This window comes from Telopea speciosissima, chromosome 5 (assembly GCF_018873765.1).
Source record: "Telopea speciosissima isolate NSW1024214 ecotype Mountain lineage chromosome 5, Tspe_v1, whole genome shotgun sequence".
NCBI classification, from domain to species: Eukaryota; Viridiplantae; Streptophyta; class Magnoliopsida; order Proteales; family Proteaceae; genus Telopea; species Telopea speciosissima.
Window position 1 is genome coordinate 14,094,457 of NC_057920.1, and position 68,622 is coordinate 14,163,078.

A 68,622-nucleotide genomic window follows, 5' to 3' on the forward strand; every position below is an offset into this window, starting at 1 on the left:
TTTTCAAGTTTGTTCACGTTATGAGCATATCATCTACATATAGTAGTATGAATACACCCCTACCACCATGAAACCTGCTATATAAGCATCTTTCAATGTCGTTTACAATGAACCCATTTGAAATTAGAACCTTGTCCAATTTTTCATGCCATTGCTTCGGTACTTGCTTCAATCCATATAAAGATTTTCAAAGTTTACAAACCTTTCGCTCTTGGCCAATTACAACACAACCTTCTGGTTGTTTTATGTAAATTTTCTCCTCTAAGTCCCCATTAAGAAATGTCGTTTTCACATCCTTTTGATGGATGACCATGTTATATATTGACGCCATTGCCAACATAACCCTTATCGTGGTAATTCTAGACACCGGGGCAAATGTGTCAAAATAATCAATATTAGGCTTTTGCCTAAAACCTTTGACAACAAGTCTGGCCTTGAAACGATCAAGTGACCCATCATTTTTTAATTTCTTTCGAAATATCCACTTGGTTTCCAAAGTTTTGGACCCGAATGGTAAATCCACCAATTCCCAAGTGTTATTCGCCAATATTGAATCTAGTTCACTCTTGATTGCCTCTTTCCAAAAGACAGCATCCAGTGATGTAATAGCCTCTTTGTATGTAAGAGGATCCTTGTCTACTAAATAGATAAGCCACTCATCATCTGTATATTTGGGTCTTTTGAGTCGCTTGCTCATCCTAGGTCGACTTTCGTCATCATTACTCAATTCTTGATTGGTAACCCTTTCATTTGACTCAATTTTCCCATTAGTCAATTGACTATCCTTACTTATAGGTATAAATTTTCAAAAAACTCAACGTCTCTTGATTCTATGATGCTATTTGGTTCAATAACATCATCCATGACTTTGATCACCATGAACCGGTATGCCGTACTATTTGTAGCATAACCCAAAAACACACAATCACATGTTTTTTGTCCCAATTTTTTTTTCTTGGAATCCGGTAACAACACCTTAGCCAAACAACCCCAAACCCGTAGATGTTTTAGACTTGGTTTCCTACCAAACTATTTCTCAAATGGAACCATACCAGTTTTGCTATGTGGGATTCTATTTGATAGATAACATGCTGATAGCATGGCTTCCCCCCACATATCAAGTGGTACACCTGAACTCAATAACATAGAGTTTATCATCTCTTTAAGAGACCTATTTTTCCTTTCGACAATCCCATTTGATTCTGGTTGGTATGGAGCGGTTGTTTCATGGATAATTCCATTTTCCTCACAAAACTTATCAAGGTTAAAGTACTCAGCCCCTCTATCAGTTCTAAGTCTTTTAACCTTCTTACCAAGTTAATTTTTAACTTCCATTTTGTAAGATATGAACGCCTTTCCGGCCTCATCCTTTGATTTGAGTAAATACACCATGGTATATCTAGAGTGGTCATCTATGAAAGTTATGACATAGTTATTTTCTCCCTTAGACTCATATGACTTGTAGTCACATAAGTCACTATAGATTAATTTCAAGAGATTACTCTTCCTATCCATAGTCTTGTGAGGTTTTTTGGTTAACTTTGCCTCTACACAAGTTATGCACTTGTTTACGGGGGATTTCACCTTATCGGTGATCATGCCTAACTTGCATAGTTTGATGATATATTTCACACTACTATGACCCAACCTACCATGCCACAAATCAAAAAAGTTAGAAGAGACAATCATGTAAGCAGAAGAAGTACTAGTTTTCTCAATTACAATATTTTCAACATTTAGTACAAATAACCCCTCACTAAGGTATCCCTTCCCCACAAAAACATTGTTTTTAGTGATAACCGTCTTATCACTTTCAAAAGTCAATTTCATTCCTACTGTATTAAGCAAAGGAACTGAAATTAAATTGCGCCTAATATCCGACACATGAAGAACATTGGTGAGAACCATAGTCTTCTCTGAAGTGAGTTTCAAAGTCACTTTTCATTTTCCCATAACAGGAGCACTTTGGGAATTCTCCATAAATACCTTTTCATCCTCTGTATTCATGGAATAAGAGGAAAACATCTTCAGATCACCACAAATATGTCTTGTGGCACCGGTATCCAATACCCAATCTTTTGATTTTTCAACCAAATTTGCTTCCGTGACCATAGCAATAAAGACGTTATCTTCAACTAGGTTCACCTTTTCAGAATTTTTCTTCCTGAACCGACAATCTTTCTTGAAGTGTCCTAGCTTACCACACACAAAACAAGTAAGTTTTTCTTCTTGAAAGAAGGTTCATCATTGTCTTGAAGATTCTTCCTTTTCTTGTTTTGTTTGTTGGTCTCTACCAAGTTCGCTTTTAGGCGTCTTTCCCCAAGGTCTTTTTCACCCTTGTCCTTGTGCCGGTTCTTCTCAATTTTGATCCTTACAATCAATTGGTCTAGAGTCAACTTCGTCTTCTTGTGTTTCATAGACGCCTTAAAGGCATTCCAAGAAGATGGAAGCTTTTCAATCAAGACACCGGTCACAAATTCTTCCGGTAGAACCAGCTTTTTCTTTGCTAGCTTTCCAACCAAAGTTTGAAATTGATCAATTTGGTTTGAGACGGTGTCATTATCTTTCATAGCAAAGCTTAGAAAGTTAGCCACCAAGTACTTCCTTGAACCAACATCCTCAAGAGAGTACTTTTTTACCAACGCATTCCAAATCGAACATGCATACTCTAAAGAACTATACACATGGTATAGGTCATTTGATAATGCATTCAAAATTGATTCTTGCACTGGTAATCCGCTTGAATCTAAGCCACCCTTTTGCCCTCCTTTTCAAGATCATTACTTTTTTTCGACATGGGTTCAGTCAAGGCAAATATCACCCCAATTTGGGCTAATGCAAACAACATCATTTGCCTCCATCGTTTGAAGTTTTGACCTCCAAACTCTTCGATCTTGTCAAATTCAGAGATAATCTTCATTTTATCAAATCCAGGATAAGTTCCATCACCGACGGGATAACATTGGTGGGAATTGAGTCAATGGTAGGAAAAAGAGGAATCTCCTTACCATTGCGGCTAACAAGAACTCCGCCTACTTGGTTGTTGATTGCTCCTTCAATACTTGTGTTTGAAGGATTTCCTTCATTGGCAGCTCCATCAGCGGTGTTGTTATTCGAAGCATCACCCTTGTTGCTTACAACTCCAAGATCAGCCATGAGATCTTATAATATCAATTACCTTAAACTTGTTGGGTAATTGTATTATAATTTCTTACAAATAATTGAAACAACACGAATTGCAATACAATAGATTAAGCAGTAGAAACTAGGCTTGACCTTTGGCTGAAATGAGAAGACCAAAGCTTGAATTTGATGTAGAACTACACCCGCAATAACTTGAACAAGCTTGAGGTTGAGTCACACTTGTGGTGCTGCCTTTAAGGTAATTGCTGTCTCCTACTACCAAGGAGTGTTCTGCACCACTACCCCAAGATAAAACAACCTCCAACTAGAAGATGAAGCAGTCTTTCTAGTCCCTTGAAGGAGTCAAGAGCTTCAACACAGCAACCCTCTAACACACTTAGAAGAAAAGAGAGAGAGAGAGAGAATAATACTCTTAGTGATTGCTAAGTATGGGCATGAATATGTATCCAAAGATATCTCTTACAAAGCAATTGGTTGGGTTTATATAGGCCCAAGACCAATCCTTGCACTCCCTTGGAATTCCCAAGAATAATCATCCACTTATGACCAAATTGAAGAATAAGATTTATGAACATGAATATGGACATGAATTGGAGGTTAATTCCAAATTCATGGTCATTCCCCACTAAGGGTCATGAATGACCTTAAAATTCATTCATTCTCCACTAAGACCATAAATGCCTTAAAACCCCATAAGGGGTCATTCTCCACTAAGGACCATAAAAGCCTTAATACCCCATAAAGGGAGAGACATCACCTATGGTCATGAATTGAGAAATCAATCTCATTCAATATCATTGACCCACTTTCCCACTCATGATAGTGACCATGAATAGACTTTAGGGTACCCATAGAATGTTACAACTTTTGAAATTACTTCTTTGATCACATGGGTCCCACACCATAACAAAACAATCAAAACATTTTAAAACTTAAAATAAAATAAAATATATATTAAATATATTTAAATCTAACAAAGCTTGTAATTCAATTAGTCCAACCCAATAAACACTAAATGAGTCTGGGTGTATTTTAATTTGGTTAAAAGCATGGATCTTTTGAAAATGGTGTACCTATCTGTTCTCTCATTGAACAGGATTTGAATGTCTGAGCACCCAGTGCTATTCTGAAACTTTAGGGGACTGAGAGCTGGTTCTTTATCCTTGGCATATGTGTGCAATCTGGAGGAACCATACAACAGAAGATAAATGACCAGTGAACATTTCCATAGCCCATTTATAGACTTCCCATTCCAAAGTTCCCTGAATCAGAAAAACAATGTCAAAAATTCATTTTTATGGAAATAGATTCATGGTGGGTACCAAGGGATTTGGTTTTCAGTTTTCAATGGGAGACAAATTGGGATTCTGTGGAGTAACCTTGGGTCAACAAGTAGGTTAAAGATGAACTGTACCTGGGATTGTTACTTCCTGGAAGTAGGGCTATTGCCAGATCTTTGGATCCTTTGTGGAAGGAAGGATTGCTTTCATTAGGATTACCTGATAATGGTTTTTACCCTTGATAAGATTCCACATTATACAGAACTTGTAAATTGGTCTCCCAAGTAGGAGAAGAAGAGGGTTGAACCTGCTTTAAAGAAATGTGATTCTCAGACATTAGAAAGGCTAAAAGAAGGTAGGAGGAAGTGATGAACACAGAAGTAAGATGGGCTAGTTTGAAATCCCATTAGTAAATGGGACGGTACTGGTATCTGATTTTGGTACCGAATGATAAATGGGATGGGACGATTTTGGGATGGGATTCCCAATGGTATCAGTACCAAAATACCAATTAGGTACCGGATGGTACCGAAACTACTAGTACCTTTTAAAAAGAAAAGAGTATATAAGATTTTTTTTAAGAAAAAAAAAAAAGGGTATAAGAATTACGACTCATTAGGGTTTTGCTAATTGTCTTTTGAATACGAAGAGGAACAACAGGTCAGCAGCCGTAGCTTGAAGTCTCTCCTCACAGAACTTGCTACAATGCTACTCCCTCGACCAACTACATTTACCAGGTTCTTCCTTTTTGCATAACGGGATTCTTCCATTTTGTAGGACTTCTCTAGATTTTAAAAAATGAGAAGCTTATTACATGTGATCTTAGGGAGTTTGAAGAAGTAAAACTATGATTTTATAATTTAAGTTGCTTTATAAAAAACAGTAGACAACTTAGATTTCATGATAATGAAAAATTCTACAACACTAATAAACCCATCTCGTTAGAAACAATTAAACCTCTTCTACCTTTTTCTACAGTGCCAAGAACCTTTGAAGAACCGGTACTGTCCTGTCCCGCTAGTAATCGGGACTGTGATCTAGGTTTGGTCCCATTAACTAAATGGGATGATACTGGGATTGATACTTTTGGTACCGGTACCAGTACCGTCCCGTCCCAAATACCGAAAACCGTCCCAATTGACACCCTTACAATGGACACACCCATTTCATGGGGTATCTTGAAGGGGTGTATTCGTGCTCTCTCTCTCTCTCTCTCTCTCTCTCTCTCTCTCTCTTATTACATACTATTGGGTCGATTTTGGGCATACACACAATGTCTCTATAAAAGAGACATCTATTTGCTCAAGTGCATTCCTAGCAGGTGGATTGGAAGGATGAGTGCATGTTTGCTTCCGATGTTCTATCTTGGATCTATTTTGCATTCAAAACCAGTTGCATCATGGGGAGAAAATACTAACTTATGAGAATGTCAAGTGGCACGTTTTAAAATTCCATCTTCACTTTGAACAAGGACTCAACTTTGACACACTCTACCACCGGATTTCTACAACAGATAAGTGATTCTCATATAAAGTCTATCCCTATTTCACAACACTTCCTAATTTCAAATATTTGCAATCTAGTCTCTATTGGCTGATTTTTTTCCTCCATCTTATCGGTGTGATTAGATTCCTGACATAAGAGTTCCGATGATTTTTCCCCTTATTTGAAGGGACTGAAATCGTTCCCAACCAATATAGATTTCATTTCTGTTAATGGATTTTTCTTCCATACCCCCACCCCCCTCCCATAAAAATAAAAATGAAAACATAACATGGCAGAGAGCAGTTGCAGAGACCTCATGGATGAAGAAGAAAATTCTTTAAAACCCTAAAATGCGGCACTTGGACAGTCTCCCATTTCCCCCGCTTCACAAATCTATCATCTCCTGCTCTCGTCTTTGAATGTTCTTGTTACCTCCTAACCATATCCCAAGTCCGAGCCTCAAGCCCCTTGTTCTTTACCTATCTTTTTTTTCAATTTTTCATTTTGGATTCTTTCAGTTTTTAAAATAGAAAATAAAAATCAAAGCTAGCTTGTGATTCAATTAGTCCAACCCAATAAACACTAAATGAGTCTGGGTGTATTTTAATTTGGTTAAACGCATGGATCTTTTGAAAATGGTGTACCTATCTGTTCTCTCATTGAACAGGATTTGAATGTCTGAGCACCCAGTGCTATCTGAAACTTTAGGGGACTGAGAGCTGGTTCTTTATCCTTGGCATATGTGTGCAATCTGGAGGAACCATACAACAGAAGATAATGACCAGTGAACATTTCCATAGCCCATTTATAGACTTCCCATTCCAAAGTTCCCTGAATCAGAAAAACAATGTCAAAAATTCATTTTTATGGAAAGTAGATTCATGGTGGGTACCAAGGCATTTGGTTTTCAGTTTTCAATGGGAGACAAATTGGGCTTCTGTGGAGTAACCTTGGGTCAAGAAGTAGGTTAAAAATGAACTGTACCTGGGATCTTTACTTTGTGAAAGTAGGGCTATTGTTAGATGTTTGGATCCTTTGTGGAAGGAAGGATTGCTTTCATTAGGATTACCTGGGAATAGTTATTACGGTATTACCCTTGATAAGATTCCACATTATACAAACCTGCTTTAAAGAAATGTGATTCTCAAACATTAGAAAGGCTAAAAGAAGGTAGGAGGAAGTGATGAACGCAGAAGTAAGATGGGCTAGTTTGAAATTCCAAAAAACAGATTGGTGGGTTTGAGAGATGCTGGATGGTGTTTCTGACCATCAATTTTGCTTATGATTTTTTTAAAAGAATTTTCTTATTGACATCTCTTGAGGTGTAAATAATTTGTAACCTTACTCTTTTGTCTTTTATAGAATGTTATGATATTATAAAATGCCCCTGGTTCCCTAAGGCATGGATAATTTTATTTTTTTTTAATTCTTTTACATCGCTAACTTAAAGAATTTCTGGAAATACGACTAGGGATAATTAAAAAACTTCCGGCATATAATTACGATAGTCTAGGGTGGTGATAATAACTTTTACCGTGCCTTGAGGACTATTACATGATATTGTCTAAGAGGAAGGGCCTAAATAAAATTAACTATTGTATTGGGAGAAATATGAGTACATATCGATAGATATATCATTAATGAAAAATTAAAGATATTATCTTATATTATATTAGAGGTGGATTTCCCAATGGTATCCTACCTAGCCCCTTTTTAGCAAGATGAGACTCTTTAGTAGCATGGTATTTGTTGTCGTAGAAATCCGCCTAAGGTGAACCTATACATAGAGAGCAAATAAACATGGATGAAAAACTGACCAGAGTGGGCTCTAGGGGGGACAACTTTCCAATGCTTAAGTCAGACTTTAGGGAAAGAACAATTTGAGTGGAGCAAAGAGCAATAGGCTTGAGATTGTATGATTTCACCCGTGTACTTCGAGTATTGTTGATCTATTTATAGGATGAAGAAAGAATGTCTTGATTCACGTAGTCCTTGGGATTCACATAGTAAGAGAAGGATTAGATACAATATTTTAATGAAGAGAGAGAGAGATTATTTTTTTTTTTTTTTTTTTGGGGTAGGAAGAGATGGTTTCCTTTAAGGAAACTAGATTAAGTTTCCTAATTATTAAATTCGTGAATGGGGGAGGCACAGTCGTTGGCTTGTCTCTCCTCTACCCATTAACCTCTCTCTCGCTCTCTCTCTCTGTCTCTCCTTATATCTATTAGGGTTTATAACCTAGTGAGTGGTATTCTTTGTTTCTTTATGGGTTTGTGAGAAATAGGTTGAAAGCCCTGATATTTATTGTGAGAGAAGATCACCCTCCTAAGTTCATCGAGTAATTGTTGTGAAAGTGTTTGCTATAGTTTTTTCGATGTTGTTGGTAGCGGAAGAGCTAAGTTTCTTAAGCAGTATTTCAATTCACTTGTAAATGTTCTCCCTTTCCAATGGTTGGAATTTTTTAATTACACCCTGCACCAACATGAGGACTAATATTAAAAGAATAATCGTATTAAAGTTTATTTTTTCGCTACCTTATTGAATCAACTCCGTCAATTACAGCATAAGAACGCCTGAGAGACCCGTGATTAGTCATCAAGAAATTTAGGCAGTGTTTGGTATGCATTCTAAGTCAATTTCGATTTTCTTATATGATAAAAATAGTTGTTTTTATCGCTCAAGAATGTGAAATTGATTTAAAATACATTCCTAAAATACATACCAAACATAGTCTTATAGTTTCTTTGCACCCATCCTAAGCCTAGGCTTACAAGTAGTCAAGAGGCAAGAGGAAAACCAAGACAATCATAATCTTTTCATATGGGTGGACAAAGTTTAAGAATCCTGAATCGAACACGAGATAAGTCAAAGTATTCTCAGAAGGGCAATGGAGGTTTTAAACCTGGACATAAGATCATTCTCCATCTATTCTTATTCGAACCGGATCAGAATGGATTGGTATTGAATCAGAAAAGAAAAAAAAACAAAGACTTTCACAGATTTGTGGTCTTTTTAGAGATTTTTTAGTCAAAAGTTTTGTAGTTCTTATTGCAAGAGATACGATTCATTGATTTTTTGTACAAGAAAAATGGCGATCAAAGAAAATTTATAATTGATTCCGTAATAAAATTTGCAGGAATCAATATTAATTGGAATTGAAGCTGGCCGATCGAATCGATTCTGATCAATTATCTGAAACAATGTGAACAGATGCCAATATCAAATTGAAATTTCAACAGAGTGGGACTCTTAGTTTAGCCTCACATTACCACAAGTTGCATTTGTGCCATCGGACAGTTGGACCACTGGCAAGCCAATAACAATCCCATCATCTAAGTGGGGCCGGGAATAATAATCCATCATTGACTCATTGTACAAATAAATCTTGTAATGCCACAGCGTTGTCGAATTCCAAGAGGAGCCCTCCCACTTGTCCTATCAACTCCCAAGTTGGAAAGTTCTTAGCTTTCCCAAGGAAGTAGTGGTGTGATAATGTCCAAAAGGTGGGAAATCTGCCCGAGTATTGTTATCTACGCTTCCAGGATGCAGGCCATAATTGTCATTGTGGGATTCAGCTCCTCTCCAGGGAGCCCAACACGCCCAAGGGTAAGGGTGTCAATTTGGGATCGGAATTGAAAATCGTCCCAATACTGTCCCACTAAAACCTGGTATCGGATCGTTCCATTGATAAATGGGACGGTATTAGTAGCTAATTTTGATACCGAATGATAAATGGGACGGGATGGTTTTGGGACAGGATTCCCAACGGTACTAGTACCGAAATACCAATTAGGTACCGGATGGTACCGAAAGTACTAGTGCCGTTTAAAAAGAAAGAGTATATAAGATCTTTTTTTAAAAAAGAAGAAGAAAGGGTATAAGAATTACGACTCATTAGGGTTTCACTAATTGCCTTTTGAATACGAAGAAAAACAACAGGTCAACAGTCGTAGCTTGAAGTCTCTCTTCACAGAACCTGCTACAGTGCTACTCCCTCCTACATCTACCAGATTCTTCCTTTTTGCACTTCGTACTTCGTATCATACTACCATGTGACATGTGTGATAAATAGAGTTTTGTTTGGAAAAATCAAAGAGGAAACACAACGGGAATCTTCCATTTTGTAGGACTTCTCTAGATTTAAAAAAAAATGAAAAGCTTATTACATGTGATCTTAGGGAGTTTGAAGAAGTAAAATTATGATTTCATAATTTAAGTTGTTTTATAAAAAGCAATAGGCGACTTAGATTTCATGATAGTGAAAAAATTCAACAACACTAATAAACCCGTCTTGTTATAAATAATTAAACTTCTTCTCCCTTTTTCTACAGTGCCTAGAACCGTTTAAGAACTGGTACCGTCCCATCCCGCTAGTAATCGGGACTAGGATCTAGGTTTGGTCCCGTTAACTAAATGGGATAGTACTGGGATTGGCACTTTTGGTACCGGTACCGGTACCGTCCCGTCCCAATTGACACCCTTACCCAGGGGGTATCCAGCCGTTAGGCTGTATCGCACACATTCCTAGGCTTACGCCGAGATGTGTGTGGCACAACCCAACCCTTGGATGCCTCCTGGGCACTCTGACGTTGAGCTCCCTGGAGAGGAGCCAGATCCGCCATTGTGGCTTGTGGGCTTTGCTAGTGTAACAGTGGGCACGTAATTTTTCATAAGTCTTTCGGAAGCATAGTTTGAGGTATCAGTATCGGCGATACTATGCACTAAATCCATGTTCACAAGCCTAGAGTTCAGAAAAATAAAAGTAAAATAAAAATTTTTGAGTTGCGATTCCTAAGAGCTATGTTTGAAATCTAAGAAATGGATTAAGGGGGAAAAAACTGGAAAGTCTGAAATTATCGTACCGATCTTGTGAAAAAAAATATCTCACCCATGTTGATGTCCCTATGTGCGTTCTCATTGGCCCTTGTGTTGGTGTAGGGGGCATGTGACCAAGCAATGATTTTTTCCCCAAAAAAATAATGAGGGCAAGAGATCGCTACCTGGTCACGTGGCTCATCCTTCAGCGCAGGACCAATTAGAGTGCACACAAGGGCATCAGCATGGATGATATTTTTTATTTGAAGGGGGGGACATAACGATAATTTTACATGCAACCAGGCAATGTTCTTTTTCCCTAATAATAATAAGATAAATAATAAAACTACTATTTTGAAACCTAAGAAATGGATTAAAAAAACATAATAAGATAAAAATAAGATGAATTATTATTGTTCCTAGGGATCACGTCACAAGGAATAGAGTTTATCACCGGAAAAGAGATGTTTCCATTTGGTTTGTTGAATATAGAGCACAAGATATCAATTAACCTCATGTCAAATTTCAAAATCTAATTCATGCTAGGGCTCGGCTTGCATATTTGACATGGATTCGTGTATGCTCATACATGTATAAGAGTACTTTATATCAGAACTCTATACATTATTGTGCAGTTTCTCAACTCAGAGCAAGAATATACTGTTTAAATTAAAAGAACCATAAAAAAGAATGGTTCATAATTGTCTTGTGATTTTTAGAAACACCACCTTCGATTGTTAATTACCCTAAAAATAATAATGGAATTTATGTTTGTTTTGTCTGTTCCTTTTTTCTAGATATTTCTTCACCGACAGGGATGAAGACCCGCCTTACCATTGGTGATGTGATTATAGTTCGATCACAAACACTTGCCCCAAAAGTTTGGGTTGAAACTACCCCTGCTCCCTTAGGCATCACATAACGAAGGGATTCTTCCTTTGCGTTGGGTGAAAAGAAATTCGATTTTTTTTTATTTAATTTGTTTTGGGTGCGTCTATCGAACATAACCTAAATTCTTGGAATATTGAAAGTTCATGAAATGCATACAACTGTGGAATCACAGTATTATTTTTTTTTAAAAGCTTGAAGCTTAAGCTTCTTTATTCTTCTAATGATCCCAGAAGTAGCTCTTTTCTAGAAGTAAAGAGCCCATTTAAAAGGTCCCACCCAACGAATGAAACAAAAGTTCCATCGCCTTCCTTCCTTCCTTCCTTCCTTCACAACCTTCCGTGCCCCTTTGGCCTATGAACTGAGAGGTGTGAGTTATGAGTTTCATAAAAATCACTTTTCTACTTGACCCAGTTGACCTCCTATTGCAAATAGTAGTTATTCTCCAAATCACTCTACACTTTTATGTATATTATACCTACTATATATACATTGTTCTTTAGATTCTCCAATTCAAATCACTCCATCACTATCTGAGGAGACTAAAGAGAATAAGCATATGCTCACAACACTACTAGTGGCATTTATTGTTCTTGTGGAACAGGGAATAAATGCCTCCACCACGTTGGACTTAGGACTAATGGACTATGTGTCATGTGTGCGGCTCCCCTTATTTTTTTGTTTTTTTAATTTATGTGGCTTAGGAATATCGTATCTGGTTAGTGAAGTATAATGATTGGAGTTAGGAAACAAAGCAAGCCAAGACTTTAGCGAAGAAACCAAAAAGGAGAAATCTTTCTTCTGAGATCGGTCAGACTTAAAACGAATATAACGACAGGACTTACCTTTCATGTGTAGGACCCCTGTCCTAAGAGCTTTTGCGCAGTCACTACTTATTCCTACAAACCTCTCCAGCAGCAACGGTCTTACATCGCACACACTCCTTATCCTGAAATCAGAAGGAAGAAACTCAGACAGAACGAAAGAAAGGAAAAGCCGCAAAAATGAGAAGAGGCTTTGTCAGTTATCTTCTCTTCACCTTTCTTGGATTTGTTATCTCTTCTACATCTTCTTCAGATCTTGACACCCTCATGAAGATTAAAGCTGCACTGATCGGAGCAAAAGTTTCTGGGCTTCATGACTGGAAGCCTTCCTCTGTTTCGAACTCACATTGCTCTTTTTCAGGAGTCTTATGTGACAATGATTCTCGTGTGATTTCCCTCAACGTCTCATCAGTTCCACTCTTCGGCTTCATTGCGCCGGAGATTGGATTGTTAAATAGGGTCGTCAATCTCACACTCACTTCAACCAATCTCACCGGAAAACTTCCCATTGAGATTGCGAACTTGACTTCTCTCAAGTTCTTCAACGTCTCCGACAATTGTCTGATCGGTGAACTCCCTGAAGAAGTCGCTGGAGGTTTACCAGAGATGGAGGTTTTCGACATCTATAACAACAACTTCTCAGGAAGTCTACCTCTCGAGATCGTCAAGCTCAAGCGAATCAAGCATCTGGATCTCAGCGGTAATTATTTTACTGGTCATATCCCTGATATATACTCTGAGATGCAGAGTTTGGAGTTCTTGGGTTTGAACGCTAACAGCCTCTCCGGCAAAATTCCGGCGAGTTTGAGCCGCCTATCAAACCTTCAGTACCTTTTTATGGGGTATTACAACTTATATGAAGGGGGTGTCCCACCTGAGTTCGGCTCCTTTACCTCTCTCCGGAGGCTCGATATCAGCAGCTGCAACCTCACCGGGGAAATTCCGGCGAGTTTGGGGAATTTGAAACTATTGGACACGTTGTTCCTGCAATTCAACAAACTTACAGGACAGATTCCGCCGGAACTCTCTGGACTCTTCAATCTCATGTCCCTCGATCTATCTAACAATGAGCTCACGGGAGAGATACCGGAGAGTTTCTCTGAGCTAAAGGACCTAACGCTGCTAAATCTGTTCCGAAACCATCTCCATGGCCCAATCCCACCGTTCATAGCAGATTTCCCAAATCTCGAGGTCTTGGAGGTGTGGGGAAACAACTTTACGGTTGAACTCCCAGGAAATCTTGGCCTCAATGGCAAACTCAAGAGGCTTGACGTGACATCGAATCATCTCACCGGGACGATACCTCCAGGTCTTTGTGCCGGGAAGAGATTAGAGACCCTGATACTGATGGACAATTTCTTCTTTGGATCGATTCCAAATGAACTCGGTGAATGCAAATCGTTGAATCGGGTCCGACTTGCGAAGAATTTTTTGAACGGGACAATTCCACCTGGATTTTTCAACTTGCCTGCGGTGGATTTGTTGGAGCTTAACGACAACCACTTCAGTGGCGAACTCCCCGACGAGATATCCGGTCAAAATCTTGGTCAATTGACGCTCTCCAACAACGTGATTACTGGGAGAATTCCTAAAGCTATCGGAAATCTGGCCAAGTTGCAGAATCTCTTCCTCGACTTAAACCAGTTTACAGGCGAGATTCCACAGGAGATATTCCAGCTCAAGCATCTTTCCAAGATAAACATCAGCAGTAATAATCTCACAGGCTCAATTCCGAGCACTCTCTCTCGCTGTTCATCTCTTACATCGATCGATTTCAGTCAAAACAATCTAATTGGAGAGATTCCGAATGCTATCGGGAAACTGAACATCCTCGGCACTCTCAACCTATCGAGAAACCAAATTTCTGGCCAAATACCGAATGGAATTCGATCACTAACAAGCCTCACAACACTGGATCTCTCGTACAACAACTTGTCAGGTCCGATTCCTGTTGGTGGACAATTCCTCGCCTTCAACGGCAGCACTTACGCTGGAAACCCCAATCTCTGTACTTCACTGCACCAAACCCCCTGCTCATCTTTCCAGAGTCCGGCAGATTCAGAACAGAGAAGGTCATCTTCAAAGATAATCGTCATCATCGTATCAGTACTAGGAAGTGTGTTACTTCTCACCACCGCCATTGTAAAGATTAAATTGTACTCGAAGGAGCACCACAAATCAAAGGCTTGGAAACTGACTCCATTCCAGAAGCTTGGTTTCAAAGTCGAAGACGTAATCGAATGCTTGAAAGAAGAGAACATCATCGGCAAAGGAGGTGCTGGGATCGTTTATCGGGGATCGATGCCTGATGGCGTAGATGTTGCAATCAAACGACTGGTTGGTCGAAGTAGTGGGAGAAGCGATCATGGATTCTCAGCGGAAATTAAAACTCTGGGAAGGATTCGACACCGAAACATCGTCAGATTGTTAGGGTTTGTATCGAACAACGATACAAATCTATTACTGTACGAGTACATGCCGAATGGGAGCTTGGGAGAGATGTTACATGGCTCGAAAGGAGCGCATTTACAGTGGGAGACGAGGTATCAAATTGCAGTGGAAGCAGCAAAAGGGTTGTGTTACCTTCACCATGATTGCTCTCCTTTAATCATCCATAGGGACGTGAAATCCAACAATATCTTGCTTGATTCGGATTTAGAAGCTCATGTTGCAGACTTTGGGCTCGCCAAGTTCTTGCAGGCCTCTGGTGCGTCGGTGAGTATGTCCTCCATCGCTGGCTCCTACGGCTATATCGCACCAGGTTAGTTCGTTATCCGAATCACCTGATAAACCGACGTTTGTAGTTTTGCACCCCGTACGTACGGAGCATGGAATCTCTGCACGTACGTGTAGGTCCACTTGCACGTGAGAGACAACCACATGTCTCTTTTGTTTACATAAAAAACTTTTCTCACCTTTAAGTAGCAATAACGGGACAGGTGTTTGCCTCTCACACGTATGTCTAGTATGTGTAGGTGCACGGACATATGTGTAGGTCCATGAATGAAAAAAAAATCATCTCCAATTCCCTAAAGTGAAGTATGGTGCATTTCAGGGTTGAGAGTTTGACACTTGACAAACGTGACATCCAATAGTTCCAAGTTCGAGAAAAAAAAAAAACAAATTGATTCAATCCACCTTGGACCATTGGATGTTGTGTTTGTCAGGTGTCAACCTCTTAACCCCGAATTGCACCACACTCGACGGTCAAGGAATTGGAGAGGATTTTAACATGTGTACGTATGTGCAAAAGAACTGGACGTGTAGGGATACTTGGTTTTTTTTGTAGATTCATGGGGTTTAATATTCTTACAAGGATACTTTTATCCTCCCGTAAATCCTTATGACCAGTAGGGGAAGCCGCACACTCATCATCAGTGTCAAAAAGCCCCACACTCATCACTAGTGCTCCAATAAAAAGAAAAGACAAGAGATCACTACCCGGTCGTGCGGCCCCTGTATCAACGTGGGGACCAATGAAAGCGTGTACAAAAACATCAATAAGTGATAATTTCGCACGGGACCAAACGGTGTTCTTTTTTCTCAAAAAAGAATGGCCAGTGTGTTATGTGAGTGTGGCTCCTAAATCTGCACGAGACACAATCAACTTTCCCCTTTTTGTTCTATCCATGGGAAGCAGGAATGTCATTTTATATAGAGGAAGATAGAGACAAAGACAAGGGTTGCCCGTGGGAACCACACTCCAAGATAGTAAATTTACTTCTAAAAACGAGTAGGAAAAAGTTCTCTCAACCATCGGGGGCGGATGCATTCCTCTGCTCCAAGAGAACCCTTTCCCATTAAAGAATATATTTGCTGCATAAGAAGTAACAAGATCTATACTGCCCAATTTTATCCTTGTGTATATGCACAAAAGTACCTTTTTAGCTTTTTGTCATTCTCGTGACATGTGCTACTCACGGCCGGTGCATGAGTACATGAGTATCGAGCAGGGGTAAGGCAAACATTGCATGTGGCAATGTGTCTAGTCGCACAGGCTGCTACAGGCAGCGCGCCGTAGATGATCTGGGCTACTCTGCTGGTCCTATCATAATGGTTTAACCAGCTGAAGAAATAAATTAGCCAAAGCATCGGTTCAATAACAGGCCGGAGGCCGGCTTAAACATGGATCCGACTCCTCTACTTCTAGGGCGGGCAGTACTTCCGTGCGCCCAGCCTTGCCTCACATACAAGGCGACGGAAAGTACAGCCTTGCCCTTGCCCGAGCAGGGGCAAAGCGGTATTTTTCACTCGCTTTGTATGTGGGGCAAGGCTGGGCGCAGGGCAATACAGCCCGCCTTAGAAATAGAGAAGTCTCTTCCGCTTAAACATGTGGTTCTTGTCATAGACCTGTATTTGTATGTGCTTTTGGACTATAATGATGGAATTTAAATTGTGTGAAATTGAAAACAGAATACGCTTACACACTGCGAGTGGATGAGAAGAGCGATGTGTATAGCTTTGGGGTAGTGTTGCTGGAGCTGATCACGGGGAGAAAGCCGGTGGGAGAGTTCGGGGAAGGGGTGGACATAGTGATGTGGGTGCAGAAGACGATGTCGGAGATATCAAATCCGTCGGATGCGGCAGCGGTGCTGGCGGTGGTGGATCCCAGGCTGAGTAGGTACCCATTGGCTGAAGTGGTCAATTTGTTCAAAGTGGCAATGCGTTGTGTTGAAGAAAAAAGTCCTGAGAGGCCTACGATGAGGGAAGTTGTTCACTTGCTCACCAACCCACCTCCGTCTCGCTCCAATCTACTTGACCTTTGATAAGGTTAAGGAAAGTTTGGGTGGAGGAATTAGAAACTGACATATAGACTGCCTGTAGTTATACCGAATCTTTTCTATGTTGTTGTAAATTATTTCGGGTCCTTTTGCTTAATTCTTTGATGATAAATCCATCATTGCTTGCTGCAGACAGATTTATATGAACTTGTGAAAAAATTCCATATGAATCTTTTTGTATTAATTCTAGAAAGAATTACATACAAGAGGTTGTATTCTCTTCATGTATGTACTGTGTCACATGAATGTTATTGCTATTTTAGCTCTTTTTTCTTACAGGCTAGCCTAGGGACTAGGGACGGACTCCAAACAAAAGATCAAAAGTATATAACCAAATGATGTTACATCAAAAGCCAAGGGAGAGGGGAAATTAAAAGGATGATACATCAAGAAGCGGGTCCGGGGGAGGAATTAGAGGTAGGTCCCAATATGCGGCTAAATGTCTATTTCTTAAAGCACCTGCATGGGCTTACAACACGAATGGGTTGAAGTCTATTGTTTCTTATCTCAAAAGTAATGACTTATCAGATCAGTTCTATAGTACATGATGAGGGGGTCCATCTTCACTTTTTTCTTTTTCACCAAATATGATGAATCATAGCATTGAAGGCAAACTTCCCAATGTAGTCATAAATTGATTTACCACAAAAAAAATTTAAGATTCATCTCCATTTTTTCTGATGAGGCCAACATTTATTGAGGACCCCTCTCCAAACAGATCGATCTAGAAAAAAGACAAGAAAAGAAGAGGTAGTCCACATTTTCTAAACAATTTCAACATAGGCAACAATTGGAGATAGATTAATTTCTCTTATAGAGGAACTCCTCTAAGGTCAGAGCACGCCAAATAGTAAAACTTTGCTTATGAATATTTGAATTGAGTCAGACAATCTTGTGCCATGGAAATTTTGGAGATTTTGATCTAATTAAATTCTAGGTAGAGGCAGAAGTAAATCTCTTAGAAGAATTTAGAAGACATAGAACTAAATAATCATTGCCCTTAGGTCTTCTCAAAGAGTAAGAGCTAGTAGACCAAATCTCAATGAGGTTATTAGACATACTAGGACCCGGACCCCAAATACCTTTTCAGATAATGGTGAAAACATTGACCATTCTATTGGAACCACCATCATACCTAATACATACGATCATCATATTTAGAAATGAGCATGCCATTAGGATACCAGTTATCAAGCCAAAATAAGTATCACATCCATCGGATCACTGAAGAAATTTTGGAAACACTCTCGAGCAAGCCCATCGAAAGCAGGACCTCATCTCCATTCCCAAGCCTCCATGTGTAACTGAAGTGTCCGTTTTGCCATGGCTGCCACTGCGGTGCCCCATGGGCCTTCTTTAGTTACTGATTGTGGGGTAGGTTTGTTGCCTGCTCTTGACTTGGAGTTTCCTCCTCTTTCCCACTGTGGTGGGAGGTCGTTAGCTCCGGTAACCTCTGTGCCAGGTGAACATCTAAAGGATGGTGGTAATGCCTTGCTCTCGCATGAAGTTACTGGTGTCGCTTCTTATGTTGGGCCCACTGAAGAGATTTCTATGCAACGAAGAGGGTGGAATTCCTTCTTCACTCCAGATAAGGGATCGTCTGAAGGTTTTGTGCTGCACTATGTTGCCCCGACCATTGTTGAGGGGAGGAACCTAGCACACTGCCCTGAAGCGATTGTGAAGGCAGATTTGGATCTTTGGTCTAACACGCTTGTTGGGCATTTCCTTGGGAGGAGGCCTCCATTCTCCTTTGTCAAGGGAGCTTTGCTTAAACAATGGAGGTGTACAGGGATTATGGATGTGAACATGCTGGATTCCGGTTTCTTTGTTTTCCGATTCTCTAATGAAGAAGATAAACTTCGCATGCTTGAAGGTGGTTTGTGGTTTATTCAACGTAAATCGATTGTGATTCGGTTGTGACTGCCTTGTATGAACTTAGCAAAGCTTTCTCTATCCTCCATTCCTATCTGGATAAATCTTCCGGGGCTCCCCTTTCACCTATGGTCTGAAGAGGCCTTAAGCATCATTGGAAGCAACGTGGGTACCCCGCTTTACTCCGATAAATGGACTAAAATGAAGGAGTGGCTTTCCTACGCCAGGATCTGTGTAGATGTCTCTACTAAGGCTGAGTTAGTAGAGTCGGTTGAAATCTCAGAGGAAGGTGGCAAGGTCTTCTCTCAACCAATATTCTATGATTGGAGACCCTCCAGATGTTCTATTTGTTCATCTTTTGGACACACTCCCTCCCAGTGTGCAAATAATGTTATCTTTACTAGTTCTTCCCCAGCCACTGATGGTGATCTTGAGAAGCTGGGTAACCATAGGTTCAAGATTGCGAGGCAGAGGCGTCAAAATAAGGCTCATTGTGATCCAACTTCTTCGTCTGGCCTGCCAGAGCTGGGTACTACTTCTGAAGTGCCTCTATCGCCATTATTGGAGACTTGCAGCGGTACTCCGATCCCGGCGAGCACCGACTCTGTGCTGGGAAGTGAGGATACTAGTGTGGGGGACCCTATCGTGGCATGCATTGAGGAGAGAGATGATGGAAAGCTAGAAGTAGGACCATTGAGTCCTTACACCAATCTGTTGCACTCTTCTCATGCTGCTATAGTTACATCTTTGGGTAACTGCAACAGGCTTAATGCTCTTAGTCCTTTGGATGAGGCTTTTCAGTCTCCTGGCGCTTCTGATTTACATCAGACTGCAGTCGATACTGCATTTGGTAAGAGAACGAGCAATTTGGGGGATGGTGTTAATATTCACTTTGCTTCTGAAAATGGTCAAAGCCTTGACCCTGAGATCAATGCCATCCCTATTATCTCTAGTGGTCCCCCTCCCCCTATCTGTTGTTCTCCTGGGCTCACTTCTTTGAATTCCATTATTTTTGTTGGCATAGAGTGTCACACCCCCATCCCAGACAAAGAATATAATACATTATAAGGAGTGACTAGGACGATGCGTGTCATCCTACTGAGCTGCCCGGATCACTGACACAGTGTCCCAACGCACAGTCATAACCAATATTAAAGTAATATAATATCAGAGTGCGGAAAAGGGAATATTACATTCCAAAAGATCAATAGTTTTGCGAAAGCGTATAAAATCAAATAGTTATAAGATGTTCAAAGGCTAAATGATAAATATTGTAATTAATGCATTTCTCATAACCATCTAATAACTATCAACAAGGGTATAACAATAAATGTTTATACATGGGCTTTAAGCCCTAAAATAACAAAAGGGGAACAAGTCCCAAGTATCCTCACGTCGTAGGCGCAATCGTCACAAGGACACCCGTCGCCATGTTTCTCAAACACAGCTTTCGGTTCCTTCGTACCTGCACCATGATCTAAAAAGTGTGTACACGAGGGGGTTAGCTCCACTGAGCCAGTGAGGGGATGGGGATGCACAAACACACAATTCACATAGTCCGATGATGCATGTACATGTTAATTCTATTTTTTTCACCTATCACACAACTAAGTCAGAGGTATATGCTACTGTGACAACTCGTGAAACACCGTGGGTCACATAACTTATCGCCACAATGGACCTCAATTGTCACTAGGGGGCCTACGCCGGACAATGCCACCAAAACATCCCAGTGGCAAACCCCGATAACCATTACTACCATGATTGGCCTCTCCCACCTCCACAGAATCCGGAGTTCTGGTTACCCAACACCTAAACCCCTGTTGGTAAGGGTTGTAGCATAAAGGTGCAAAGTCCTAGCCGCAGATATACTACATGCAAGTCCTATCGTCCCAAGAGGTAATCCGGGCTCATCAACTTTTCATCTAGTTTAGCACCCGGGTACCAGCACTGCACGGCGCATACAGTTCAATATGACATTCAATCAAAGGTATTATATATGTATTCTGGGGTTTTGGCACCGGCATTCATCGGTACCATAGCCCAATAAAGAATGGAAAGCAACCAAAACATCATCATATCAATCATTTAATAAAGTATGCAAAATGCACGATCATGCTTAATAAAATATACTAATAGCATGGTACATATGAAATTAATAATAATAGCAAGCCCAAACAAACCAAACCCACTCACAATATAAGTTATGTTCCGAAGTTACAAGTTGTCACCGCGATTAAGTAATATGCCGCAAGATGGGAGTTTTAAACCTAGATAAAGAGTAAGAATAGGGTTAAATAAGTAAAGAAAAGGATCCCTAAAAGGTCTCTCTTAATTCTTTTAAGTATAAGATTTCAGAGACAGTGTGGTTTTATGGGTGGTCTCATGCCCAATTCCTGAAACCATATGTAAATCCTAGATTACCAGGGGCTCAGGAAGGTCTCTGCCAAGCGCGATTTTAAGGGTGGTTTTTCTCAGAACATGAAACCACATGTAAAACCTCATACCTGCAGAACCGAAATTTGAAAGGTTTCTCACCAGGGGTTCCTTTCCCAAGGGATTTAAAGGTAAGAAAACACAAAGGGAGCTTCCTCCTAGGTCTATTAGGGTTCTAAGACCTCATTAGGTCCATGTAATCCCAAGGATTCAAGAAGGAAACCAAGGAGAACCTAATCTATAGTTCAAATAGGGTAGAAACCCTAGGTTTCGCAAATAGAATGAGATTGAGAGCTTTAGAGCAAGCTATGGAGTGAAATAACTCCTCAATAACCAAAGCTAAGAGTTCCAATTGATCTTTGGGTTCCAAGACAAACCCTAGATCGAACCTCTCCCATTTTCCAAACCCCAAAATCCAAAATAGAAGAAGAGAGAAGGCTTTAATGGCTTACCTACCCAAGGAAGTGGTGCTCCACGTTGAGGGCTCCAAGAAGTGAGGTCTCAAGCCTCCAACCAAGCTTCTCCACCTTTCTTCCTCATTTTCTCCTTCCTTCTTCTTCCTTTCCTTCTTTTCCTCTCCTTTCTTCTTTCTTTCTCTTCTTTCCCTTCTTCCCACGTTTTTGGTTGGAGGAGAAGTAATGAGAATGAATGCTTCTCCCCCTTTTTGTCCTATTTAGAGTAAGTGACTTGGGTCCTTTAAGTCAAATGGGTCATGAGAGCTAAATGGGTCGACCCACTGGTTTTAAATAGAAAAGAACCCAATAAGGATGGGTCCATTTGGTTGGGCAAGAAATAGAATAAACTCATTCTTGGGTCAAATAAACTTAAATGGACCACTTAAGTTAAATGGGTCACCAAAGTTGGATGGGTCATTAAGCCAAATGGGTTATTTTAAGTTAAATGACTCAACCCATTAGTTTTAAATAGGAATTAAGATTATTAAAGAATGGGGTCCACATGATATGGGGACACAAGTCCTTCACACGCTTCCAAAGGTAAGTGGGACCCATAAATAAAATATCTCCTACTTAACTAAAATAGCCCGGGTGGTTCAAACCTTGACCCGCACTTCGAGGACATCAAGGAAAATGGTACATAAATAAAATTAAAGGCTAGAACTTACTTCTTAGCCGCCATGGTTTGTCCCCCATGATCCGGATAGTTTCCTCTACAGGTAAACCCATACTGTGCCCAATAATTTTGTAATTGGGTTTGACCACCAGTGAGAACAGCTCACTAGCATATATGACAGCTGTAACCACACGTCATGGGAAGAAAATAATAATTAATTATACTCCCGGGGTGCGGGTATAACATAGAGGGCCTAGATACCCATGTAGAAATTGCGCCTCAGCTCCCTAGGCATGTGGATGAAGCAAATCCCTGCTTTTCTCCATCATCTCCGAGTATTGTCAAAATCCCAGCCAGCAGCATTGAAAAAGAGACGATCCCAAGTGGCATCAATGGACTTACTTCTAAGAGAAAGAAAAGAAAAGGCAAGAAAGGAAAAATCCATTAAGTGGACCAAGTCTTGTCGGTTGAGGAGGGCCCTGGTGTGGCCCCTCTTCAGATGGTAAGTGAAGTAAGCTCTCCAATTGGGTTAGAATTAATTGTTGATTGGGGGGAAGCATCAACTTCCATTGCAGAAGATATTGGTGTTATTGGTAGGGTTAATGGTGCTTATTTGGATCGAGAAAGCCCTTCCTTAGTGTTAACGTGTATATTGAAGATAAGGGTGGATCGGATCTATGACCGGGCCACCAAGATTCGATGGTGATAAGGCTTCCCTAATTATCTCTCATATCTAAGATATTCTACCAAATATGTTTCCTGATTTGATCACCAAGATTGTTGGTGATACCCTAAAATATCCTACTATACTTACCTCCTGTAATTGTGCATTCACCCTCTATATATTTGGGTGCCAATTGATGTAAAAATCATTCAATCAATAGTGAAATATATGGCTATGTAGGCCTTGGATCCGTGGACGTAGGGCTTATGGCCTGAACCACGTACAACTTGTGTTCTTCTCTCTTCCTTTACTCTCTTCCATTGTCTATGTTTAATATCATAAACTTAACATGGTATCAGCTTAAAGGTTCAGTCCTCTTCGATCTTTGTCTTCCACTTGTTGCTGTTGGTTTCCGGTCTTGATCGCGCTATCCTGCCTGAGGTTGTAATCGTAGCCCTCTGCCTTTGCAATCACCGCTATCTTCATCGCATCATTATCACCGCTGCAATTGTCCACAAATCACTCTTACCCGAATACCCCAATCAGTCCCATCTCAAATCCCAATCCCAATTTCCCTTCCCTATTTAATACCATTATTCCTTTTTTAATCCCCCACCCACGTTCATAGTTTTTTATTTTTTCCTATCTTTTAGTTTGCTCAGCCCATCTACCCATTCTTCTCTTTTTTCTTTTCTTTCTTTTCACATCTATATATCTACTTTCCCTAAAATCCCTCCCACTGAAACCGTCCATCCCTCCCAAATTCACTTTCATTCTTTTTCTTTTTTTCCCCCTAAATTCCCTCTAATCCAAGTCAAAAATCCATCCAACATCTCAAAACTCTCTCTCTCTCTCGCGCTCTCTCTCGGCTACCCAACCCTTTGAAAGGGACTTTACCTTTTTTTTTTTTTATTTCTCTTCCATTCTTTTTTTTTTTCGTTTTTTATTTTTCTTTTCCAATCTCACCCATACCCATATTCCAGACTCATTGATGTGCTACTGTAGCACTCCTAACCATATCTTCTTCTCTTTGGTTCCCATTTAGGGCACGAAACGAAACTTATTCACTTTATCCCTCTCTTTCTATTTTGTTCCTGCCGTCCTTGAGTTGTGCCCTGAGTTGAGGTCCCTTATTGGGGAGTGCCTCAGGTTGAGGGCTTCATCATGGCCTCCAAACACGTTGGCTCTATGCAATACTGATGTTCCTCACTAGCTTTGTGCAACATTGGTTCAATGCAAAACTGTCACCACCGCACCAAGCATGTTGTTGTTTCACGTTTTGAAGTTTTCCGAGTCAAGCTCACTGAGGACGATCCCCAGTTTTGCTTGCAGGGGGATGTTAACGTGTATATTGAAGATAAGGGTGGACCGGATCTATGACCGGGCCACCAAGATTCGCTGGTGATAAGGCTTCCTTAATTATCTCCCATATCTAAGATATTCTACCAAATATGTTTCCTGATTTGATCACCAAGATTGTTGGGGATACCCTAAAATATCCTACTATACTTACCTCCTGTAATTGTGCATTCACCCTCTATATATTTGGGTGCCAATTGATGTAAAAATCATTCAATCAATAGTGAAATATATGGCTGTGTAGGCCTTGGATCCGTGGACGTAGGGCTTATGGCCTGAACCACGTAAAACTTGTGTTCTTCTCTCTTCCTTTACTCTCTTCCATTGTTTATGTTTAATATCATAAACTTAACACTTAGATTCCAACCAAAGTAGGAGTTGGGTGATCCCTCCCATTCCTTCCTATAACCCTAATGGGAAGAAAGTTAACTTTATTTATAGGTAATTGGTTGTTTGGGTTTGGCTATGTCATTTTCTTCATCTTTGAGTGGTCTCGCTATAGCTTGATTTGGCTGTAGGTTGTTCCTTTTTTGTTCTAGAGCTTTCTCCTTGTTTTTCTTGTTCTTTCCCCTTTTTTTGAAGGGGAAAGTTTCTCTGTTCTTTTAATATATTTTCATTCATCAAAAAAAAAAAGTATCACATCCATCATCAATACTTGAATGAATAGCAATAGTTTCAAGGTGTTTCTACTTAAGAATTTTCCTCCAACCCAAGATGCATCAGTAGGGCATGTGACTGTCTAAATAGAGTTTGACTTTAAGTATTGTTGAGTATATATACCCAGTCAATCCAAATGCTTTTCTTTCCTAACATGATTTTCCAGATTAGTTTAATGATGCCTGCAAAGTTAGATTCATTTACTCTATGTAGACCCAACCCACCTTCATCTTTTAGTAAGCAAACATTCGCCCAACTAATAGGATGAAGGGAATTAGGGCTTTCCTGACCTTTCCATAAGAAAGAAGACATAATAGATTCAACTTTTAGAAATGATGGATGTCGGAAGCCCAAAAACATTAGACCGCTATATGAATTTTGCATTACTGATCTAATGAGTTCGAGTCGGCCCCTAAAAGAAAGAATCCTACTCTTCCATAATTGTAATATCTTCTGTAGCCTATCTAAAATTGGGGAACAATGACGAGCAAATAATTTGTAAGAGATCAACAAAAGGCCTAGATCATTAATAGGAAAATGTCCTATAGGAAAATAAAAAATCATTTTAAGATGAGTCTTTGCATTTTTAGTGTCACACCCTGAATTTCGAACCACCGGAATTTGTGATCGGAGCGTACAAATATGCTCCTGCAATACCGCCAGGATCACAGATGCAGTATTTAAGCTAACTCATCCACACCGTACAAGACACAAATGATCAGGAGAGAATATAATATAATTAAATCAAAGTAACGGAAGCTAAATGATAATATAATAACATAACGGTCAATGTTTATCCTTGTTCAATAATCCACCATAAACATACTCGAAACCATGATGACATCCCATCAGGACTTATCTATTACATAGTATATAAATAATACATTCTTCATGATGGGATCAAAATAATGAAGTAGTTAGTGTCAAAAAGTAATATCCAAAGGAGGCCATTGGCCCAATGTCTCAAGAAGCTACTCTCCTAAGTAGCAAGTCTCACAGTAGCAGTCTAGTCCGTGCTCCCCTTCTTCAGGGACCCACCAGTCCTCGCCACTGCCGCCCTCAGGGGCCATGGGCTCCGAGCCGCCTGGCTCCACCATACCAGCATCATCATCTAAAAAGAAGTTTCCACGAGGGGTGAGCTCCACTGAGCCCAATGAGTAAATCGAATCATGCAAAGGGTTACAATATGCATGGATGATAATGTTATGATGCATAAATCAATGATCAAATGTGCACCTAACTCTAACCTCTAAGTCAGGTATAGTACTACTGCAACGCCCTAGGTAGCATCCCTGGCCCTCCATCTCTCTCTTGCGGATGGCCTTCCGACGATGTCAAACCTGAGTTGCGCAGGGAGCTTGCTGATCCCGGTCCTTGATCGGACTCGCCGGTCCCAGCACCTCAATCGGTACACACTAGTTTACCCAGCAAACCCCCAAAGTTAATCCCACTACCACGGTTCCGGTCCTTAGTCAAAATCGCCACTCCTAGCGCCTCAATCGGAACACATTGGTGTCCCCGTGGGGGATTATCCAACACGTAAACCCCTGTTGGTGAGGGTCGTAGTACGGGGTACGATATCGACCTAACCAATAACATTTAATACCTAAAAAGGGGTACGTACACGTGTAAGCTAGGGGCTGAGTCCATAGTCCCTCCATCGGGCTCGCTATCATCACGCTCCCCCCATCTTTACACGCACACATACAAACACAATACAAATATGGTTCCCAAGCCCGACGCACACTACGGTACTTGAATCCCATCACGCTCACACATTCCATCATTATTAACCATTCTCACATTTCAATATAATGTCACATTCATTCACATCGTATAATATTATCCATCTCAACACACGCACACACCACATGCTCTCATGCCAATGTCATATCACAATCGAAGAATTTAAAGTGAAATGCACCCTAGCTTATACATGTAATATGTAAGCATTCAATCAACACATTCCTTACAACACATGGTCCATCAACCAACCATGCTCGATGACCATTCATGCATGTAGATAAAGGTAAATCATAACCATGAAGCATAACACATTTCCAAACATAGGTTCGGGTATCCGATTTCCTCACCTTGAGTTTTGGTTCGATCGAGCAGCGAATGATCTGGCGTGCTAAACATGAGCTGACCCCCGTATTCGGGTGCCCTAGATGCACAAAAAGACACGCAAGACACTATTGCTAAGGTCCCCAAAAAGGGTAGGAATCAATAGGGGTTTAAAAGTGCAAAATCTGTAAAATGGTAGATGTAATTTGATAAAAAAAGGTATATGCATTTCTGAACTGTTTCTACCCTTTTTACCTACCCTTTTTCACCGAGAGAAAAAGGTAGGAAGGCAGGGCTTAAAAAGGTACGAAGGCACCTGGGTTGCTCCTACCCTTTTAGCCCGACTGTAACTACCTTTTAATAAAAGCAAATTCATTTTGCATATTTGGCTTGGGGCTTTGATCCCAAAGCTCAAATGGGTATGACCTAGGGGGTCATGTCATACAATGATGGCCAAGAATGTTACCCTAATCTAGGGTTTTAGCTATTACTATCAAGAGGGTTTATAAACCCAATCTTGCACAAGAGATGGGTGATAGCTTTGGAAGCAACGAGCCCTACCTCATATATTCTTGAGCTAGAGTTAGCATTGTTGGTCTAGGTCATCTAATGGGATGGAATGGAGGCATTAAGATCACCTTCCACAACAAGAAGGCATTAGTACCTTCCATTAATGGTTTCTCCAATAGATTGGTGAAGCCATTAATGGTAGGACACCATCCAAGCTCCAAGAGTGTAGGGATTAATGGGAGTGAGAGAAATAATGGAGGTTAGGTGGGGGACTTACCAAATGGAGATGGTGAGTGAGTGAATCCTCCTCCCTTCCTCTCCTTCTTTCTCTTCTTTTCTTCGTTTCCCCCAAATCGATTTAGGTTTAGAATGAGATGAGAATAGTGGTTTTGGTGTTATCTATCCCAAAAGGTCCCTAGGGCCTGTTTGGCTGGATGTTGGTCCTTAGGCCTAAATGCTCTAGGGTCTGTTTGGTTGGACACCAAATCTTAGTTTCAAGTTCAAGTTATTGGGCCTCAACTTTATGAGGCCCACAGGCCCTCTCTATCTATAAATTAAAGGGGTGCTATACACCCAAGCCCAATCATCTATGCTTAAAATGGAGTATAAGAATAATGACTTACTCCCAGCCGTCGTGAAGTGGTACATCGAATCGGGCCGGGCCCCGTGGGTTCGCCTGCGGAGGGTACGCCAAGAACACTCCTTTGTTTACAAACTTCCCCTTGTCCTTGTCGATGAACCTATCCTCGATGACCTCCCCCGTCTCAAAGTTAACGATCTTATAGGACGGTTTGAGTACCATTGCCCATAGTTCCCTGGAGTACACCGCCGCCGATTCTACACAAGTTTAACCAGACCGATTAAACCGGGCTTTGAACCAGGGTTTGGGCATGGATTTATCATTTAGTGACCTCGATGAAGAATGCCAAAGACTTAAGAGGATTAATATAAAGAGTAGACATATCCGAGAAGGTATCCAAAGCTTCTTTAATTGAAGAAATAGAGGTGAGTGAAGCTTTGGCAAATATCACGAGGTCATCAGCAAAAGCGAAGTACGCAATCTTAAGGGTCTTGCATTTTGGGATTGGTGGCATTAAGTTTTGCATCTAAGCTCTTGGATAGGCCTTCCATAGAAATGGAGAATAGCAAGAGAGAGATAGGGTAGTCTTGACAAATCCCCACCTTAGACTCAAAATAACTTCTGAGCAGAACCATTAACAAGAACCTAGGATTGTGCAAGAGAGATACAACAATGGATCCAATGAATAAGTTTGGAGAGAAATTCATTTGGAGGAATTGATATCAGTAGAGGGCGATACTGATTCTAGGGAGATTTCGTATTAATGGATCGGTACCGACTAAGGGTAAAAAGGTTAAAAAAAAAAAAATCGTATATATTGAAAATCAGAGGTAAATCTATCCAATACGGATTGATCTAGATCAGGATCAGATGTATCCGTCAAGACCGACCATTGATATACTGATACACACGCTCGGTTCATTGTTTGCTTTATTGGCTTCCAAATCCCAATGATTTAATAAAACTACTAAACTAAGGGTGTTAAATAGTCAAGCGGTTAATCCGTTTAACAACACAGTCTCAATTTTGAAACCATGACCAAACCATTTATTAAACGATATCACGGTTTAGGTAAATAGTTTCTGCTTGATTTTGTCACATTTATGTAAATCTAAGAGTGCTAAATGGTTTGTTTCAGTTAAACGGACCAGTGAAGTTTAAATCTCTTAAGTAAACGGTCTCAATTTTAAAACCATAACCGAACCTTTTATTAAACGATTTCACGGTTTCGGTTTAAATGGTTCGATTTCGATAAATGGTTTTAGTTTGATTTTGACACCCTTATACTAAATTGCTTTATCGATATAACATTGGAGTTTTAGTGACATAACAATTTAACTACCGTGAGGCGTAAGCTATTATCGTCGCTCATTCATCAACCCATTTCACACCTCCAAACTATTGGATTGGTATTTTAGACTTAGAAGAGTGGAAGATGCAAGGAAATTATTTGAAGAAACTCCTCACAAGAATGTTGTTTCCTGGTCGATCATGATTTACAGATACACAGAGAATGGGTTTCACCTTGTGTTAGAATTTTTTGAATAATTGATGTGGGACTTTTCGATTATGGAGAAAGAATTCTCTTGCCTTATATGTGATAATGGTCTTTTATCACATGTTATGATTAGAAAGGATTGTACGGTGCACTTGCAAGCGAGGATGGTGACCGTTCGAGCGTATACGCATACGCGTGCCCGTGCACTTGCGTGAAGCACAATGTGGCGCTTTGATCTTTTCGGGATCAACGGTCTATGAACCTGTACGATAGTTAGGTTCCAACCATTGGATCGTGTCTCATCAAGGGGTGCTCAAGATCCGACCGTTGGATCGGTGACTAGTCAAAGGGGGGTGCAACCCTTGGAACAACGCTGAGCCCAGTAGTTGTGACCCATCCGAACAACCACTGAGCCCAATGGTTGTAGTCCATATGAACAGGCATGTCCAAGCCCATATATAGCCCACGAGTTCAGTCATTATAGTATAACAATTTACATGGTTTCAAGTTGATTACTGGCTCTGCAAACCAGTGTTCAAGACAGCCTGTTTTATCTTGGGAGGTAGGTTTGCTACAACCCTTTGCAATAATTGGGTGCAAATACTGTCTTAAGCACAAAACAACCTCGTTCGACTCAGGCCATCTCTCTGTCTTCTTCCTTTTTTGATTTCAGATTTCTATCACCTTGAATCCCTCAACATGTTTGCCAAGATGCGGATATCGGGTTGGGTTCCAAATTCTTTCACGATGGTGGGAGTTCTGGTTGGCTTGAAGGTGTAGTGACCCAAAATTTTGGACTTGACCTGAGAACCAATTTGGGTTGCTAGGCAGATCCATTGAGGGATCGTGGAGAAAAAAAAAACAGAAAGAAGGAAAAAAAAAAAAAAAAAAGGGGGAAAGAGTGGAAGGGGGAGGAATCGCGTCTGATTTCCTTCCCTATTTCTGATTGGTTTTGGGTTTTTTATACAGAGGAGAATAAGCCTTTTGGAATCATTCCATCTTGGTCTAAAGACTTTAAGCATAAGAGGAGCCAAAGAAGATTGGAGAAGGAAAAGAGAAGGGCTAAGAAAAATCACGGCTGAGGAGAGGAGTGAGGACGTCGGCTTGGTTAGAGGCAGGTTCCTTATTCTACGTTCTTTCCTTGTCATGGATTAGTATTTAAGGTTTAAGAGCCCTTCAAAGGTTAGAGTTATATGGAGGAAAATTCTGATTTGGGAATCCATGTTCATATACTTGAATGCATGACATGTAAATTAAATTTCTGTTTAGGGAATCCATGATATGCAATTTAAATTCTGTTTTGAAGTTTCATCTATTAAAAATTCTGCAGTTGCAATTTCAATTCTGTTTTGGAGCTTCTTGTTGCGTATGAAAACCTCCGGTAGTTGGTTCGCCCGTGGATGAACCTGCAAAGACCAAGCAATGAGCGCAGGAGGGCCGGTGTGGCTCCGGCCTAGGACTCTCCGATGCTCAAGTCGGGTCTTCAACGCGGCAACAGAATCTGCGTAGTAAAAAGCAAGATGTCGAATAGAGCTCCATACCGGGTATTTATAGAGTAAGGAGGAGATGAGAGGCGGGAGAGTCCTAGTATGGTAGGAGTCCTTCTTTCGGAAGGTTCTCTCGCGTAGAGGCGGAGTGGAGAGTTATTTTCGGGGTCGGACTCTTATTAAGGTAAGAGTCCATGTAGAGTGTGATTCCGTGTTGCGCTGGGATCGTGGCTCGGTCCTTATCCCGTGATTCTCGGATGTGCCGACGTGGTCGAGATCCCGGTGGGGTGCTATGAGAGCCTCCATGGAGGAGGGCTCGGCCTACGAGGTTGGCCCATGGGGTCGGCAATGGAGGTCGGCCCGGGAGGAGGTCGATCTCGGCCAAGGTGGGGTGTTTTATGCCTCATCACTTCTGTTCATTAAAAATTCTGTAGTTGTATTCAAATTCTGTTTTGGTTTTATTCATTAAATTCTGTAGTTGTATTCAAATTCTGTTTTGGTTTTATTCATTAAATTTCTACAGTTGTATTTAAATTATGTTTTGGTTTTATTCATTAAATTCCTGCAGTTGTATTTAAATTCTATTTTTGGTCTATGCTCTAGTGTTAAAATTCTGTTTTGGTTTACACGCTCTTATGTAGCATTAAAATTCTGTTTGGATTTTTATTTCATGTAACAGTTCAGTACACAGATATATTGTTTTAAACCCCGTTTTAGGGTCCATTCATACGTAACTAGTCAAAAGAACTTTTCAATGTTTTACTCTATTATGTTTTAAGAATACATTTGAGCCGAAAGTGGAGCTGGTTTACTAGTCCTTGGGGGGTGGCTGCCTAGAAAGATGGATTATGGTCCTACCAGTAGAATCCCTTTTGTTGCTTCTCATTAGAAACCCCGTACGATGGTATGGGAGGTGAAAGGCCTTTGCCTTTGAATCTGGTTTGTTTTGTAAGTCTTATACCACCTTATGACGGGTAAGGAATGGGAATTGGCCGGCATTAGTATTCGTGCAGTATTAGTAAAGTAGTCTAATGGGCTATACTTGTACCACTAGTTATTTTGGTGATTTTTTTGCCCGTCTCTATAAGTATATAAGAAAATTTCTCATTTAACCACCTTTGCTTTGAAATGAGATGTCATATTTTGTCGTGGGATACTTTCAAAGGCTATTTGTCCCTTTGATGGACAGGCTATACAAAATTTAGTATAGTTGTCATTTCGAATTTGATTTGGATTTTGAAATGTCATTCATGAGGATTGTATTTTGAAAATTTATGGATGTAAAAATTTACACTTGCATACATTACGTTTTGTTACTCGGTTAGTCCTTGCACCACTGATATCATGTCTTCTCAAGCATTTTATTTTCTTATTAAGGTAGCCTACTGAGTTTCCCAAACTCAGGCAAAATGTGATGTTTTGTAGATGAGGACTTTGGTCAAGTTTGAGATGAGGACGTAGATATAGTTAGAGAATTTTGGGGAAGAGTGGTTTTGAGTGCGAGTGATTTGGAAGAGCTTGCCCAAGAGAAATTTTTGGGTTTATCTTTGGAGTAGTATTTTATGTTCTTTGAGTTGGATAGTCCATGTTGAACTTTAACTCTATTTCAGTTTATTTGGTTTGGAACATTGGATATGTTTCTCCCATGGAAGATTCAGATATTTATTTCGGTTTTAAATATTAATGACTATCAAGATGAGATTTTTATTTTAGGTGTTCATTGTGTTGCCTTGTGGATTAGCAGGCTGATTTTAGTTAACGACTCGAAATCCGACTGTTCGGGTTTTGGGGCGTTACAGAAGGGCCTATAGGACTCAGTTGTTGGAACATATCTCCATGGACTAATAGTCAAAACTGGATTGGAGTCCAATCGATCTGAATGTGGGAACTGTAATTTTACACACGTACGCTCTTGACCAGATGGTAGAGAAGAGCTTGATTTGTTGGACAGTTATGATATCAGGCCATGTGCAGAATGGAAGACCCATGGATGCTGTGAATTTACTAGCTAAAATGAGACTGAAGGAGGATTTCAATATTGATCCAATGATGTTGGCCTGTTTGCTAATAGCTTGTGGTGAAATTGCTAGTTTAGAGCCTTGCAAGTAGCTCCATGGCCATGTTTTCAATGTTGGCTTTCCCCAAAATAGGTTAGTTTAGAATAGTCTAGTATCAGCATATGCCAAGTGCGGGTTTGTGGAGCTGGCTTACTAGGTATTTGAAGAAATGGTTTGTCGAAATATAGTCTCATGGAGTGCAATTATATCTAGATATGGGATCAATGACCACAGAGAAGCTTATATTGCTATCTTTGCAGAGATGCAGAGAAATGAATTATATCTAACAAATTTGCAATTCAACTATATCATGTATGCATGAGTGTAAGCTGGTATTGTTCTGTCATTGTTCTCTCTCTTACATTGAGCTAGAATTTTGGTTCTTCATTCATTGTCTTTGAATTTTAAGAGATGTAATTAGAGGAAAAAACATTTAGAATATGTTGATTTATTTATAAATTAGTTATGATTTAAGCCATTTTCTTTGATGTATCATTGGCACATGATTTATTTTTTTTTGTTTCATAATTATTTGTATGAGAAAAAGAATTTTGCATGGGAGTGTGGCCTATGCCAACACTCCCATGAGTGTATCTCTCTCCTCATATGAAAAGACATCTCTGCCCCCTTGTTCTGAGGAGGAGAGAGATACACACATGTGAGTGCTGGTGTAGGCCACACTCCCGAATAGAAAACTACATCCTATTTGTATTTACTGAATTCTTCCTCATCTATATACATTTTTCACTTTTTCCATCAAACCAGTTTTAATGTCTTTATTTGTTTTACAACCGCTCCTACTTCCCCCAAGTGTTTATTGTTGGTTTCTTGATTCAATCTTGTTGAAGTTCTTATGTTGCTCCTACCGCAAGGGGTAATTTGGGTATCTATTTATTTTTCTCTTCATGGCATTTACTCTTGTTAGTGCTCTCACTCTTAATTACTTCATATTATATTTATTATATACTTTTGACCGAAACAACCTCTATCTTCGTGAAGCAGGGGTAAAACTGTGTGCATCATATATGACTCTCCCTAGACAGTGGCAGGAGCCTCGTGCACTGGGTACGCCCTTTTCTTATTTTGTTGGAACGATAGTGTCATATACAACTCAATCTTTTTTATGTGATGAGGTAAATATTGTTGAGATTCCAATTGAGTTGATTTTTTTTTTTTTTCTACTTCTATGTTTATCACTTCCTACAATTATCTATGATCTCTTTCACTTGAGACTTGTTCAAGTCCAACAGAAAATAAATATGAAGATTGATTGGAAGGTGTTGCTCTAGTAATCAGAGTTAGGTGGATTAAGTAGTGAGGAGCTTCTGGAGTGTTGTTTTACCAGGCCAGCAATATTAATTATATGAAACTGAATGTTTGGTAACAAAGAAACAAAAAATTATTAAATGAGGACGGTTGAAATGAAGATGGTGAAATCAATATTGAATTATGAATATCATACTAGGAAGGTTAGAATCAAATATAAAATCTAAAAAACTTGAGACTAGATATATTCTCTTATGTCATTTAGAAATTTTAGAACAGTATAAAAAATTAGCAGTTACTGAACTTTCTGCATAAAATCAACCTGTTAAAATTGATATCTATTGCCTAGATATTAACTAATGGGTTATGCAAATTGATCATAACTCCCATTAAGATATAAGAGAAGAAACTAGTTATATAAACTAATTCACTATTGTTACATGTATTATTAATAAAAAAAAAAATTCTTAATTTGCAGTTGTTGGGCTAAGAACATGGCATCTTTTCAGGCCCTCAGTTCAGAATTGGTAGGTATACTTGATAAATTCGTTAAATACGAAAATCAAGATACATGTAGGTTTTGGGTTAATTCATCCAAGAGTTCTAGCTTTTCAAACATTCGGGTGAAGGCATACTTTGGAGTAGACATTATTGAGGACATTCCATTTGATGGAATTATAAGATATTTGCAAATATTTATTAGGCTTAATTAATTATACCCTATTCTATTGGTATGGGTTCATGGGCATAAAACCCGGCGTGGGACTACTTTAAGGTTAATGGGGGTATACTAGCTAGTCTTTTTCATTATGGGGGATGGATTGGATTATTGTTTGTATTTATTATAAATACATGGTTAGGGTCCCTGCAATTACTTGATCTCATTCTCTGTTCTTCCCACCAAGGATGTGAGAGGTGTATGTGAGACAAGGAGACTGAAGAATATCCTGATCAAAGCTTTATTTGCGAAGGATGGCGACACAAAGGAGATTACTCTATTTTGCTCTTTTTATTCAATCGTGTTCTAGTTCTCTGTATAGAGATGGATTAGGGTTTCACAAAACCCAAAAATTTTCTAACAATTGGTATCAGAGCCATCCATACAGACCTAGAATTGATTGCTTGAATGTTTAAGAACTTGAATTGATTTTTCAACGACGAAGAACAAATTTTCGATTGGATTTTCGGCGAATGCGTACAGGTTTTGGCCGCTTCCAAAATTTTCAACCGGTGAAAATTTAATTTGAGGTCACCGTTGTGTTGCTCTCGAAAAGACAAACATTTCGATGAGTGGATCGCCCCGTCGACGATCGGACGCACCGCCACACGCTGGCTAAAGTGGGGAGTGAGATCCACTTCACCAACATGGATTTAAAAAAAAAAAAGAAAAAGGATTTTTGACGTCATCATGACATCGTAGGGCTGACGTCACTTGCTATGGCTTGTGGGTCATGTTTGGCCCGGTTAGAGTGACCCGACCCGGAGTCAAAGATGCCCAGACCCAATCAAATGGATCCAGGGCAAAGATTCTTAGACACCTGGTCAAAGAAAATTGGCTTCTTTAATCGTTACTATTTGAGAAAAAACAACTAGTTTTCATCTGGGGCCCGGTTAAGGATCCTCAAAAGTATAAATCCTTAGTAATTTTACATAAATCTTGTCTCCAAGTTGTAGAATCACCATCGCATTCAACGATTTGAACAACCAAATATAATACCAAAAAAATATTTTGTCATTTATGTTCTTAATCTATATCTAGTTTTCCACCCCCATCCTCATCAATCAATTTCTTTTTTTGATGAGACCATCAATCATTTCTTGTGAAATAACTTGTCTAATAAATTTCCTTAGACCTAAGAATGAAGCTTCTTGTCATTCATACTTAATTTATTAGGATTAGTTCCTTAGGGCTCTGTGCCTCTTGTTGCAGAGTTGAAGTTACAACAAGTACTTTTTTTTCATCATTCATTGTCTGCTATGGGGTATTAGATGTAGTCTCAAGACAGAACATATTCAGATTTTAGCATCATCAATTGTGAATGCCAAGGCACATATTGAACTATCAAAAGTAGTATACAAATAAATTCCTTGAAACAAAGGAGCATGCTCATAAGAGGGCGAGCCTTGGCGCAATAATATGATTGCTTTATTGCGACCTAGAGATCATGGGTTCGAGTTGGGAAACAGTCTCTCTGCAAAGCGGGGGTAAGGCTGCGTACATTATGAGCCCCTCCCCAGATCCGCAATGGCGGGGTCTATTCAAGGTTTAAGGTATTAGTTTTGGCCGATGCAATATCAATACCGATATATCATACTGAGGGAAAAGTGGTCTAAAAGCGATTTTTTCTTTTAAATAAAGGCAAAACCATCCAATATGGCCCATATTGGCTGATCCATATCGATATTAGTATTGGCCAGGATCGATACTGATCCTAATACCGTGATTTAATCTTTATTTCTATTTGATAAAAAATATATCTGATTTGTTAGACATTTAAACAAAAAATTAATAAAATATGGTAAAAAGAATATTTCCTTGTTGCGTGGATTCTGCGCCCAAACACAGGAGCCCACAAAATTACCACCCTCCACACATGTTGATGCCCCTACGTGTGCTCTCATTGGACTCATGTTAGTGCACGGGTCATCCGACTAGGCAGCGATCTTTCCAGAGTATTCCAACGATTAAATATTCCTCAATGTTGAACTTTGCTTGACAGTGAGGCCAGGGTTGAATTAGTGTATTTAAAATCTTCCTTTTAATTGCCTAACTGATCACACTGCCAACTATCTACTCAAACTCCATGACTACCAACTATAATTTTGAACCCTAAAATTCACACAATCGTGTAGCAAATCTTGTCTCTCAACCATAGTTATTCACAATCACATGGCAAGGACTACCCGGTGTGCACACTCATCCTGCAGAAAATGCACTCCATATATCCACATATACAATTCACAATCATCCACTCACAAAAACAATTATTACATGGCTCGGCAATAATCCTACATCCACGGAGCAATGCCCTAAATTGGATTCGTATTTGCTCGACACTCAACTCAATATTCAAGAGCTCCCACTTCTGATAATTACCCACTTGATAGCCAAATACAATGATGGAAAATAGAAATGGGCTTATAGATGATGCTCCAATTATAAGCATGAGTTGGTTCAAACTATTTTCAAGCATTTAGCCTACCCAACACAAAAGTGAGAAACAAGACTCAAATTGGAGATGCAAGTAATGAATAATAAAAACCAAAGATACAAGAAAGTTTACAACCTTTGCTTTTTAATCCTCGATCTCTGGAGAGCCAATAAACTTCAATCAATGCCTTTGATGTAAGGTTGAAGCCACCAAGATGAAATCCCAAATTTGAAAACCTTTTTCTTCACTTGTCTATCCTCTAATGGAAATCCAACTTGAGTATCCTCATAAAGCACCCAACAACCACTCTTCAATGCTTCAATGAAACTTTTAATCCAAAAATCTAGAAGAGACTCCATCTAACTTGCTAAATGCTAACCACTTCAGATCTCTAATAGTTTAGAAGAGTTGGTTACTCACTAGGGAGTTCTATGGTTGAAGAAACTAGAATCGCAGTTTGAACAAAAAATCGTAAAATATAGGGTCTTCTCTATTCCACAAGAGATGTAGAAGAAAAGAATCACGCAATGCCTAAGCAACCGGAGGAGATGTAGTTTCGTTTCGTCTGAATCTTGAAATTGCAAGGTTGAAGCTTCGTAGTAGAGTGAGGCCCTGCCTTACGAAATAGGATTTTCTTCCTCGCAAATGGGAACGGCAACAAATCAGGTTTTGGCTCTGGTTGCCGTCTCCGAACGTGAGGTAACTCCGGCAACGAAAGATTGAGAGAACGTGAGGTAACTTAGTTCGTGTGAAAACCAGAGGAGTGGAGATAGGAGGGAGGAGAGAGATGTGTGGGAAATAGGAGAGAGAAAAATGATATGTTAGGGTTTTGGGGACAATTTTTAAAAAATGGCCATTAGATCTCCTTTGGACACATGTCGATCATCCAAGATGTGAAATTGGGAAAATGGAGGATGTCAGAAATGGAGCAAATAAATATCCGTAGGTTTTAGCAAAGGGAGTTCTTCACCCCCTTTTCCTCTTCTTTTTTTCTCCCAAAACCCGTATTTTGTTTCTAGTTCATACAAGGGTGAATACAACAATTAAAAAATGCTCAAAAAATGAACGCGGTTTGAAGCACTCGGTTCGGCCATCTTTTGCATGTCGTCCGGGAAATGGTTGTATCTCCCTCATCCGATGTTGGAATGATTTGAAACTTATATTGCCTGAAAAATAATTCAAAGATCTAAATCTTTTATGTTTTGAGATACTCCAGGTTTTCCATTAAGCTACTTCAAAATGCTCTTAAAGTCACACCTATGCAAAATAGGAATTTTGGAATCTGTACAATAGATAATGTTCAAGTCATATCTCCCCCATACAAATTCCAATTGACTTGATTCTAAAGCCAATGGAAAGAGTCTTTGAAGGGATACAATATTTGTGTTTTGACCTTTAACATATTCGGCTTCTAAGACGACTAATAAATTACATAAAGATGATGCTAATGCAAAAATAAAGTTCTAAAATTATTTTGCCTAGTCTATCTGGGCCATTTCACCTAGATCCTTTACACTCTCTATTTGCTTGAACAAGCATGATATCCAAAGATGTTGCCAAATCGAACTTGACACCTTCTTTTAATTGCCCCTTGTAATATTCTCAAAAGTTCTTTACATTTACACATACCTCCCCTAAGGTAAGGTCTAATTACAGATGCACCTATGAGTTTTGGATATTTACGCGTATCTCCCCTGCTTTCCAAAATAATTAATAAGTAATCCCAATGCGTTAACTTAGGACTGAAAACGTTAGAATTATTCAAATGTTTGATCAAAATGCCCTTAAGCAAGTAATGTTCTTTCATTACTTGCTCTGTAATTAGGCCTTACCTCAAGGGAGGTACGAAGTGATCTCCTTTCGGTTTGAACCCTTGCATTCGTGTGCTCAAGGTTTCTCAAATGCAATCAAGTTTAAGACTAAATAGTAACCTATAAGTTTAAGATTCACTTCACCTCAGGCAAGCAAACAAATATTTTGTGAACTTTGGCTAGAAATTTGCATCAATGAACCATCATCTCCCATTTTACCAAAAAAAAAAAAACATCTCCCATTTTGAAGTTTATAGTTTGCAAAATGTTGAAAAAAATCAGTGAGAGAGAGATCCCACACACGGCTACTTCCGTGAATGCCTCGACAAGTCTCTCACACAGAGATCAGCCACTGCAAGGGAGACGTGAGTGAAGAAAATGAAGAAGAAAAAGAAGAACACGTAGCTTGAGGAGAGATGCTCATTATCGGGCTTCTCACGATTTTTGTTTTTTGTTTTTAAAGTGATTGCTCTGCATTTGAGAAATCATAAAAATAATACTCTGTAAGGATCCATATCCTCTATTGCCAAGCTGTCAAGACACCGTGAGGAGTACAATGATCACCTTACCCCTACCAGAGCGCCTTGCCCAAGTGGGGGTAAGGCGGTCATTGCGTGCCCCACCGTGTCTTGGCAGCATGGTCCTGCCAGGCAGCTCGACAATAGAAGATCCAAATTGCTGTAATTTATGCTCTGATTGCACATTAATCAAACCGGTGTCACCAAATAGAATTTCACTCCCAATCTGCTCCCATAAAACTAAAATCATTGGATTCAGGAATTAGAAGTGTTATCAATGAGGGCCTAACTCTTACCTCCCATTGTCAAAGATCCATTACCCAAAAAAAATTGTCAGAGATCCAAAATTCCATTTCCAGTTTGAATAAGAAGAAGGTCATATCCTATAGATTGAGAAATTCTCTTTTTCTTTTTAAAACTAATAATTCCCTTCCCTCTTACTTACAAGAGGACTTAACCTTAGACTCCTACTACGGATAATTTACAATGTCAAATGTGCCTCTTGAGACAACTTGTTAGAACAACATCAACAGAAAAGAAGAGTTTGTAGTGTTGAACTTTAGCCTGTGGGGTCAAGGAAGTACCACCAACGTCATCAGCTTTTCTCTTCTTTGTTTCGACAACCACAATCTTTCTCTGTTATCATTTAGCCACTCACAACAATACAATGAATAGACAAAGACTTAATTTAGTTTAGGTAGGACCACTAATATTGATTAAGACTGTTCTTTTGTAGTTTGTCAAATGATTTAACAGTTATCAGATTCCATCAGAAAAAAAAAAAAGGAAAAAAAAAAAAAAAAAACACACTCATCAGAGCTGGACATTCGATGCATTCACGTAGTGCTGTCAATTGGTCGGTTCGAGCTGGTTTCGGCATGAAGAATGGTGAATTCGAAACCAAACCAATAAAGAAAGTATGGGTTCGATTCGATTTGGTTTCGGGTTTGTTATCGGGTCGATTTGGGTTCAGTTTAATATACATGTTCATACAAAACTATGAAAAAATCTGATTTTTTAATGGGTTTCAAATTGTTATCATATTCTTATCAGGGTAGATCGGTTTAGTTTCAATTTCGGTTTTGGGTTCGATTCAAGTTCTGAATCGTTTTGATATTGGTGTCGGGTTCTTTCGGTTTCTAATGTGATTCGGTTCAATTTTGGGTCGTAATACCCCAATTTGAAACCTGCCCAATAAAACCTCGTTACAAGTGTTTCGCACGTGACTGTGATCAGATTCTAAGATTGTATGCCCACATAGCTTTGTTCTTTCGAATTGAGATCCTCTATTTTCATCTGCTCAGTACTTTCGTGTGTGCCCCAGACACATAGGATGTTGAAAAGACTGCCTTACCCCTGCTTGAATGCCTTGCCTGAGTGGGGGTAAGACGATCTTTATTGCTTTGCTGAGTGTAGAGCGCACGGCAGTCTCAGGTAGGCGAAAGTAGAGAATCCGGATGCTTGTTCTTTCTCTATAATGCCACTTCATCCTGGAAGACTGAACATTACTCCTGTGTTTAATTTGACTTTAGACTTTGGTCTTCGAAGGAGCAGCTGGCACTGATTAATTAATTAATTAAGCATCATTACGTACAAATTAATCAATGTAATTAGCGAACGAGTCACAACTTGAGAAAACCCGGTCGGTGTCCAACCAACCATGAAAGTTTCGACTTAGCTTTGCTAGAGCCCACAATCAGACGTCGTCATCACAGGGATTGGCGTGCGAGTAGCACGTGCCTGTTGCTAACGAGAACGTTAGAGTTAGTGCAACTATTTTAGAAAGAACGTTTTCAGTTGCTATCAATACATATAATCGTTGGATTGGTATCTATGGGGGGTATATATGCCATGTATCTTAGTCGAGTTCTAATCTGACAGATTAAAAGTCGATAACACCGTGAGCGTGTTTGTTTCATATCATTACCCTTGGTTAAAGCTTAGAAACAGAACTGAAAAAATTCAAAAAATAAAAAAGAAGAGAAAAAGGAGGAGAAGGAAAAAAAAAAAAAGGTGCGAAGAAGAAACGTTGCTCTCTGGTTCGAACAGCTAACAGAGGGCGAGGGTTCTGTGAAGAGAGAGAGAGAGAGAAAAACGGGGAAGAGAGAGGAAGGCGGTAAGGGGTGGGTTTGCGTAGGTTGGGAGACGGTGGAGTTGTTGAGGTTAACCCTCTGCGTTCGAATCTATGCTTAACGGCTAGGGTTTCAAGCAATCTCCATAACAAGGTAAAGTTTACCACCGTCGGTCAATTGTGCCTTTATGGCTCATGCAGCTTGTTTTCAATTTTCATTCGCCATTTTTAGGGTTGTCTTCGACGTGTGTTCGATATGTTACTTTTTTTGCATGAATGGGGATTTTCTGGCTTTGACACTCCGTGCTCTTATTTTTGACCCACTCCACCTCGAGGAAATCATCAACTAGGGTTTTCGGTTTTCGTTCAGTAGCTCGCCTCGTAGTTAACTCAATTTGAGTTTCGGAGGTGCGGTCTTCTGTATTGTAATTTTGAGTTCCCATTTAGAAATGGTTTCATTTCATCCCTGTACTTGTTGTTTGTTTTAATTGTTTATTTCTATTTGGGTTCCTGAATCAACGTAGGGATTAACCCTACGATTAGTTGCCATTTTTACCCTAGAAATTTGATTTTGTTCAACCAGTTTATACCCCCAATTCAGTTGTTTTTTTTCCCAGTTTAGTTCGGTTTATCAGATTATAGTTTCTTACTAATTTGAATTTTTTTTTTCTCATTCTACATAGTTGATTTTTATTGCTCCATTTGATGCTTTCAGAAATCGAATATTCTTCATTTGGTTATTATTGGCTGCAGATTCGAATCATGCCGTATCCGTATATTTGTCTACCGGTAAATTTATAACTTTCAACTGCTAAAATTTCATATCATTTCCTTAATTCGTGCATTTTTTGAGCTGGCATTGGTTAATTTTTGCATTAGGTGACTTATTTACATCATCTTCTGCTATTGATAGCCTTGCATGTAATTGATACTGTGTCCTAACTAAATGTACTTGTGAAGATCGACTTACTAATATGAATTTATCTAAAATTGCCAAAGAATTCATGCAACGATACTTCTATATGCTGCTATGCTGCTTTAATAGCCTCTAGGAGTGGAAATAATTTTTTTTTATCATGCTTCTACCAATTGTAGTTGTGACCTTCTTGCTATGGAGTGTTGATGGATTTCTTCAATGTCTCTTTAAAAGTGTAAAGTTGCATAGTATTTAGGCTTTGGCTTACCATTTAGGTTTAGGTCCTCTTCCCTCTATATGTTTCACACTGTCAAGATTGTAATTACCATTACTAACTGTAAATGTGCATGGCATTTTATTTACAATTTAGAACAGTTAGCATTTTAATTGATATCTTCCTTACTGTTTTGCTTGTTGAAATGCTGGTTCAATCATATATGATGAAAGATGGACTAAAACCAAAAAGGGAAAAGAAATGATAAACCAATTGATCCCTGTTGCCATAAGCAGTTTTTTTTTATTTTTTATAAAAAATGTATGAAGTATAAGTCGAGAAATGAATGCATGCATAGATGGTGAAAGTTCACGAGTTACATTTACAGGTAAAAGAATGTACAACTACAAAGTTTGATGAATACTGTTAGTTGGTGTTAAATGGCTGTGGAAGTTTTATAATAACTACTTACATTTATAGGAAAAAGAATATCGACTACAAAGGTTACTCAATATCATTAGTTGGCGTTAAATGGCAGTGAAAATTTAATAGTAACTAATTTTGGATGATTTGCTTGATGGGTATTGAAAACATAAGATGACGTATTTTGGGGGCATGGCCTGCTTGATTAACCATATGCATAAGGCTTACAAGTGAATCGGATCAGCCACTTGTCATATTATTACTGCTAATATCTCTTGATCGGTAATTTTATTGACCTCACTATTATAGAAAGGGGAAAAAATGGATCTTCTTTGGACAAAACTGAAAGAAACTTGTTAGATTTGACTGAACCAGCCCTTTAAGAAATTTTATTTCTGTATTCCTAAATGCATGCACCCAGGCCTATTCTTATAAAATGACAGTGAGTCAGTGATTGGTTTCTAATACCCAACTCCTTTGAGTGGAAAGTTCTATAACATTTATCACTTGGTAAATTGTGGTGATATCCTTTATAATAACCATTTGTGTTGACTGTTGATTGCTTGAGGACTCTTTCTGTAACAAAACCGCTTATTCAATAGGCTTGGATTAGTTGATTAATATTTACATCGAAATTGTTTTGCCCGAATGCTTGTATGATTATTCTCTGCCTGTTCTTCTTATTTTTTTTTTATTATGTTATTGTAGTCTTGAAAAAGTATGAAATCATTGTTGCTATTGTTATTAAAGGACTTGGAAGTTTTTTTCCTTTAACAAGTTGATTTAACACATTTAAAGACCTTCTAAAATAATATACTCTACTGGTCAACGGTGTTGAAAATTTCTACAGTTGATCTGGCCAGTTTTGAGAGAGAATGTTTTGTAAATTGAAATGAGGATACTTTAACCAGACTAAGAATATGTTCTTTCCTCCCTTGGTTCCCTGTTGATTTGTCATAGTATACAACAACAACAACAACATCATCATAGCCTTTCCCAACTTAATGGGGTCGGCAAATGGATCCTAGAAGAGACAGAAGCAAAATAAGTAGGAAATAAAGGGGGTGGGGCATAAAACATTGACACAAACTCTAGGGCATCTACCATAACTATGAACCGCTTCTTAACAACCCGAGATTCTGCTCTTGGTCTCGAAATGGGGTGTGAAACGGAGCAGCATCACATCATCAAAGTCCAGCTAAAAGGGGTCGACCGCATGTATCTTTGATCTCCAGTCACTTCTATTTGAGGTCATACTAGGAACAAGGCCTAGGCAAAACATGTCTTTCCTCACCACTTCTCCTAGGGTTATCTTAGGCCTTCCCTTGGTTCTTTTGGTTCCCTCAATTAGGATCAGGTCACCCTTCCGAATTGGGGCATCCGGAGGCCTTTGTTGAACATGACCAAGCCAACTCAAACGACTCTCTCTAAGTTTATCATGTATCGGAGCAACTCCTAACCCAGCTCTAATAAGATCATTCCTTACTTAATCCATTCTAGTTTTCCCACACATCTATCTCAACATCCTCATCTCTGCAACACCAAGTTTATTTATATGACACTTCTTCACAAGCCAGCATTCCGCTCTGTACATCATAGCTGGTCTAATGACAGTCCTATAAAACTTTCCTTTAAGCTTTAAAGGGATACGTCGATCACATAGAACTCCAGTTGCACCTCTACTTCATCCACCCTATTTTAATCCTTTGGGCAACATCATTATCTATGTCACCCTCCTTGTTTATGATTGATACCGGAGATATAAATTGGTTACTTTGCTGGATTTCTCTCGCACCAATATTCACTCCCTCATTATCCATACCAGAGCTGCTAAAGTTACACACATATATTCAGTCTTAGTTCTACTTATCTGCAGACCTTTTGATTCCAAGGCGGTTCTCCATAGTTCCACTTTAGCGTTAATCCCTGCTTTTGTCTCATCTACCAAAACAATATCATCAACAAAGATCATACACCAAGGTACCTCATCTTGTATGCCTTTGTTTAAGTCGTCATTGATAAGCGCAAATAGGTAAGGGCTTAAGGCTGATCCTTGGTGTAACCCAATTGAGATTATGAATTCACTACCTTGCCCCCTATCGCTCTAACGCTAGTCACCACCTCAGCATACATATCTTTAATTAAGTCCACGCATATACAAGATAGTTGACACCCTTCTCTTCTCTAGAATATTCCAGGTTAGCTCTCTGGTCACTTGTCGTTTCTAGTTCTATAAACACCATATGAAGATCTTTCTTGCCCTCTCTATATCTTTCCATGAGTCTCCTCAATTAGTGAATTGCCTCCAAAGATGATCTTCCTGGCATAAATCCGAATTGGTTTTCCGAAATAGTAGTCTCCTTTCTCAGGTGAGATTCAATAACCCTCTCCCATAGCTTCATCGTATGTTTCATTAACTTTATACCTCTATAGTTATTACAGTTCTGAATATCTCTTGTGCTTTTATAAATTGGGACCACAAAGCTTCTCCTCCAATTATTTGGCATTTTCCTAGTGGTCATAATCTTGTTAAACAACTTGGTTAGCCATGATACACCACATAGTCCTACGTTCTTCCACACCTCAATTGGGATCTCGTCTGGGCCTGGTGCTTTACCTACTGTCATCTTTCTTATCACTTCTTTTACTTCTGACATTCTAATTTTTCGTACATATCTACGCGCAGGGGTGTTCCTATGGATGACGCTTTCCGTAGCCTTGACCCTCGGTGAGTCTTCATTAAGGAGCTTGCTGAAGTACTCTCTCCATCTCTCTTCAATATCCTCATCCTTTATAAGTACTCTGCCCTCCTCACCTTTAATACAATGAACATGGTCTAAATCTCTAGTCCTCCTTTCTCTTGCTTTAGCTATTTTAAAGATGGCCTTATTGTAGAGATCATCGTATTTCTTTGCCCTTGCTTTCCCCACAATCTTCTTATCTTCGTTTTTTGGTAAGCTTGTATCTCTAGTCCTCCTTTCTCTTGCTTTAGCTATTTTAAAGATGGCCTTATTGTAGAGATCATCGTATTTCTTTGCCCTTGCTTTCCCCACAATCTTCTTAGCTTCGTTTTTTGGTAAGCTTGTATCTTGTTAGATCCTCTACTTCTTTGGAGCTTTGCCATGTTTTAAAGCAAACTTTTTTGGTCTTAATGGCATCTTGGACTTCAACATCCCACTACTAGGTCTCTCTAGGAGCGTGCTGAAAACCTTTCGTATTCCCCAAAACCTCTTTAGCAACCTTTTTTATACAGGCTGCCATCTCGACCCACATTGAGTTGGGGTCTCCCTCAAGGTCTCACTTTCCTTGTTTGACCACTTTATCCGTAAATGGGATCAGGGGCTCCCCTTTTAATTTCCACCACTTTTATCTTTGGACAAATATGTTCACCTATCTTACGCTTCTGTGAAGTGAGGCACATGTCCAGCACCACCATTCTGTGTTGAGTGGTTAGGCTCTCCCCATGGATAACCTTGCAGTCTTTACAAAGTAGTCTGTCGGACCTTCTTGTGAGGAATAAATCAATTTGGCTGGTATGAGGTCTGCTGTTGTAGGTAACTAGGTGTTCTTCTCTCTTTTTGAAGAAAGTGTTCACAATGGAAAGACCATAAGCTACTGCGAAGTCTAAAACGGACACTACCTCTTCATTACTTTCTCCAAACTCAAAGCCTCCATGTACATCTCCATAGCCTCTACAATAATTCCCAACATGGACATTCAAGTCACCCCTTTTCTCCCTGCCAAAACCTTGCACTAATTCATCCATGTGTTCCCAGAATTGTACCTTACAACTTTCATCCAATCCTACTTGGGAAGTGTAGGCGCTAACAACATTAACAACCTCTTTCTCCAACACAAGTTTGATTGCTATAATTTTATCCCCAACTCCTTTAACATCCACGACATCATTCTTTAGCTCTTTGCCAACCACTAGACCCACTCCACCTCTATTACTATGGTCTCCTGAATATCATAGTTTAAAGTCATCCAACGCCTTAGCTTTTCTGCCCTCCATCTAGTCTCTTGAATACAGGCAATGTTAATCCTTCTTCTCCTCATAACATCAATCAACTCCATACTCTTGCCCGTTAAAGATCAAATATTCCAAGTTGCAAACCTAATCCTCCGCTTACAGACTAGATTCATGACCCGCCCATTACCATTGTATGTGAACCCATGACTACGAGATACCGTATACAGGCGATGAAGCGGCACGTCGCAAACAGGTAATGCTCTAGAAGAAGAGTGATAAGCCATGCAACAAAGATATTAAGAACTCTAGAGACAAGAGAAAAGAAAAATATCCATTCAAAATATGATTGGGTATGAGACTTAAGTAAAGAAAACAAAAGACATAGGATCCATGCAAAAGAGAGATTGGCTGAATATAGTAACGGTGCCGGCTGCCTACCTGACACACCAATAAGATAGGTAAAATAATGGAAAAAAAGAAAGGTGTGCGAATTAACACAAGGAAGACAAAGAAAAGGAGAAACCCTAATGCAGCAACATCAAATAGCAAAAGCATGCATCACAATTATAACTACTTGAGTAGAGAAACCTTAATGCTTCAACATCTATGCTTTAACAGGAGAAAAAAAAAAGACGATATAAAGCCAAGAGCACAGCCAAGAGCAACCCTAGTGTTTCAGCAACAAATAGCAGAAGAATGTATCACAATTGTAACTACTTAAAAGAGAAGTTCAAGATATAACAGACAATGCCACAATGTATATAGTAGGGATGTACAGATATAAAAGTGTTGTACTCCGTGCACAAAAACTTGGCAGGTAGTGGTAGTACTAACGCAAGCAGGTAACAGATATAGTGATGAATTAGATACTAACAGACAGCTTTACCGCGTAAATTATAGAGCACGAAACACAAAAGACTATTACTAGCAGGAGCTAATTCAATGGTTATTACCGCTTTACTGCATGAAACACAAATGGCAACCAAGTGGCCCTTCACTTGAGGGTGCTGAAAATTCTTACCGCAGTGCTGGAATATGGCGTAGCCTGGGGCACGACGTAGCTTGAGTGCAGCCTAGGGTTGGTTGTGTGAGAATATGAGAATCGTGGGTTTAGGGGGGACGTTGGCTGTGCAAGGGGAAAAAGGGTATGGTGTTGGCTGTGGTAGGGTTGTTGATAAGGTTGTGGGTGAGGGGTGTGAGTCTGAGAGGCTAAGATCGAAGGGTTTTAGGGGAAATCGTGCGTGTGAGAGAAGACCTAGAGTTAGAATCGAAGAGATAGAAGGATCTTCGGTTAGGGGATAGAATCGAAGAGATAGGGAGGATCTTCGGTTAGGGGATAATTTCTGAGTGCCTTGTTAGGCTCCTACTGTTGTAGTTCCTCTGTCTTTTGTTTTTTAATTGATTTCATTGTTGCCAATGGAGTGTTCTACGTACATAGTCAATGTACAGCACACTGTTAAGGCTCTTTAAGATGTTATTCAGGGCTGACCAAAAGTCAACCATGATTTTTTAACCCCTGTTTCTTTCTTTCTTTTTTTTTTTTGTTTTATCGGATGCAACTGTTCCTCAATCTTAAGCTGACATCGTTTGTGATCAGACTTGTTAGTTTCTCTGTGAATATATTTGAAAGTGGCAAATATTAATGAAACTGTTTTCTTTTCAGGTAAAAACATCTCTATTATGGAATTTTGGTTATTTTGAACATATGACTATTTCCTCTCTTATAGTAAATGTCATGAACTAATTTATGTTGTCATAACTAATTTACTATTTATTGTAAATGGACTTCTTGATTACCTTTAAGACATTCGCACTTGTTCACTACCATTTCTGGCTATTTTCTTTTGATAGTTTTCTCTATGAAGCACATTATAACATGTCCGTACATTTTTATTTTAGCAGTCTTATCTTTTGTGGCTTAAGCCTGTTGAAATAGGATTTAGGGCTTGGATTTGTATATCGGATCAGCCACTGCCAATCCCAAGTCAACTCAGCCGAGTTCGGTCGAGTTGGTCTAAACTTGGGCACAACAATGGCCCCCGGCCTGTTTCAACCGAATTCTGCTGGGGTGGGAGGGGGGGGGATCAAGGAGTCAATTGGGTTTGGTCCTGGCTGATCCAAAGTCAAGTCAACCGATGCGGGTGATTTAATTCCAAATGTTTAAATCTCTGCTGTTGACATATTAATCCTGATATAAATGCAACCATGATTGGCGAAAGTTTTTTAGACTATTTTGATGTCTTTCAATATGAAAGGATGTAACTGGAAATCTGATGCAGATACACTACTTTGGACCATCCCAAACCCAGTTGGGTATCCAGATGGAGATGAACCAGGTCCAGTTTTAGTTTTTGGATCTTGTAGGATTTTAGGAATTTATGTTATTTGGGGAAATAATTTCTTTTAGTTTATTTTATTCTTAGTTAGCTACATAGGATATTTGGTTTCCCAATTGTTCTTAGTTTCCTAGTTAGAGAGTTAGTCTTATTCTTAGGAGTCTTTTATTTCTCTTTATATATGATGTAATTTCCCATCGTTGGAGATAGTTTGAATAGAATGGAATTAGAGTTATGGTTTGAGTAGCCTGGGGCTGTGTGCGAGTGCACTCTTCTCTCCCCACCCCCCTCTTCTTATGCAATTTCCCCTTCCTCCCTGCAATTCTGAGTTTCATCTCAGATTTCTTCCCACTCCCTACCGGCCCTCCACCAATTTGGTGTCAAAGCCGAAGGATCCATCTCCTTCCCCCACCAACCTCTCTCTTTCTTTGCCTGTCTCTCTCATCCCAAAACTCCTTCCCGTTACTGCTCTACGTACCAGTAGCATTAACCAAAAAGAAAAAAAAAAGGGAGGTCTCCCTTTTTCCTTCTCCGAAGCCTCACCCCCATCTCATCCCAGTGCTGCACATTACTGAAACAACCCATCGACCCATTCCTCCCCTTGATTCCAGCAGAAGACCCACACCCACACCCATCTCCTTCGACTCCATTGAAAACCAACCACAGCAACCCACCCCTGCGATTCCCATCGCCAAACCCCAAACCCACTGAACCCCTACCCCATCTCAGTAACCCTTCCTCTTGCTTTCTTTCTTCGATTGAACCCCCTTCCCGACTCTAGGGTTCCACCGATTAAAAAAAAAGGTGAACAGAAGAGAGAGCGAGAGAATTGAGAACTCGAAAAAAGAGAGAGAGAGCAAGAATCAGAGAACCGAAGAGAAGCAGAACTCATACCTGGTTTTGGAAGGTCGTCATCACAGTTCGAATCTTCCATTGTTCCGGTGTGATTGGGATCTCTCAATTCAAAGAACGAACATCAAACAGTAGGCCAATCTTCTGTTTTCGTTACCGTTGGACAGAGGTAGACGAACAATAGTCCTCTGTTCTCATTAACGTTGGCACCCTCCTTCACATCAAAGCCTTCATTGAAGTCGTGAAGCATCATCCCCCTCCTTGTCAAAGTCATTCTGCCATTTTTTGTACGCAGAAGTCGCGTGAGGAAGATCCCTTCTGTGCAGCCAAACCCCTCTGGTTCTCCCTGTCCAAGTCGAACACGGTAACCCACTCACGAGTCCCCTTTTGTGCTGTTACTTTATTTTCTTTAATTTCCTAAACTGCCCTCCCCTTTTAGTCTAATTCTGGCTTACCCATTATTTTCAATTTGTTCCAAGTTAGCCCTTAGCCTTTAATTTTTAATTATTCTTTGTATCCCTTCTTTAGGCAATCCTTCCAGATTCCTTTAATTACAATTCTGCCATCATATTATTTACTTCTGTTTATTTACCCATAAACCCATTACATCATGGAAGTCGATCGGTAAGATTTACTCCTTTCGATCATAGTTCGAGAACTCGCGAGATCTCGGTTTTCTGAGAGGTTGAAACCAGACGTCATACGAATTTCAAAAGTGTAATTTCTCGGTCCCCCGAGATCTCGACCCATCTTATCCTTAAAAGTGTCATAACTCAACAGAACTCGAGATTTCTCGATCGAGTTCTGTCCAGAAGCTCTTTTCTTCCCCTTTGAAGGCTGTGAGCTCAATTTACCTCCGGATTTCAATGTACAACCTGCTGGAGAGGTGATTCAGCTACACAATTGAAGGATTCAGCTACAAAATTGAAGGATTCATCTCAAATTTGAAGCATTTTTCAAAGGTAAACAAAATTTCCCCAAATCTATGGAAAATTATGTGCAACAGTACATCAACACTATGTCATGGGAAGACTCTGTGGCACTAATGGGGACTGAATGCGTGATTCAAGGGAATTTTATGTGATGATAGTTGTAACATTGTTAAACAGTTTGATGTATCACTTTAACATTTCTAATGCTTATTTAAGTTGTTTTACATTAATTGAACGTTTTGCTTGCTTTCTATTACTAAATTATGTGTAGAGTATTTTAGTACTTCGTCGCCTACCAACCTAGGGTCCGAAGTGAAACTCCTATTTGGACTTTGTTTTTGCAAAATCTGATAGTGTCATTGTGTTTAAATGGCCTAAAATAGGCTGAGTACCAAGTTTCAGACCCAAACTAGGTCTAAAACCCACCGAAACCAGGTTTCGAGTTGGAAAAAAAATGCACCAACTTGACCGAGATCTCGGTTTTTCCCAGGGTCGAGTTCCGAGTTTTAGTACCTTGCTTTCGTTTAGATATGGTTTCTGTAAATTGCAAACAGAACTTTGTCATCTCCATACATGGTTTGTTGATTTGAAGACAGGTTGTCAAGAGCTTGCCAATAATAATAACAGCTTCTATCATAAGGTGTCAGGCATGATAGAATCTTTCGAGAGCGGATCAGAGGTGGCCATTGAACGTGACGATCAAGCTAAACTGAACGGTGCAATCAAGGTTGCAGTTGAAGGATTGATCGATTATCTGATTTCAGTTGTGAAACTCCACGATCAGATTCCCATCAAAGAAACGTCGTTTACTAACGACCATTAGAAGATCGTGATGGTTGATCATGCCATGCTCTGGATCATCGCTCCATTAAGGTTGATATTTGTGGATGCCGATCGAATGGTATTGATTCTCTCATTTTACAAAACTCGTGGACGAGTTTTTCTCAACACTGGGGGAATTGACACAGATACACTACCTTGGACCGACTCAAACCCAGTTGGGTATCCAGATGGAGATGAACCAGGTCCAGTTTGAGTTTTTGGATCTAGTAGGATGTTAGGAATTTATGTTATTTGGGGAAATATTGTCTTTTAGTTAATTTTATTCTTTGTTAGCTACGTGATATTTGGTTTCAAAATTGTTCTTAGATTCCTTATTTGAATTAGTGTCCTAGTTATAGAGTTAGTCTTATTTTTAGGAGACGTTTATTTCTCTTTATATATGATGTACTTCCCCATCAATGGAGATAGATTGAATAGAATGGAATAGTTGAGTTATGGTTTGAGTAGCCTGTGGGCTTTTTGTGCGAGTGCTCTCTTCTCCCACCCCCTCTTCTTATGTGATTTCTCCTTCCCCCCTACAATTTCTGAGTTTCTCACAGATTTCTTCCCACTCCCTACCGGTCCTCCACCAAAATCTGTTGATTGTTGGAAGTTTGAATAGTAAGATCGCCATATTAGGCATGAGCTACCATAACTTCGAAGTTGGCTAGTTTGACTTAAAAAAAATAAAGCAACACATTTTATTGACTTGGGTTGCTTAACTAGTTGATTCTTATTTTGTTACACTATTTCCTTTCATGATCAATGGATTATTTTCTGCAATTATGTTATAATTAGGAATATTGATTCAGGTACTCCCCATTTCTGATAAAACAGGCACCTCTGGATATTTGCTCCACATGTCCTGGGAGATGTCTTTATTGAGTAGAAACATCTAATAAACTAAATTCCCCATCATAGGTTGTTTCAGAAATTTTCTTTTTGCAAATTTATACGTTAACAGTGAAACTCAAGTTTGTTACTAGAATAATACTGAAATTCTGGGTGCACCCCTTGTAAGTGGAGTTCAGTGGGGCTTGTGGAATGCGTTTTTTATGTTTCTGTCAGTGGTGATTGCTTTAAAAGTTGTGTTTTTCATTCTATGATGGAAGAAGTATTAGTCAGTAAATCTGATTGCAAAGTGATCCAACCAGGCTATTGTCTCGTTACATTTCCCAATTGGAAGTTGACAATTATTATGATACATCTTCCATATGGAAGCTACCTAGTGAACCAGCACACCCCACCCACTTGAACTATAAATTTCTTATTGTCTATTTTTGTACCTTAAACCATTGGATTGGAATATTCTATTTGATAAATGAAAATTTAACTACAGTGAGACTTTTTCTTGCACTTGTCTTCCAGATAAAATGACTTCAACCCACATCACCTCTGCAAATGGACCTTCATTAGGTGGTGCAAATCTTGCCAACGACCATTCTTCCAAAAATTTTTGTTTCATGACATTGTGTCACACTTGACTTGTGTCAATGAATCAATTTAATCCACAAGTTTATTTGGAAGTTCTATAAATGAGATGGAGGAGGTTTAGTGGACAGTTTGGTCCTTATAAAACCTTTGGTATTTCCAACAAAAGTCTATTTTTTTTGGGGGGGGGGGGGGAACATCAGTTCCCCTATTATTACTACTCGTGTTACTACTTTTGTTTACTTGTGATAGTTGTGGTTATGATCACTGTCAAGTCTGACATTATGCCACTGTTTTCTCAGGAGGGGCATTACAATATGTTAGTACACAGCTCATGTGAATATATAATTCTTTCATTGATTATGCTTGTTGAAATGAAAGGTGGTTGACCTAGCCACTCTAGAAAGAATAAATAAAAGAAAAAGAGAAAGATACTGTTGATTTACTGTATTGACAGAGTACTCCCAATTTGGATGGTGTTTGGTGGCATCTAAACGTAATTAGCGGTGATTCAAGATGTAATGGTTCTAATTGGGCAACTTTTTGACCTGTTTCTCAAGGGTACTGGTCCTTTATTTTTTGTTGTGATTTTAACTTTTATATCTGACTTCTTGTCTTCCTTTATTGTCTTTGTTTTTTGATTTTTCTTCATAATATCAGATTTCTATTGAGTTCAAAATCCTGAACCTCAGTATTGAATGACTTCTTTTATGAGGATATTTATATATTGAATATTTGGCTCACTGATTCATTCATGCTATAGTTGTCAAGGTGTCGCCTTGGCGTCTAGACAGTTTTGTTGGGATCTAGGCGACTGTCGCCTTAGTGCAAGGTGCCTGGCACTAGTTTTATTAGTATTGAACCCGGTTCTGGCACTTATTTATGCCAAATATCATTTAAGTAAGTGAAATAACATGACCACCGGTGTGCGTTAGCACAGTAGTTTGATTGCTGGGGCTTATGCACTCCATTCGCTGTCTACTAAACGAGAGAACTCAAAATTAGGAATTATGTTGAGCAAAAACGTAGCATCTAGGCATTCACGCATGTTACATCATCTGTTGGGAGTTCGACTACTAGGTAATCAGGACCTGATAACTCAGCTGCCTCCCTCCCTTTTTTGGCAAATCTTGCTTATGCTAGCCTTTGCTAGTTCGATGGACTTGTGAAGTGGACAGAAGTTCCATAATCGAGATTTGGGAGCGAGACGCGCGAAAGCCGTTGCTTGTTGCTTGTTGCCTTTTGCCTTTGCTGGGGTTCTTTGGAACTATCCAATGATTGCCCTTCTTCACTGCAAACATTTCTGGTACATCCACTATGTGACTTAACTTTCACATAATGGATGCCGACTCCCCAGGAAACATCGTGTTCAAATAGTTCCAAGAAGTTCTCCATTTTCACTTTACAACAAATCTAGAAAAAATCTGACTCGGAGGGAGTACGCGCGCTAGCGGCACACTGCAGGCGGACATGCGGTAGCATTCATGGTGGTGCTTCAGGATTCCAATGTACTGAGTCCAAGGACCACTGCCGCTTTGTTACTTACTTTCGAATATACTCCTTGTTAGCAAGTCTTACGGGATATTAATAACGCATTCTGCGTTAGCCTTATGGACACCGGAAGCCTTCCTAGGTCACGAGAAGGCGAGTTTGCGCCCCGTATGAAGCGGCTTTTTTAATAGCAAAAACGGAAGGGGTTTTCTTAGACCAGGTCGACCGCAGGCTGGTTGTAAATCAAGCTGATTGTAAATCAGGGCGCAGGAGTTGAAATTCGGCCTTACTTGTTTAGGGCAACTCCCTTTTACCTCAGGTGTCTGGAGAAGCGGATCCATACTCATTCTAGATCGGAGAGGGAGAGAACTATATCTCTTTCTTGATCTGCCCACTGGCCGCCGAAGTTCTCATTCTACCTTTCCAACCAGCAAGATCAGAAGCGAAGCGAACGGGCGGTACCTACTTGCTTGTTAGAGGTAGCTTGCTTTTTTTCCAGTTGAAACTTCTGTTCAATATTACTTACCCGGAACTAGAGCAAGTCTATTCCTTTGATTCGGCGGATTATTTTGGGGGAGGATGCCTATTTCTTTTGATTTGACGGATAAAAGAGCACATGACTCAGATGTTGCTTCTTCGGACGCGGAAGGATCGATTTTTATATTTCATTTACTTAAGATATTATTTGTATCCAACAAACTAATACCCCCTATTTGAATCCAATAAAAATAGTTAAAAATCAAATTCCAAAATGATTAAAAGTCAACCCCCCAGTTCAAGAACAAAATCAAGATTTTTAATAAAAAGCGGTAGGTGAAATTTTCAACTTATAGATAAGATCATATTTTCTAACAACAGTATGAACCAAATGTGAGACTAGGTATACCAGGACAATGACTAATTCCAAGAACAGTATAAACCAAATGTATGTTTTGATTTTTCAAACTTCCAATGGCTTGCTTCTTCAGTTTTGCTCACTTCTAGTTCTATGTTGGTTTTTGATGACTTGATGTGGCTTAATACTGATTTTTTATGACTTGATGTGACTTAATGTTGATTTTTGATGACATGATGTGGCATAATGTTGATTTTTTATGGTATAAGGCATATATTGTAGCATACTAAATAATGTTAGAAAAGAGGGGAAATAAATTATAACACTTAGGTGCCTCGGTCGCCTAAGCGCATAGGCACCCCTCCACCACCTTGGGTCGCCTGGCCGTCTTGACAACTATGATTCATGCTTTTCTTGCTTGATTTAAAATACAATTTGTTGAGATATGTAACACGATAGGGGGAGTCCCCCTATTATGGTTTATTTCCTTTATTGCTTTATGTCTTTAGTTAGTTTCCTAGTCTAACTAAGTTTCTTGTTTAGGCTTTAGGCTTAATTAGGTAAGAGTTATATTCCTTTTGTAATTCTGTTTTGGCTTAATATAAATACATGTTGGCTGGTACAGTGGAAGTGACATTCTATCCAGCAGCCCTTTTCTCCCATTGTTCTCTCTTCTTCTCCATCTGTTTCTATATTTTCTCTTCTCTTTGCCAGACATTGGTTACAAGTTCTGGGATTATTTACATGGTATCAGAGCTATAACCAGTACCTGATTCTCTACCGTAATTGCCGTTTTGAGAGTCGTTTTAAGTTTCTGGTGAACAAGGAAACCCTAGTTCATAGAAGAAGAAGTGGACCTAGGGTTTTGTACGGTTTCGACGAAGGTTTAAGTATTTGTATCTATTACTTATGAAATTGATGAATCATAACTGAATCGATTCATCTTTTTTGTATCTTGACTGTGGTTCGAATCAAAATTTATTTCTGGTTTGTTGGTCACGATTTGCTAAAGCCAAACAAACCGACGCCTCTGCTGAAGATGTATCTGAATTTCCTATGCTTTCTATTTGCTGAAGTCTGAATCGATTGCTGATTTGAAATCGAACTCGGGTTTGCTGCTTGATGGTATCAATGAAGTGTTGGGTTGGTTCTTTTGAACGGCCAAGAAGTTGCTGCTTTGTTCTTGGTTCATCGATTTGCTGAATAGATCTGCTGGAACTCTCGATTTTGCTGCTTCAAATCTGTTCGAATCTGCTGTCATCGTTCCCTGCCTTGATCCATGATTCTATTAAGTCCTCTGGTTCTACACCTCTGGCTGCCGCTGCTTTGGTTCTGGTATTTCCTGGTTTGAAGGATTGGTCGATGGCTACTACTTCTGATCTGGTTTCAAGGGTTGATTCTTGCTGCCGGAAGATTTATTTGGATAGATTTCCCCCCCCCCCCCCCTGCTAGTGGCTTCGATTCCCTCAACCCTTGTTACTTTGTTTACCGCCCCCAACCTTGCCGTGGTGTTCACGCCTCTGTTCCAGTAAAGGGTTTGGGTTGCCTTGGTGTTATGTCGTGGAGAAGAAGGGTACTTCAGTACAATGACAAGTATGCCCCTGTTCACTATGAGTAGTCCTATTTAGCCCTCTTATGGTATTAGATTTACGTAGTTCCCACTAGTCCTTTAGTTATTTGGTTTTCCCTTTACTGTTTGGTTAATTACAGTTTTGCCATTCCCCTTGAGAACTTGATTTATTTACCAAACCACCATTAACCCCTTGCTATTGCCTATTATGTACTTGGGTGGGTCCATACAAAACCCAATTGGGTATTTTGACCTGATTTTTGCATCACTTGGATGGAGATTGCATGAAGTAATTACGTAATAGCCATTAGGCTTATATTTTTGTCATATTTATTTGTGGGGTTCCAATTTTTTTAGATTGGCCATGCGTGTCCATTATTTGCTATCGTGAGGGGAGTTTGGAAACTATTATTGGGATTTTATTTGTTACCGTGTGGGGGTGATTGAAGATTTTATTTGCTGGTGCTCTTGCTTATAAGATTTGTTGAGATGCTGATTATTGTTTGTTATTTGTTCACTTGTAATGTCTGTGAAGATGTCTACTACAAGCAATTTTATCTGAGATTTGGAGCTCAAGATAGACTTTTGTGTAGTCATTGGAGCTGCATTTTTATGGGATTTTGTGTAGCCATTGGAGCTGCACTTTTATGGGCTTTTGTGTAGTCACTGGAGCTGCACTTTTGTGGGATTTTGTGTAACCATTGGAGTTGCACTTTTATTTGTCTTTGTTTGAGCAGGTTATTAGTACTTGCATTTTGTTGCCTTCATTGGGAAGGGCGTTTGATGTAGCCATTGGGTGTTGCATTTTGTTGTCTTCCTTGGGAAGAGTGTTTTTGTGTTGATGTGTTGCTGATTGGATTTGTTTGGGCTGCTATTGTAGATGGATTTTTTGATTGGAGTGCTGCTTTGAGCTCGCTGGCATCTATAACTACATGTGTTCAAGACTGGTGCTGCCTTTCATAGCTATTCTTGTTGGTCCAAGCTAAAGCTTTCCTTTGATATATGTGTACTCCAGCACTGGGGGGAGTGTAAGATATGTAACACGATAGGGGGACTCCCCCTATCGTGGTTGATTTCTTTTATTGCTTTAAGTATTTAGTTGTTAGTTTCCTAGTCTAACTAAGTTTCTTGTTTAGGCTTTAGGCGTAATTAGGTAAGAGTTATATTCCTTTTATAATTCTGTTTTGGCTTAATATAAATATATGTTAGACTGGTACTGTAGAAATGACATTTTATCGCACAGCCCTTTTCTCCCGTTGTTCTCTCTTCTTCTCCATCTATTTCTATATTCTCTCTTTTCTTTGCCAAGCACTGGTTACAGGTTCTGGGATTATTTACACAATTCATACCCTCTAGCTGTGCACTTCTTTTCCTATTTGAAACTGCCTTGTTGATGTCCCTGTTCTATTTTTGCTTGATGTTTCTTTCGGATAACTACTGTTGAATAACTTGACTAGTGATTAAATTATTCAGACTGAACTGAAGTTCTATTGGGATGGGGAGGGAGGTATATCTGCTCTTTCCCATTCCTCTGGGAATGCTTCCTTAATTGGTTTGAATATACGCACTTGTTCCTTTTAGTGTCACTTGTCTACTTTAAATGAACAAGTTGCTTTACTTCAAAGTACCCTAAAGGAAGATGAGGGAAGCATTCACTGTACAATGGATGTCTAAAACGAGCTTCTTTTGGTAAATGAGTCAGTAATTTAGTAGTGCTTTCATGTGTATGCTGACCTGGATATCTATATCTTATCCCCTGATATTTGCAAGATTTTGTGGGCCTAGTGAGTCTCTCTATTCATAATGATGACACTCTTTTAAATCCATCCCCATTAAGAGTCAGATTAATGATGACTTGTAAAAATTAAGACCTCGAAGATGATAGATTTTGCCTCTTCTTCACTGTAGTCTTTGATGTGGATCTGAAAAGAGTTGATTGTGAGTTAGAATCGTTAGCAACTCCACATATTTTCTTCATGCAAATATGGTTGCAATTGCAAGGGGAAAAAATCTGGTATCTACGTAGGTGATAGAAACTCATTGTATGACATTTAGCTCGACTGCATGTAGGATGTTTGCCAAAATTTGCTTCTATTTTTGAATTTCCATGAAATCTTTGGAATTAACTTGCCATAAGATCAACTACTTAGTGGGAAGCATGGTTCAAAATCTCGCGATATATCGTCGATATTTCGGTATATTTCGGATATCTTGACACTGTCGAGACGAGATGACCATACAAAATGAAAAAAGTCCAAATTTCGGTATATTTCGTGAAATTTCAGTATATTTAGTGAAATTTCGGTATATTTCGTGATATTTCGTCGAAATTTCGTGATATTTCGTCGAAATTTCGTGAAATTTCAGTATATTTCGTAAATAAAGTGTATTTAACAATTTATACATCAGGGTCCGACCGTATACTGTCAATCAAGGGTGCAAACCCAAAACACAACTTTGAGTTCATTTTTTTGCAATATGAAGGTTTAAATGTGTTTATTTAACTTAAATAAGGGTGTACATGAAGTATCTGGCCTTAATATGGCCAAAAACCCACCGAGATGGAGTGCCGAAATATGGTAGAAAAAATACCATATTTCAGCGAAATTTCGGTATATTTTGAATATTTCGGATATCTCGACCAGCCCGAGATACCGAGATATCACGAGATTTCAAACTATGGTGGGAAGTGACCTTGAAATCCTAGGAGAAATAGCAACAATGTCTTCCCTTATTTGATGCCCATTATGTTATATTAGCTTGATTGCATTCAAGATGATTGCCAAGTTGCTATATTTTGGGTTCCATTGAATTGTTGGTGTTCACCCCATGCATACGTAAATTAACTTGCAATGAGGTCAACTATCTGATGTAGTCTGGGCCACTCGAACCAGCATGAGGTGGACCAGTTTCTTCAAATCGAGCCGGCCAGCTTTTGTTGGACCAGCCAACTCGGTGAAGATGGAATGCGCCCAAATCGTGGGCTTGATCCAGCCCACATGGGCCTAGTTAACTAGTTAATTAGTTGCTTTGTTTGATTCTTAGTTTTAGGAAAGTATGCTAAATTCTAATTTTTTCTTTTGTAATTAGTATTAGTTACTTACTAAGTCAAGTCTCCTATCCATGATAGGATTTTATATCTGTTTTTTTAAATACTATGTAAGGCCTTACCTAGCAAAAGGGACAATTTGGATATTGAAAGATATGGAGTTTACCTTGCACATAAGCTGTGTGAATCAGTTTTGGGGTGAGAAACCTTGGTTAGTAGCCTTAGCAGTGAGAAACTCATCCATCGGTGGGACACCTTGATTCTTCTTCCTTATACTCTGTTTTAGTGCTATACAGGTACTGTTTTCCTCTCAATCGATTCACTTCTGTTTCTGAGTTTTTTTTTTTTATATAATTTTTTTTATCACTGTTTGTTTGGGTTTCATCATTGATATAATTCCAGGTAACACTGATTTAACACTTTTTTTTATCCTGTTCTGGAGCCTATTTTCAGTTTGACTACCACAGGGCATTCTGTGCATCAGGTTTGACCTAGATTTTGGGAATTAAAAGAGTACCCTAGGAGGCAAACTTGACCGGAAAGAGGGCTTCCTATGCCCTGGTTCTGGAGCTACTTAAAATCTCCTATTTTGCAGTTTTTTCGATGTGTCAGATTTAGGATTTTCAAATTAATTTTAATTCAGCCTTTGGGGATTTGATTTAGATTATTGAATCAGAGGTCTCATCCAAATTTCAGACCAATCTGTTGATCTGATTGGACTTAATTTTAGTTTCAGTTTCAGTTTCTGCGATCTCAGCCTGAGAGATCACTGAACTGTGGTCAATATTGGGGTTTGCTATCTGAGTGGGGTTTGTCTTTGGGATCCTTTCTGGGAGTGTTTTAGAGTTCTTCCTACCTCCCCCTCTCCCCCCCCCCCCCCCCGGCCACTCACACACAAAAAAAAAAAAAAAAACTATCTCACTGGGCAGTAACTATTAGATCCTAGGAGAAGAAACTATATCTTCCCATATTTGAACATATTCCTTTCAAGTCTATAGTCTACAGTTAGCAAGCCTCACAGCCTCCTAGTTGAAACTCAGTTCTTTTATTATCTTGACAAGCATTCCCACACTTATGAGTAAATATCAAGTTTTTTACTCTGATAGGTTAGGTCAATTCCTTCAGTATTCTCTGCTTCCAAATTTTATAATATCTCCATGTTTAAATCAGCTGCTGACTCAAATAACTGGACTTGTGAATCGTAATGAAACTTTTAAATCAGTTGCTTTTGCACTCTAAATGAATGCCTATGCTGTAGCCTCACTTCCACTGTTTATATGATGTACAGATTGAATGATCCTATGAATGCATGCAACGAGCACTGTCACCAACAAATTATTTTGAAGCTCCTCAGTTCTAATTTAAGAAGGTTATAGTGGCAAGGTAACTTCACTCTATAGCTTACTAGCTTCAATGCCTCCTCTGGATTATTTCTTGTATAAGCAAAAAAAAGAAGTATCTGGAGCTAATCTATGACCACTGTTGCTCTAACACCCCTTTAGAGTTGGTTTTCTTGCTGGATGCTTCGGTTAAATAGAAGGGGAAGGGTCACTCAAAAAGAAACACCACCAAGATACGCATAGTGCCTGAACCATGAGTCTTATATATTGTGTTAGGATAAAATATTTATTAAAAAGTCCAGAGAACATTTTGAGAAGGAAATCAAAAAACAATTAATTGTTATAAAATCAGAGGCATGAATTGTGTAAGTTGTTATTCCAGTTAAAATGCTATGCAACTGTGGGACATAAGACTTCTTGGTCAAGCCAAAAATTGTTGACTGGATGCTCCTACCCACCATGACGTGGCATTCTTATTTATTTTTTTTAACTTTTTCCTTATCTCTAAATAATATGTAAAGTATGGATAAAAATAAGAAGACAGTAATCCCATTTACACTTCTGGTTATCCGTTTTGGAAGCTAAACATGTGTTGCCTGATTCCTTATAAAGAAGGAACGAAAAGAAAGACCAAAACAGGAGGACCTGGTCAGTCAATAAAAAGTGCACAAATCAGTGAGGTTATAGGACCCTGAATGATGGCCCTGATTAATGATATGGTGTGGTTGGATCCTTTTAACTCTGAGAATTGAACAACACTTCTTGGAATGATTGATCATCCTTTCATTTGATTAACCCATTTTTATCTTATAAAGTTTGGGATCTCTCTCTTATTCAGTATGTTCATTCACAGTACAAAAGGATAATTTTTCCAGTAGTCATAGCCTTTTTCCCTCTTTCCTTGGGTGGTCTTTTCTTTTCTTATTGGATTCGAATGTTATTTTCTTTAGTCAAACTGTTCGTATTTGATTCAGATTTTATTTTCTAGCTTTTGATCCTCATTAAATTTTCAAAGTGACCTAAGGAATGGTGTAGTGGTCTGATCCTCATTAAAACTTTAATCTAATTTCAACCTTGACTGGTAAAAACACCAAATGAAAAAGAGTATTGTTTTCTTGGCTATTATTTGAGATGCACACTGACCCATCACATGATTATAAGATTGCCTTGAACATTCCTGCTATGCTCAAAACTCATCTGTGCATGCAAATATACATCTTGTAGCTGCTGCTTTTTACCCACCTTTTTTCTTTTCTTATCTCCTTTTGTTACCTTCAAACTGGATTTTGTTACTATCTACCATACAAGACCAAAATTTCATTTAATGCACATCATCAAGGAGTGCAGAATATGTATCAGTAAAAACTCTCACAGTAACATATCCCAGTCTAATGAAAGCTTTTGCCTCTCCACATGGTTTAATGTAGGGTTAATAGAAGAAAAAAAAAGGGTGTACCTGGTGCATGAGGCTCTCACCAGTCACCACCATGGGGTCTGGGGAGGGTCATATAATGTAGGATTATGCCTAAACTTTTGTAGTTTTTATTTTTTTTGGTAAGAAATTTTTGTAGGTTGAGGTTTCATGTTCCATGGGTATACCTGAAATGATATGGTAATTGCACTCAGTAATCTTGTCAATGTATTGTTTATTTAAAAAATCTGAACTTTTACGACAATTTCATACTTCTACATTTGGTGATATTTGAGTACAATGTGTGGTAGGATATGAGTTTTAGATAGACTGATGCTGGACTTGTGGCCAATCCAAGGTGTTTCTTGTCAGATGTATTGTTTGGGTTGGCCACGTCATCCAATCACACAACAGTGAATGATTATTCTTTGCAGAGACACCAATTTGAGTATACTGTTGTATAATCTAATCATTCATTCATTGGCTTTTGGATATTTATTGTATTGTTTTAAGAAAACCTTTAAAACAATTATTTGTTCAGCCAGCTTACAACATTATATGTTGCACAGAACCGCATAGCCTGGGTGTTGGCATATATATACCTCCCTCGTTCTGACAACAAAGTGAACGGGAGAACTTTTAGCATGCTACAAGGACTGCTTCAAAACTTGGAAGTACCCTGACTCTTTGTGATAGCACAGTATGAAGCTGGAAGACTTCTTTACCTTGACTGAGATGAAGGATGGGCTCACTGCTCTTGCTAGGGTTGAAGAGCTGGTCTCCATAATGCAGCAGGAGAAAGATACTGTTGTCAAGAATGTCGTGGAGGCAGCGAGACAGTGGTCCACTGTTGCAAGTACCTTAGCAGCAACAGAGAGTAAGGACTGTCTTGATCTCTTCGTTCGGCTAGATGGACTTTGCTTCCTTGGCCGCTGGCTTCAAGAGGTGAAAAAGTGTAGTGATGACATCAGTGATAGTTTTGCAGAAGAGTCGATCACTGCACTTTTAGCAGCACTTGAGAAGCTTCCCATTGATGAGGATACATTAATTTCTTCAGGCATCAATGTGATTATGAAGGATCTTTTTGGTCACAAGAGCAGTAGGGTTCAAGATAGGGCAAGAACTTTATTTGATGGTTGGAACCAGGTAAGGGATGAGGATGCAGATCACCAAGACATTGAGAAAGGTGGGGCATGCCTGGAGGATGAGGTTACAGCTAGTGCAAAAGGTGCTGCAGAGAGTGGACGCCCAGAACAGTCAAATGGCAGTGTTTTCCCATCGATGGGAGGTGCTGATGAGGATAGGCATTTAGTAGAGCCATCTGGGGGTGAATTTCAGCCTCCACAAAGCTCAGATGGCTCTCATTCTCGTAGTGCTGAAGGTGTAAAGTTTCATATGCCTACTAATCAGCATACCTCTCGTATACCTTCAGGCCAGACAGATGAGGATGGATGTCAAGGATGTCCTCTGGAAAGCCAATCTATTATGGAAGAATCCTTTTCACATCCTGCAGAAAGTGCAACCTCCACTGGGACATGCAGTTCTCCGGTTCTGCTGAAAGTTAATGCTGAGGGTAAGTCCTTGGATATTCCAGAGCTGAAAGAAGCCCCCGAGGATGCGAAAGAAACAGATGGAGTGAAAGATATCCAAGATAAGCCTGGTAGAGAGGAAACATCTGCTGTTTCTACCCCATTGGAGTCCAACTCTATCTCCTTGACTGTTAATGATATGCCGTCTGTGATGGAAACTGCTGCTGAAGAAACACTGGTTTCTGAGGTGAAGGGTGTGTCTGTTGATGATGAGTTGCTAAGACCTTCCAGAAGCACAGGGGAATTCAAGACTACAGGTCAAGGTGATGAAGGTCTTTCTAATGACTTGCAGGACTTAACTAGTGATGGGCATAACTTAAGAAGCACAAAAAACCTGGAGACTTCCTTTTGCAGGACTGAAGATGTTGGAGCAGGATCTATTAAAGATCTTGCTGGTGAGTCGAGTTCAACGGTATGCAGAAGAGAGGAATTGGCAATCGCTGCTGATGTCCCCAAACTGAAGATGGATTTGAAAGCCTCAGACAAGTTTGAAGAGAGAAAATTAGAAATGGAACTTGAGTATGGAGTGGATGATGCCCTGGAAGTGGCTCGGCAAGTTGCTAAAGAAGTAGAGAGAGAGGTAGTGGATAACAGAGAACCATTCTGCAGCTCTTCTTCTGAGAAAAATTCTGAAGGAGTGGTTCAGCCTGGTAGCCCTGATTCTATAAATGATGAGAAGGACCAACTCATGACAGGTCCACTACATGATTTGCCAACCGGACAAAATCTTTCTTGTGGGGCCTCTTCTCCAAGGGGAGAGGAGCATTTAAGGAGCTCGCAGGATGTAGATTCAAAACCAGAAAACTGTATGCAAGACCTGGAATCCTCCCAATTGACTGAAGCCGCTCAAGAACTAGCAGGTAACAGTGAAAGGGAACCATGTGGTTTTGATCTTAACGAGGAAGTCTACTCAGAGGAAATGGCAAGCCCATCAACTCCCAGTTCTGTCCCCATCACTGTTGCCACAACAAAAGCAACAGCTTCTGGAATTCCTGTGGCTCCTTTGCACTTTGAGGGGAATCTGGGATGGAAGGGCTCTGCTGTTACCAGTGCTTTCCGTCCACCAGCTCCTCGCAAGACTCCAGACGGTGAGAAGGCTCTCTCGGTTGAGGGGAGCAACCACAGTTCCAAATGCAGGCAAGATGTCCTTGATTTTGATCTGAATGTGGCTGGGGCTGATGATGATGGTGTCACTGATCTGGCTTTGACAAAACAAATCCCAGAGTCATCAAGTCTCCCTTCTGGGGAATCTTCTGTTGAGGTGAGTTCAAGAAGGGGAGAGAGGCTTATGTTGGACCTTAATCGTTCTGGTGACAATGAAGATGCTCCTTTGTCTGATTCAAGGACAGAAGGCCAGTTCCTTTATCACCACAGAAATGGGCATCGAAGCCCTTCCCCAGCCTCCTCGTCATCATCAAGGCAGCCTCCAGTGAGAAACATCGATTTGAATGACAGCCCGTCTTTCTTCGATGATACTTATGGCCAGCAGCATAGGCTTGTTATATCACCTTCCCAAGACATGAATGCACATGGAGGGTTTAAGGTGGATGATCATTTCATTTCAATCATGGGAAAGAAAGTGGAGGTCAACCGAAAGGATTGTGCACCTCAAACTCGTTCCTTCATACCAAATGGGCAGGTCAGTGAATCCTTGGAGGCTGGCATGGCAAGATCTGGACGTGGTGTGGTAGCACCCTCAGCAATGGTTCAAACAGCTTTGCCTTCTCGGTTGTTTGGGTACAGCAGCCTGACAGCAGGGTCCTCTACGTCTGTCACCCCAGCAGTGTATGGGTCTAGCCCTTACATGGTAGATTCTAGAGGTGCTCCTGTTTTGCTGCAGATAATGGGATCCCCAACAGCTGATCCACCTCCCTATTCCCGAGCATCTTTCTTTACAAGCATGACGGGAATGCAAACAGGTTTGAATGGGGTTGGGCCTTCACAATCTGGCTTTGATCTCAATGCGGGCGTAATGATGGTTGACAACAGCGTGAACAGGGAAGCCGGGGGTCTCAGGCCGCTATTTATTCAGGGCCAGGGTGGATCTGTGGAGGAGCAGATGAGGTCTGCCTCCCTGCCTCTGAATTCAATGGTGGGGGTCAGGCGAAGAGAACCAGACGGTGGGTGGGAATCGTATCCGGTTGCTTATAAACGGCAGTGGAATTAGAAAGTTTTGTTTTGTTTACCCAAGGCTGGTTTCTCCTTTGGGAGGAGCTCCCTTTTAGAAAAGGATAACAGAAAAGGTGCTTACATTACCAGAGATGCTCCAGAAGATAGATGAGCCCATTGGCTTATGTGGGAGGGACATGGATTAAACTGAATAAGGCTGGAGGATGGATGGATTGCCAGAGAAGAGATAGGGAGAGGGTTTCAGAGTAGGCTTGATTGTTCATCTCTCAATTTTTTTTTCTTGTTTAATTTTCAGGTTTTCATAGAAGGCTATTACAACCAGAAAAGGGAAAGAAAGAATAGCTGGGTCACCATGTTTCTCTGTAGATCTCTCTTCCTATCTCTCTATCTCATAAATATCAACAGGAAAAATGAAAGAATTGGGTATCATTTACTCGGGCTTTACTGTTTATGCCATGTGTATGTAACTCTCCTAAGGCCAACTCATTGTACAGACTCTAACATTCTTCATTCATGGGAAATATGGAAGGTTCTAGGCGTTCAACCTGCGAACTGGCGTTATTGTACGTTTCAGAATTAAAATGGTCCCCTTTTACTTTGTCTCGGAAGTCTCCAGACCATAAGGTTCAGTTTTTGGAACGAGTTAGGGACCCCATGGGCGATGTTGCCTTTGGACAATGTTACACTGTGCCCTCATCCGCGTAATGGGCCGGTTCAGTTAAATTTGGCTTCCCTGAATGGTTAGGTTTTCTGTACAGATTCAGGCAGTTTTACTTTCGGATTACGGAATGAATGGTGAATGAAGAGAAGGTCTGAATGGTTGGTGCCTAGTGGGGTTTGGAGTGGGAATAGCCGAATAGGTATAGAGGTTGGTCCATCATGCTAGGGATGTAAACGAATCGGATTCGGCTCGAATAGTGTTATATTCTTATCCATATTTGATTAGCTTTCGAACAGATTCGGATAGTGTTAAAAGGATACGGATATGAATATGATATTTTATCCATTTATTTGT

At 39.7% G+C, this 68,622-nt stretch overlaps 2 protein-coding genes and 1 long non-coding RNA gene across 4 annotated transcripts; 2 read left to right on the forward strand and 1 right to left on the reverse strand.

The window, feature by feature from the left end:
- Window positions 1-12,602: 12,602 nt before the first annotated feature.
- On the forward strand, window positions 12,603-17,250 carry LOC122663406 (receptor protein kinase CLAVATA1-like). Its single transcript, XM_043859082.1, has 2 exons — window positions 12,603-15,197; window positions 16,850-17,250. Exons 1-2 carry the CDS (start codon window positions 12,617-12,619, stop codon window positions 17,200-17,202), a joined length of 2,934 nt encoding a protein of 977 aa, XP_043715017.1. The 5' UTR covers window positions 12,603-12,616; the 3' UTR covers window positions 17,203-17,250.
- Window positions 17,251-24,911: 7,661 nt separating this feature from the next.
- Window positions 24,912-33,462, reverse strand: LOC122662466. Its single transcript, XR_006333032.1, has 3 exons — window positions 33,336-33,462; window positions 29,942-29,957; window positions 24,912-24,922 (listed from the first exon to the last, which is right to left on the reverse strand). It is a non-coding gene; the product is annotated as an uncharacterized LOC122662466 (long non-coding RNA).
- An 8,970-nt stretch (window positions 33,463-42,432) lies between these two features.
- Window positions 42,433-68,155, forward strand: LOC122661689. Of its 2 annotated transcripts, XM_043857170.1 has the most exons (7): window positions 42,433-42,447; window positions 43,009-43,074; window positions 47,124-47,128; window positions 47,326-47,335; window positions 62,426-62,520; window positions 64,458-65,060; window positions 65,124-68,155. In XM_043857170.1, exons 6-7 carry the CDS (start codon window positions 64,591-64,593, stop codon window positions 67,642-67,644), a joined length of 2,991 nt encoding a protein of 996 aa, XP_043713105.1. In that variant the 5' UTR covers window positions 42,433-42,447; window positions 43,009-43,074; window positions 47,124-47,128; window positions 47,326-47,335; window positions 62,426-62,520; window positions 64,458-64,590; the 3' UTR covers window positions 67,645-68,155. The 2 variants fall into 2 exon arrangements, with proteins under 2 accessions (XP_043713105.1, XP_043713104.1); XM_043857169.1 differs by lacking the exon at window positions 42,433-42,447 and having other exon boundaries at window positions 64,458-68,155.
- Window positions 68,156-68,622: the final 467 nt, after the last annotated feature.

Bases quoted from the DNA above. Each gene is read 5' to 3' on its own strand.
- LOC122663406 (XM_043859082.1), top strand. From the start codon at position 12,617: ATGAGAAGAGGCTTTGTCAGTTATCTTCTCTTCACCTTTCTTGGATTT. The intron at 15,198-16,849 runs GTTAGTTCGTTA...AATTGAAAACAG, and splicing joins CTACGGCTATATCGCACCAG to AATACGCTTACACACTGCGA.
- LOC122661689 (XM_043857169.1), top strand. From the start codon at position 64,591: ATGAAGCTGGAAGACTTCTTTACCTTGACTGAGATGAAGGATGGGCTC.